The sequence below is a fragment of the Solanum dulcamara genome, chromosome 2 (genome assembly GCF_947179165.1).
Source record: "Solanum dulcamara chromosome 2, daSolDulc1.2, whole genome shotgun sequence".
Taxonomy (NCBI): Eukaryota; Viridiplantae; Streptophyta; class Magnoliopsida; order Solanales; family Solanaceae; genus Solanum; species Solanum dulcamara.
The window spans coordinates 11960642-12032730 of record NC_077238.1 but is presented as its reverse complement, the minus strand read 5'-3'; the positions used below and the strand labels follow the sequence as shown (position 1 = coordinate 12032730).

The following is a 72089-nucleotide window of genomic DNA, read 5'->3' as shown; positions in this document are numbered from 1 at the left end:
ACATTGCATAGTTTAATTTGCATATTTATTGAGTTGAGTCTTTTGAGTTGATTGTTGAGTTGATGGAATATGATTGGATTGGGTTAGATAAATTATGATTGGATTGTACATGATTTGGTTGTATATGTGATAGGATTAGATTAGAGGATATTTGATTGACTTCGAGTTACGGTATATGATTGGAGTGGGTCGGATGATATATGATTGAATTGGATTGAATGATTTAATTGAATTGTATTGTACATGATTAGACTGGATTGGATGGTTTATGATTGGTCTCTATCTAAAAATTGTATTCTTACTTTAGACTCATGATGCTTTGATTGAGTCTTTCTTATCTTTCTAATTTTGAGATATTTGAACCAATGCTATTCTTCCTTGAGGTATGTTTCATTCTGCCATATTACATACTCATACATTCCATGTACTGACGTCCATTTGGACCTGCATCATTTCATGGTGCAGAGACAGGTTTAAGAGATCGTCAATAGGAGCACCATTGAGGATCTATTCACACTCAGCGTATTGGTGAGTCCTCCCCTATATTAGGAGGACACCACTTATGTTATTCTTGCGTCGAGTTAGCCTTTTTCATTTTGATTTGAGGTAGCCATGAATATGTCATTGGCACCAATTAGATAGTAGTGATAGAGGCTTCATAGACTAGATAGTGATGGGTTGATTGAGTATCTCTTTCATTGATTTATTCTTGTCAAACTATTTTTAATGATAAATATTAGAGTTGATTTGTTGGCCCATGGCCTTTATTTCTTGAGTTAGATCGATGATTTGAGTTGCCCACCGAATATTCTCTTTATTTTAAGTCTTTCGCTGATTGAATGGATGAACGGATGTCTGATCAGGCTATGTGGTTCGCTTGGGAGCCAGAAATGGTTTCTGAGTGCCGATTACGTCTAGGATACCCTCCCGGGGCGTGACAGAAACCAAATGGAGTAATTATGCAGATAAAGGCACATAATGCCTAACTTCTGACAAGAATGAAACAACCAACGGAATTGGGATATGCACTTTAATAAAATTTAATTAGTATTAAAATGCTAAAATACCAACACTTTATGTCTGCTTCATGTTGTTTCTCATCTTTTTGGGTACATAAGCATGTTGGAAAGGAAAATTTTGTTGTGTTATTCTTCAGCAAACTTGAGATGGCAAACAGATGATATATGTTTGTCTGGTGGATTTGACCAAGATTGGCTGTCCTAGCTAAGAGTTCATCTTTCTAACATTTGCGCTATATATATAATCCATTACAGTAAATTAATTTAGGCCTAGAGGGGTAATATGCTATATAGATTAGGTTTGTTGTAACTCTACTAATCCATTTGGTGTTTGATTGATTTCAAGGATTTTGCATCAAAATATATACAAGTCACAACTCACAAGCAATCACCAACCGAATATTCAAAATATACAGGTAGCAAAATATGCGAACAACCAATAGGAGGGGTCACCATTTGGCTAACTTAGTTCGAAAGAAACATTCCTAAATTTTACAAATTAAGAGCTATATCTAGTCTACTTTCTTCATTTCTCTTGAAGTTTCAACAACAACTTAATTCCTCCAGCAAAAGAGCTGATCACTGCTTACCCTCATTCGCAGGAGACTCAACTTCACTATCCCCTGCACACTAAGAAGTGCTTCCATTTGATGCATCCTCCTGCATATAACCATTTCCCATTGGTGGTGGATACAAAAAGTAACCATGGTGATGAGCCATTGGAAAATTAGGAGGTAGGTGATAGGGCGTGATGCTGCAGCCTGAAGCTGGATTAACCATTGAACGCCTTGACAAAAAAGGCTCCCCTCTCAGGGATCCACGCTCACCACCATCATCCTCACAATAATGATGCATGTACAAAGTCAAGGGTTTAATCTAGTAATCAAATCAAAACATGTTCATGGCCCAAAGCACGTCTTCAGTAGTGATGGTCTTGCGCTGCTCACACTGGCAATGTTCATTGTCTTTGCCTGTTACGAAGCTTATGAATTGAGAGAAATATTCTTGGATGGTCAACTTGGAGTCATTGGATATCTTGGCATGGAGAGATGTTAGCAGAAACGTGAAAATATAAAGAACCAGGAAGAACAACAATATTTAACGTGGTTCGAATTAGAATGATCCTACATCTACTAGAGAACAACTGTCTTTATATTAACAAATAAAGCGGAGAGATCCTAAATACATATAAACGAATTTCTCTCTTAATTCTCTACTCTTCTAATATATTTTACAAATGCCTTAGAATATGAGAAGGCAAGTTAGAGGTGTATTTCAAATAAATCAGTAGCTACCTATTTATAGGAATGAATTCTTGTTCTAGATGTCATCCATGATATCACTATGTCAAAATGTCAAGGTTTAACTTGTGAAACCAATTTTATGGTTTACCAAACCTTCACCTACAAAGTTACTATCTTGACTTTTTGTATCAATGAAGAATTATCTTCCTACCAAATCTTCACATTAATTCATCTAGAATCTTGTCAAATTTAACAAATCTCCACCATGGCAAGATTCTCCACTTCCAACTTTCTCTCAACAACAACTTATATCTTCAACATCAACTCTTTCAATCTACACCTTAGTTTGTGTTCCGAGCATGCGTATGAACAACTCCGGCCAAAACTTCTAAGCTTACTAGGCATCCCCATTGTAAGAAACAAGAAGAATCAAACCTTTGTTGAATATACTAGATCCACCTAGTAGTTTTTCTCCTAGATTGCATAAGTTGATGCATACTCCAACCAAGTCCTTGTAGTGTTCAAACATGGAAAGCAGGACTATCTTGGTCAACATGTCTGCAGCGTTATTATCTGTGATAACCTTCTCAACCTTGATAACTCCGTCTTCAACATCTCAAATGAAATGGAATCTGAAATCAATGTGTTTGGTGCACTTATAAAATCTCTGAGTTTTAATCTAATTAATAGCACTTTGACTATCACATCTTAGAGTTGATTCTGGCTGAACCAAACTCAATTTTGCCACCAAAACTTTCAACGAGATAACTTCTTTTGCTGCCTCTGTTACTGCCATATGTTCTGCCTCTGTTGTAGAGAAAGAGACAATCGACTATAAAGTCGATTTCCAACTATTGACACAGCCAACGAGCGTAAAGATATATCCAGTTGTGGACCTCCTTCTATCAAGATCCCCATTAAGAATCCATATAACCGAGAACTGAAATACCTTCACTTTTCCGAAAGGATAGGCCAACATCAGAAGCTCCTTTAAGATATCTCAATATCCACTTGACAACTTCCCAATGCCTTTTTCTTGGATTAGCCATGTACCTGGTTACCACACTTACAGATTGAGCAATATCTGGACGTGTGCAAACCATAATGCTACCAACTGCGCTAGCATAAGGAACCTTTGACATATGTTCCACCTCATACTCAGACTGAGGCATTGCAACTCTGAAAGCTTAAAATGAGAAGCTAATAGTGTACTTACAAGCCTTATCATATGCATATTGAATCTCTCAAGAACCTTTTTGATGTACCTCTTCTGAGAAAAATGTACAACACTGTCTTCTCTTAAAATCTCTATTCCAAGAATTTTCTTTGTAGCTCCCAAATCCTTCATGTCAAATTCCATGCTCAATAGTTTCTTCAAAATATTTATCTCTATAATGTTATTAGAAGCAATAAGCATATCATCAACATACAATAATAAATAAATCATAGAGTTACCAAAAATTTTCTTATGATATACACATCTATCAAATGCACTCCTCGAGAATCCATGAATAGTCATGAATGCATCAAACCTCTTGTACCATTGTCGAGGGGATTGATTCAAACCATACAAAGACTTCTTCAGTTGGCATACATGATCTTCTTTTCCCTCGGCTGGGAAACCTTCAGTCTGATCCATATAGATTGTCTCTTCTGGATCACCATGTAAGAAAGCAACTTTGACATCAAGTTGTTAAAGCTCTAAATCAAATTGTGCAGCCAATGCTAGTAGCATGCGAATTGAGCTATGTATCATGGCTGGAGAGAAGATCTTATTGTAGTCAATTCCCTTCTTCTGATTGAATCCCTTTGCAACCAATCTCTCCACGAACCTAGCATCTTCCACATTTGGAATGCCTTTTTTCTTTTTGTAGTTCCATTTGCATCCAACTATCCTCTTCCCCCTTTGTCCTTTCAACTTCAGTGGATGATCATTGAACAATGCGAGAAATTAGAAAATGCTACAACGTTGAGGAAAATTTGAGGGAACTGCGTAATTCAAAAACAAAAAAAAAGGTACAATAGCACAAAAATCTAGAAATGGACACCAAATCCAACAACTTCATCACTGTTGGAAAGTAAGAAAAACCAAGTCATCACACATTGATTGAAATATTTAGATTAATCAAATCAATGTTATTACATTTACAAAAATAAAAAATAAAAAATCAAGCTAGTAGATTGCAAAATGTACTTTCAATCTCGTCGCCGATCATCTTCTTCGATCATTTCTGCCTAAAACTCTCAAATTCCAAAACACAAAAAAATTCCCCAAAATTTGTGTCACGACCCAATTTCTCAAATCATGATGGCATCTACTACAACCCACCAATAGGTAAGCCTAACCCAATGCCTGGAGCCAGAAGCAACAAACTATCAAGTGGAAGATAACCAAATAAAGCAGAAGAAAATGATAAGGAGAAGAAAGAGGGATAAAAAAGTATTTATATACAACACAAGAAAGCACTACCAAGACCTGGCATCAGTTAGTAATAGAGCATCTAATTAAAATAAGAGTACAAGGTTTTTACAAATATAACTGCAAGTACAGACGGTCTGCGAAAGAAAAATAAAGACTAGTCCTAGTCCAAAGTAGGTGTAAATCAACAACTCTAAAAGCCACGACCACACCCAATCTCCGAATCTAAGCTGCTCTGCATAAACTTCAAATCAATGGAAATAACCCATACTATGATTTGTAGGGTGCAAAAGTGTAGTATGAGTACCAAATGAATGATACTCAGTAGTCATAGGCCGACAAGCTCCACAAATAAAGAAAGTATAAATAACATATATATGAGGTAAGTACGGCACAAGTAACTACGCTAGAGATACAACATGACTGATAAGAAATATAAGTGAAGTAACAAAGTACATGGAGTAAAGTAACTAAGTCGAGGAGCATACCTGAAAGCGTAAGTCCAATAATCTACTCCCAATAGAGAAGTACTACGGAATAAACTAAACAAGAACATATCACCAACGAACACCACTAAGCAACATAAAAGTCTAAAAACTATTCCAACTCAACCTAACATGGAGTACCAATAATAAGTCAAGAATAAGCCACACGACTAATCAACTACCAAGCAACACAAGTTAAACACAGTTATAATCAGAAAATAACCAACTGAACGCCTATATCCCCCAGAAGGTACAAACACACAAACATAACCTCGACCCCCATAAAATCAGTGGTACCAAACAACTATCAATACTGGTGCTAGGCAATGCATATGAATGCAAGTTTGTAGTAAAACCATAGTATCATTTGTATCCATCAGTAACCAGTGCCATCTGTAACTAGGGCCTTTAACCCAAAGTGTAAACACCCACCCAGGCATGTGGCCTGCCAGATAGGATCCATATAGCTCCCTCATCTAGTACTGTAATGCTCTCAGCTAGAGGGCCCATAGGAGATGCGGATAATCTATATATACTATCTAGGCTCGAACCAGGTCTTATATCAAGTCATCTTTGTTGTGGTACCTGGAGGAATGGATAGCCAAATCAAGTAGGAAAGGGCAACAATAAACAAGACTCTACTCGACACGATATGTTGTATTCCAAGGACCATTTCAAAACCTCGATCTCTGATACCAAGTTTGTCATAACCCAAGCCTAGGGCCTAGACGTGACACGGCGAATGAGACGCCCGTAGGTACCTCACCCAAGCCTCTTAGCATTCATTAAGCATTTCATTGGTAATGATAAACAAATCAAGTGGAAAATAAAAGGGATGTAGGGACTAAGGGGCTTCACATTTAATAAGAGTCAAAAACAACATAACACCTTTTTCTATGTCTAACCATACCTTCTACATTAAAGCTTGGCGGGGGCTAAGACATGTCCCTAGCTCACCCTCAAAATAAGTGTCAAGAAATGCCTTAATAAAAGTCTTAATGTTCTATATAATTTAAGCTTAGAATAAAAAGGATATTATTCCCGAACCATGGGAACTCACCACAAGCAATCTTCAAACTAATTTGAGCTAGCCACATAGAGGAGGTCGGAGAGCGACGTCGGTTCCTACATGGTGATATCATGTAGGCAAAAGTATGCGTTAGTACTTTGAATGTACTAAGTATGTGAGTATGCTATGAAATGAAGAACATAAGGGAGACATGATTAAGCAATATGCATAAGTCAATGCATGAATTAGACATCATTATATGAAACCCTAAAATATTCATTTATTGGAAAAGTTACCATAACCGACATTTAAGACCATGTGAGCTATTATATGGAATCCAACATAAGCCCTTACGTTGGCACGGGGAGACTACTTTCCGGGTAGAACTCCGTTAACTTTAACATTCTTTAACTTTAACTTTATTGGCTAATTGTGGATCCACTAGCCTAAATAGCCTACAAGGGCTCCTATGGTGGCACATAGTTAATGCAACGTGAGACTTTACTTTAGAACCCCTTAGGTCGAGTCTCCATCTACATGCTACATTCGGTGCTAGGTCAAATCCCACGGAATAACATTTATATATCATAATAACATAAGCATTGTATAACTTTATACATCAAATCATCATCGGTGGAATAGCTCATTAAAACCTTTGGTTTATAATATCATCATGACTACCATGACCTATTTACCGTTCTACTAATGAACCTTGATTTATAAGAAAATTAGGTCTACAATCAGTGATGGCATTCCGGGTACCATGCTAATCGGACCTTCTATTTTGGAAAAATGTTCAAAAGCATTAACGGCCTATAGGGAGGTCAAACATGTCATATCATAACGTTAAACATTTCATTTGATTAAATATAAAAATTGTCCTTTCACATTGAAACCTTACTTTGGCTAAGAATCCCTTTCATTAATCAATCATTTCATAAAGATTCCCCTTCAGAAGCATTTACTTCATAACATTCATTGGAGTCAAACTTCTTTTCAACTTTACTTTATCATAGGAAACTAGGTGGGTTCATTTCAAAAAGACTTTCAAATACATTTAAAGGATAATTGTATGCATGAGAGTGATATGAATACATCCAATCAAATATCTTAAAAACAACCCACCATATGCACTTTAAAACTACCTTTCAAGCCTTCATATATAAGAACATTGATAATCCATCCATTTCATGTAAATAAGAACCAATATAAGTCAATATAGGTAAATAAACTTCAAATATTCAAGAATATATGCATTTGGAATCGTAGTATGAAAATTCATAAAAATTCATCACCTGAAATTAAGAGTCAATATACATATATATATATATATCAATAGGAGTAAATAAACTTATAATATACCATAATCTATGCATTTGGAACCATCATGTAAAAGCACATAGGATTTCATCATTTTGAATTGAAATGCAAACTTGAGAATAACATTTGGACTCCATGGGTGGAAGAACCCATGAATGAAAACCCACCTACCTTAGATTGAAGCTTTTAAGATAGTTTGATTCTTGGTCTTCTATGAGGAGCCTTGAATCCTTTGAGTTTGAGAGAAAATTGGAGGGGATGATTTGAGAGAGAGGAGGATGAAGTTTAGGATTCTTTGGAGATGAAAGACCTGCAAAATTTGACCCAAAACATTCTAAGTTCGTATATATAGATATTAGGTAATTTTCCCAAAATATCCCCACAAAATATGGAAAACTGGACAAGTTCGCGACAGGTCCGCGACGCAGACGTGTTGCGCACCTTTCTGGTCGACAAAAAAATGAAATCTAGAAAATTTGTTCAAGTTCGCTGCAGGTCCGCGACGCGGACTTGTTGCAAACCTCTCTGGTCAACCAGGCATAACTTTTGACTCCTAACTCGGAAAAATACAATCTTGGTGGCGTTGGAAAGCAGACTCAAAGAAATTTAATTTGATAGATTATGGGCCATCCAATTCATTATATTCTAGGAGATATGGTCGTATGAATTTGACCTTTATATGAACTCATTCGGAAACTTAGCCGATAAAAATTCTTTGGAATCGGCTTGTTGTTAGAGATCCCTTATGACCCTAAAACATATCTAATACTCTTAAAATACTTAGGAATTGATCCTAGATCATATATACAATTAAAGGTCGATAGGTTCAACCCCATACGTCTAAAAGAATGGTTCAATTCTTTGCATAGAAATTTTCGAGATGTTTCATTAAATTTTGGGTCAGAAGTTGGGTCTCGAGTCAAGTCTTGGGATGAATGTTGGTTGGGTCATGAATTGGAAGTCGGGGTCGAGACTTGGTTCAGAAGTTGAGTCCCAATTCAAGTGTCAGATGTCTGAATCGAGTCTCGAGTCGATGTCAGAATGAGACTGCGAGTTAGTCATCAGGTTTTTTTATATGATAATCGATAGAGAGTAACGTGCAAAGCACGTTCATATACACTAGTATTATTAAAAGTGGAAAGCTCCTGACTTCAAAGTTGGATTATCATTTTACCCTTATAACAAATTAAAATGTAATTAATTAAATTTCTAATTAAATAATAATATTTTAATACAGTATAGTCCAACAGTTCCTTACCCTTCAAAAGTTTAAAACCACATTAGCCTGTAGTCATTATTATTTGGCCATATTAATGCACAAGAAATTAAGTTAAGCTATTAAATTGGAATCCTATTAAATGGTAAATAATGGCCATAATGACATGTTCATTGGCAAAAATATTTTACCACAAACTAAGCCATTTCTTCCTAGGATTAATGTAAGATTGATCTTTTAGAAAGTGACGGGTGAACATATTTATTCAATTAATTTAAATGAACATTTTCTATCAATTCATTTGAAGACTAAAAATACTTTATCACTTAATTATGTAATTTGAAGGGATGCATGAAAAATTTAAAGACTATAATCAGTTATGTCTGAAATTTAAAGGGTTACATCACTATAAATAGGCTTATATCCTCCATGGTATGGAATACAAATGGATACATCAGAATAATGTGTCATGTCCCAATTTTTGAGAAATTACTTTTCTGTGAAAAATAACCATTTTGCCCTTCTCTGTAGTGATTCCAAAAAAGTCAAAAAGGGAGGTGCACATGTACCATCCAAGAAGAAAATACGTATTTATGCATTTCAAAAGTTGTTGGCTCTTTTAGAACTTTTGACAAAAAAAATGCGTATTTTACACGAAAACACGTATTTTACGCATTTTCAATTTCCTATAATTAGAGCCTCATTTAGATCATCCCACAAAAATACAATCCAAAAGAGTAAGAACACAAAGAGAGTTATAAACCAAGATAAATATTGTAGTCTTGAGTGTCCTCCTTAGTGATTTATTCCTTTAACAAGATGGGAGTGTTTATTGTTGTTTTCTCCTTGTATTTGAGAGCAGTGTACTCCCATATTATCATAGTAAAATATTTCTACCCCGTGGTTTTTTTCCTCTATCTGTTTGAGAGGTTTCCATATAAAATTCTCGTGTCCAATTTATTTTCATTATTTATTATCGTATCAAACTTTAGTTGTGGTGCTTCTGTCATGCCCCGAGAGGGTACCCTAGACATGGCCGACACTCGAAGACCATTACTGGTCCCCAAGTGAACCACTTGATCCAATCACACATCCATTCATATCAATCAATCAGCGAAAAGTTTAAAATAAAGAAATAATTTAGTGGGCAACTCACATCATCAATCTAACACAAATAATAAAGGCCATGACCAACAAATCGAACTTCAATCTATGTCGTTAAATAGTTTGATAAGAATGATTCAAGAAAATAAAATACTCAATTGACCCATCACTATCTAGTCTATGAATCCTCTATCACTACTATCTAATTGGTGCCAATGACATGTTCATGGCTACCTCAAAACAAAATGAAAGACTAAACTCAACGCAAGAATAACATAAGTGGTATCCTCCGAATGAAGGGGAGGACTCACCAATAAGCTGAGTGTGAACAGATCCTCATGGAGCACCTATTGATGATCGTTTAAACATGTCTCTGCATCATGAAATGATGCAGGTCCAAATGGACGTCAGTACGTGGAATGTACGAGTATGTAATATGGCAGAATAAAACAATACCGGTTCAAATATCTCAAATTAAAAAGGATAAGAGAGACTCAATCAAGGTGTCATAAGTCTAAAGCAGGAATACGGTTTAGACAGAGACTACTTATATACAATCCAATCCAATCACATACGATCCAATTCAATTTAATCACATACCATCCAATCCAATCCAATCATATACAATTCAATCCAATCTTGTACAATCCAATTCAATCCTACCCAATCGTTTACAATCTAATCATATACCATCCAATCCAATCCAATCATATACAATCAACTCAATAATCAACTCAACGATCAAGTCAAAGGACTCAACTCAATAAATATGCAAATTAGAATTTAGTATTGTTATACAATCCAACTCAATCATCAACAATCTCAATCAAACCAATCATATCATGCACAATCCACTCAATTTGGGAGTTTTGCTAACCGACAACAATCCCACCACCTATAAGTAGGTGATGCACAATGAGCCACATCATTGCCACGTCCGTCCATACCTTGCAAGGGCATGAATGAATCAACCAATCATAGGTCCATCAATCAATCAAGTCCTATCATTTCACGACAATAAAATGGGAAACATCCGACTTTAATCAACCAACCACCTGATTCAATCACTCTATCATTCAGTCATAAACACTCAAAGAAAGGCTCAATCATAATATGCCATTTACAATATGAGGGCCGAAGGCCAGACATGTTTAACTCAACAAGATAAGTATAATAGGACTCCTCACAATAACAGTCAAACCTCCCCACACTCTAGTCTATGAAGCCTTTATCAAAGTCTAGGAGGTGCCAATGACAAGACCATGGCTACCAACAATCAAAATAAAGGAAACGACAACAAAACTATGCAAGAAAGCTCAATATCCTCTGGAAACTAGGAGGACTCACCAACTGGCTGGAGATGTATGTGGATCTTCAACGGAGCATCGGTTGATAATCTCTAATACCTGTCGCTGCATCATAAAATAATACAGGCCAAATGGCGTCAGTATATGGAATGTACGAGTATGTAAAATGGCCGAATGAGACAAACATCAAGGAAGAATCAAATCAACTCAGAATCTCAACTCAAGAGAAATAATAACTAAATCAAGTGTCCTCAGTCTAAACAAGAATATAATTTAGCCGGGACCAATCACATATAATTCAACTCAGTCTGACTCAGAGTACTATCAAGACCTATTTAGGAGTTTCTCATATCCGACAACCATCACTTATGAGCCAGTGAATGTATAATAAACCGACATTGTTGCCACGTCCGTTTATACTTTTCCAGGGTATGAACAAATCAACCAATCATGGATCCAATCCAACCAAGTCCTATAATGTCAGGACAATAAATTTGGGGAAACATCCAACTTTAACAGTTTAATCCCCTCCTATGTTTGGCGACATAGTTATTGGGTTCGAGTATGGACTTTGATCTTACCCAATTCGGTGCTCGATACTCCTCCTAAGACTTAATGCTCATAAAACTCCATCCAATTAACTCAATCAAATCATATTGACAAGTCTCATTTAAACCTTGTCAACTCATCCACTCTAGCTCAATCAATCATCTCTAAATCATATCTTTCAATAAAAATTTAAAGGCACATTTATAGCAACATGTAAACCTAGCCAATCATTTCCTCTATCCATTTAATCAATCTTTGAATCTCATCACAACTCCAAGGCTTTAAATCAACAATTCAAGATAAGCATCATTTTTAAGAAAATAGCATCCTTTATCATAATCCACATAGCTAAGAAAAATCAATAAAACATATTTAATAACTCATCTTCATCAACTCATACTTATACAAAGACTCATTTTGGAAGTTCTTGACTAAACCTCATCAACATAGCAAAAATTACTCCAATAGACAACAAAACTCATTTGAACACAACCCTAGCAAAAAACTCTATTTCTATGGGCATTTATCCTCAAACAAGGTATAGGGCACATAGGTGGACTCAACCCATGTTTTAGATAGCCTTACATACCTTAGAATAGACTCTTGAAGAAACCTTGTTGTTGGGTCTTCAATGGAAAGCTTGAAGTCTTGAAGCTCTTGGAACAATCTCTTGTTGGAAATGGAGGGGAAGAAGAGGATGAAGAAGAGAGACTTTTCTAGGGCTTTTCTAGAGAGAGAGAGAGAGTGGGGCTGCAAATTGTGATCCCAAAATGCCCAAGGATGATACATATATAATTTGGGTAAGTTCCTAAATTGCCCAAATTAAAAGTTCTGAAAATTGGCTAAAATGCTCCTGGATCGATAGTGGCGTATCGCGCCAATGCAGCGCCAGGACGATTACGCCTAAAAACCTGCACATCAGTTAGTGGTATGCCACGCCAAGGAACGAACTACTAAGGCACATTCTTGGTGCGATAGTGGCGCATCGCACCCTTGCAGCGCCAAGACCAAATCTTTTTGGGTTCTGGAAATTAGCTTGAAAACCTTGCACACCTCATAGTGGCACGCCGCGCCAGGTGCCAAACTACTGAGGCATGTTCCTGGCATAATAGTGGTGCATCGTGCCACTACGGCGCTAAGCGCAGTTTTGCAGCAATTGCAACCCAGGCCTAAAAATCCTTGTCGGGCTAGTTTGTCTTAGGATCGTCATATCTTTCGACTCCAAACTCCAAAAATTATATTCTTGGTGGCGTTGGAAAAAAGACTCGATGACCATTAATTTAATAGGTCATGGGCCACCCAGATTGTTGTCTTTCAAAAGATAGGGTCGTTAGAAGTCGACCCCTTAAATAAACTCATCCAAGAACGTAGCCACGACAAACCTTTTGGACTTAGCTTGGTCCTAGGGGTCATTCATGACCCCACATCACCTCTAATGCTGCACAAGTTCTCAAAGACTCACCTTAACTCATGCAAATGCTCCACAATACTCGAGTTCGACCTTACCCGAATATAAAAAGGGTCCGAATCTTAGGGAAAATTTTGAGGGGTGTTACATTATCTCCCCCTTGGGATCATTCGTCCTCGAATGACGAGTGACCAAGAATGGACTCGGGGTACAAATCACAATCAGAACTCAGTCAATTAATCAATCAAATTCTCAAACAATTATCAATCAAGACTCAAAATGCACAAATGAATTCAAGTCAAGAAAATGGGCATTACCTTCAACATTCTCCTCGGTAGGCACAAATAGATAGGGATATTTAGATTTCATGGATTCCTCCGCTTCCTATGTGGCCTCCTCAACAAATTGGTTTCTCCAAAGGACCTTGACTGAGGCGACCTCTTTGTTCCTCAATTTATGGATTTGGCGATAGAGAATTTGGATCGGAACCTCTTCATAGGATAAGCTATCCTTAACTCCAATGCTATCAATGGGGACTACCAACAAGAGATCGCCTAAGCACTTTTTCAACATCGAAATGTGGAATACTGGATGAATAAAGGCTAACTCTGAAGGTAACTCCAACTCCTAGGCAATACTCCTAATCCGCCTCGCAATCTGGTAAGGACCAATATATCGGGGACTAAGCTTCCCCTTCCTTCCAAACCTCATGACGCCCTTCATGGGTGACACTTTCAAATATACCCAATCACCCACCTCAAACTCTAAGTCTCTCCTCCTCACATTGGTGTAAGATTTTTGGCGGCTTTAGGCTGTCTTTAGCCTATCTTGAATAACTCTCACCTTCTCCATGGCTTGGTGAACAAAATCGGGTCCAATCAACTCAACTTCACCAACTTCAAACCATCCAATTAGCGATCTACACCTCCTCCCATACAAAGATTCATAAGTGATCGTACCAATTCCCCTTGAAGTCAAGTACACAAGCTCTCAACATATCCTCCAACGTCTGAATGGTGCACTTTGCTTGGCCATCTATTTGGGGATGAAAGGCCGTACTAAGATTCACCTTTGAACCCAGTCCCTTCTGAAAAGATCTCCAGAATTGGGAAGTGAATTGAGCTCCTCTGTCTGAGATGATAGACAAGGGAACCCCATGTAGTCTAATAATCTCTTGAATGTACAACTTTGCATAATCCTCTGTGGTGTCAGTAGTCTTCACCGCCAAGAAGTGAGCTGATTTCGTCACCCTATCCATAATTACCCAAATTGAATTATGTTGCTTTCGGGACTTTGGCAAACCAGTGATAAAGTCCATGTTGATCATCTCCCACTTCCATTCCGGAATTTCTATGTTTTGGGCTAAAACACATGGCCTCTGATGTTTGACTTTCATCTGCTAGCAATTCGGGCACTTGGAAACAAATTCCGCAATATCTCTCTTCATCCCACTCCACCAATAGATTTCCCTCAAGTCATGATACATTTTCGTAGAACTGGGATGGATAGAGTATCTGGAACTATGCTCTTCAGCCATAATCCTTCCTTAAACACCATCGATATCGGGCACACACAATCTGTTTTAGTACCTCAACGCACCATCTCCCCCTTTGGTGAAAACCATCACCCCTTGTTTGTGAACAACTCTCTTCAATTTGAGAAGGACGGGATCTTGATATTGTTTCTCTTTTACCTCTGCCATAAATGAGGACGTAACCCCATCTTGAACGTTTACTCCACCTTCATGGTTCTCTTCGAGTCGAACTTCCAATCGGGCTAATCTATGTACCTCCTTTGCTAATTCCCTCATTCCCTTCTCCACATGGGCAGTGCTACCCATGGACAACCTGCTAAGAGCATCAGCAACAACATTAGCTTTACCTAGATGGTAGAGGATGCTCATGTCGTAGTCCTTGAGTAGATCGAGCCATCTCTTTTGCCTCAGGTTGAGTTCCTTCTGGCTGAAGACATATTTTAAGCTCTTGTGATCAGTGAATACGTCAACATGCACTCCGTACAAGTAGTGTTGCCAGATTTTAAGCATGAATACCACAGCTGCCAGCTCAAGGTCATGAGTTGGGTAATTCCTCTCATGAACCTTAAGTTGTCTTGAAGCATAGGCTATCACCTTCCCCCTTTGCATCAACACACAACCCAAACCAATTTTGGATGTATCATAGTAGACCACAAATCCCTCTGTTCCCTCGGGCAAAGTTAGAACAGGAGCAGTGGTTAGCTTGGTCTTCAATTTCTGGAAACTCTCCTCACAAGCATCAGACCATTAGAACTTAGCCTTCTTTTGGGTCAGCTTAGTCAACGGTGATGATATGGATGAGAATTCTTCTACAAACCTTCGATAGTAGCCGGCCAAACCCAAGAAGCTTCTTATCTCCATCGGAGATGTGGGTCTGGGCCAATTCTTCACCGCTTCAATTTTCTGAGCATCAACCTGAATACCATCTCCAGATACAATGTGTCCTAGGAAAGCCACTGACGCAAGCCAAAATTCACATTTGGAGAACTTTGCATACAATACCTGGTCCTTTAGAGTTTGCAAAATGACTCTAAGATGATGGGCGTGCTCCTCTTCATTCTTGGAGTAGACCAGAATATCATCTATGAATACAATCACAAATATATCAAGATATGGTTTAAATACTCGGTTCATGAGATCCATAAAAGTTGCAGGGGCATTAGTCAACCCAAAGAACATGACCAAAAATTCAAAGTGGCAATAACGAGTCCGAAAAGCGGTCTTGAAATATCACACTTCCTCACCTTCAACTGATGGTAGCCCGATCTTAGGTCTATCTTTGAAAAACAAGTGGCGCCCTAAAGTTGATCAAACAAATCATCTATTCTGGGGAGAGGGTACTTGTTCTTTATGGTGACCTTGTTCAGCTGCCTGTAGTCAATACACATTCTAAGGGACCCATCCTTCTTTCGCACAAATAGGACCGGAGCACCCCATGGTGAGACACTCGGCCTAATGAATCTCTTATCTAACAAGTCTTTCAACTGTTCTTTTAACTTCTTCAACTCGGCCAGAGCCATTCTATATGGAGGGATTGAGATAGGCTGGGTATTAGGAAGAACATCAATCCCAAAGTCAATTTCCTTATCAGGAGAGACTCCAAGCAAATCTTTGGGAAAAACGTCAGGAAACACATTGACAATCGGAACCGACTCAAGGGATGGAGACTCAATGTTGTCATCTTTCACTCAGATAAGGTGATAAATACACCCTTTTGAGATTAGCTTTCTGGCCCTAATGTAGGAAATAAACTTACCCTTAGGCATAACAGGACTACCCCTCCACTCAATGATATCTTCGTTCGAGAATTTGAACTTGACAACCTGAGTTCTATAATCAATAGAGGCATAACAGACATAAAGCCAGTCCATGCCAAGGATCACATCAAAATCAACCATGTCCAACTCAACTAGATCGGCCAAGGTATCCCTGTGATGAATTGACACAGTGCAATCTCTATAGACTCTCTCAGCTAAGACAGAATCACCGACCGGAGTAGCTACACTAAAAGGATCAAGAAGGCATTCAGGAATTTTATTGAATTTACTATCCACGTAAGGAGTCACAAAAGATAGGGTGACACCCGGATCCATCAATACATAATAATCAAGAGAAGAGACTTGAAGCATACCCATCACGACGTTTGGAGATTTCTCTTGATCTTGGCGACTACCCATGGCATATAAACGGTTTGTACCTCCCCTCGTGCCTGAAGTAGTGCCCCTCTGATCATCCCTAGCCGGTGGTGCGGTAGTAGAGAACTGGGCCCTGTCTCCCCATGCTGGACACTCTCTCTGAAAATAGTTTATTTGGCCTCATTTATAACAACCAGCCCTCCCCGCTCTATACTCTCCCAAGTAGAGCTTACCACACTTGACGCATGGTGGCTTCTCTTGTGAATCTTGACCCACGCTAGCTTGGGATTGAGAACCTTGGGGTCTGAAATTCTGGAGACTCTGTCCTTGCCGGTCATACCTGTTCTGCGGCATAGGTGCACTTGCGGTAGATGAGGCATAATTGGGAGGCCTCTTCTGGAAAAAGGAACTGTTGCCCTTATTTTGCCTCTTCTCATTCTCATGGCCCGCTGATCTTGCCTTCTTGCTCATATGCTCCTCTATATCCTTTCTCTTCTCATCCTCCACCTGTTGAGCATACACCATTAATCTGGAAATATCCATATCGAAGATTAACAATGCCGCTTTGCACTCCTTCTTTACATGTCTCCCTAACCCGGAGACGAACTTCCTCATCTTTGACCTCATATCTGGGATCATTTCTGGAGCATACCTAGACAGCTGGATGAACTTCAGGCCATACTCCTTAACTGTCATACCCTCCTATTTCAGATTTACAAACTCCTCTACCTTCACTTCCTTCTATTCTCGGGGAAAGAAGTGGTCAAGAAAATCTCCTTCAAATTCATCCCACATAGCAGGTTCAGCATCCTTACCTCTACCTTGTTACCATTGGTTATATCAAATGTTTTCCACATCCTTGAGTTGGTAAGACACCAACTCAACCCCCTCAATTTCTGTAGCATGCATAGCTTTTAAAATTTTCCACGTCTCATTGATAAATTTTTGGGGGTCTTCATCAACCTTAAAACCCGTGAATGCCGCAGATTCATTCTCAAGAAGTCTTTAATTCTAGTAGCAGCAGATGGCTCTTGGGAACTAGAGCTAAGAGTCAGCGAACTTTGATTACCATTTTGGGCAGCCATTAATTGCGTGAGCATTGCAATCGCCCTACGAAATTCTGCCTCTGATGTGGGCGCAGGCGGGGTAGCAGGCACTTGAGGCGCCTCTGCATACCTCGCAGGTCGACCTCTAACCCTTACCGGGCACACCTCAGACTGGGGCATTCCTGCATTATCGGTATTCCTCTGGCTAGTAGTACGTTTAGGAGGCATTATCTGTAACGCATAAACAAACGAATTAGAAAAGAAGTTTTATAGAGTTAAACTCTATCGCACAAATTCGGAGTGTGAAAGAAGTGACACAATTCCTAATACCTCATAGCCTCCTGATTATAAGTGTGGTGCACAACACACCCATAAGCAAGAATCTACTAGACACGGCTTGATAGACTCCCTAGGACACTTGAACTCTGTGCTCTGATACCATATTTTTCACACCTCGGGAGGGTACCCTAGACGTGACCGGCACTTGAAAGCCATTTCTGACCTTCAAGTAAACTACCTGATTCAATCACTCTATCATTCAGTCATAAACGCTCAAAGGACGGATCAATCATAACATGCCATTTATAATATAGGGGCCGAAGGCCAAACATGTTTAACTCAACAAGATAAGTATAATAGGACTCCTCACAATAACAGTCTAACCTCCCCACACTCTAGTCTATAAAGCCTCTATCAAAGTCTAGGAGATTCCAATCACAAGCCCATGGCTACCAACAATCAAAATAAAGGTAACGACAACAAAACTATGCAAGAAAGCTCAACATCCTCTGGAAACTAGGAGGACTCACCAACTGGCTGGAGATGTATGTGGATCTTCAATGGAGCGCCGGTTGATGATCTCTAGTACCTGTCGCTGTATCATAAAATAATGCAGGCCAAATGGCGTCAGTACATGTAATGTATGAGTATGTAAAATGGCCGAATGCGACGAACAGCAAGAAAGAGTCAAATCAACTCAGAATCTCAACTCAAGAGAAATAACAACTAAATCAAGTGTCCTCAGTCTAAACAAGAATATAATTTAGACGAGACCAATCACAAACAATTCAACTCAGTCTGACTCAGAGTACTATCAAGACCTATTTGGGAGTTTCTCTTATCCGATAACCATCACTTATGAGCCAGTGAAAGTACAACAAACCGACGTTATTGCCGCATCCGTTCATACTTTGCCAGGGTATGAACGAATCAACCTATCCTGGATCCAATCCAACCAAGTCCTATAATGTCAGGACAACAAATTTGGAGAAGCATCCGACTTTAACGGTTCAATCCCCTTCTACGTTTGGCGACATAGTTATTGGGTTCAAGTATGGACTTTGCTCTTACCCAATTCGGTGCTCGATACTCCTCCCAAGACTCAATGCTCATAAAACTCCATCCAATCAACTCAATCAAATCATATCGACAAGTCTCATTTAAACCTTGTCAACTCATCCACTCTAGCTCAATCAATCATCTCTAAATCATATCTTTCAATAGAAATTTAAAGGCATATTTATAGCAACATGTAAACCTAACCAATCATTTCCTCTATCCATTTAATCAATCTTTGAATATCAGCACAACTCCAAGGCTTTAAATCAACAATTCAAGATAAGCATCATTTTTAAGAAAATAGCATCTTTTATCATAATCCACATAGCTAAGAAAAATCAATAAAACATATTTAACAACTCATCTTCATCAACTCATACTCACACAAAGACTCTTTTTGGAAGTTCTTGACTAAACCTCATCAACATAGCAAGAATTACTCTAATAGACAACAAAACTCATTTGAACACAACCCTAGCAAGAAACTCCATTTCTATGGGCATTTATCCTCAAAGAAGGTATAGGGCATATAGGTGGACTCAACCCATGTTTTAGATAGCCTTACATACCTTAGAATAGACTCTTGAAAAAACCTTATTGTTGGATGTTCAATGGAAAGCTTGAAGTCTTGAAGCTCTTGGAACAATCTCTTGTTGGAAATGGAGAGGAAGAAGAGGATGAAGAAGTGTAATACCCCTCAAAAATTTTACCTAAGATTCGGACCCTTCTTGTATATGGGTAGGGTCGAACCCGAGTATTGAGGAGCGTATGTATGAGATAGGATGAGTCCCCAAGAAATTTAAGGATGTTGGAGGTGATGTGGGGTCACAAGGGGGGCCCTAGGACCAAATCAAATCCAAAAGATTCATCGTGGCTATGTTTGAGGAGGAGTTCGCATAAGGGGTTGACTTCTAATGACCCTATCTTATGAAAAATGACAATTTGGGTGGCCCACGACCCATCAAATTAAAGGTCGTCGAGTCTTCTTTTCAACGCCACCAAGAATGTAACTTTTGGAGTTTGGAGTCAAAAGATATGTCGATCCTAAGATGAACTAGCACAGCAGGGATTTTCAGGCCTGGGGTTCAACTACTGGAAATCTGGGCTTGGCACCGCAGTGGCGTGATGCACCACTATCGCTCCAAGAATAAACCTCAGTAGTTTGGCCACTAGTGCAGCACGCCACTACAAGGTGTGCAGGGTTTTCAAGCCAATTTCCAGAACCCAGAAAGATTTGGCCTTGGCGCTATAAGGGTGAGACGCACCACTATCGCGCCAAAAACATGCCTCAGTAGTTTGGTCCTTGGTGCGGCGCGCCACTAAAAGTTGTGCAGGTTTTTAGGCATAATCGGCCTGATGCTGCACTGGCGCGATGCGCCACTATCGCGCCAAGAGCATTTTAGCCTATTTTCAGAACTTTTTGAGAAGGGGCAATTTGGGAACTTACCCAAATTATATATGTATCACCCTAGTCCATTTTGGGATCACAATTGTTAGCCCCACTCTCTCTATAGAAAAGCCCTAGAAATCCCTTTCTCTTCTTCTTCTTCTTCTCCATTTCCAACAAGAAGAGTTCCAAAAGCATCAAGATTCGAGTTCTCCATTGAAGACCCAACACCAAGGTTTTCTTCAAGTCTTTACTAAGGTATGTAAGGCTAACCTAAAATATGGATTGAGTTCTTCCATATTCCCATAGATGTGTTTGTTAGGAGTTGTGAAAGAGTTGCACCTTCTAGAAAGGTTTTCTTGAAAGTTTTCCCTAAACTATGGAATGTTTTTAGATACAAATGGTTGATTGATGATTTTAATGACTTGAGTTACTAAATAGTTATTTTTCATATTATTAACTACAAATATATCTTTGTATATAGATTTATAGGTATTGACGATATTCTTGAGTTGAGTTTTGTTGAGAGTATGGGTTCATGTTTCATTCACATGAACCCAAGATGAGATTTCTTATCATAAATGTCTTGAGGTTGAGATGGATAGTTGTGTATATATATGTATTGATTGAAATGAAAAGAATGAATTGGTTAGTTAAGAATGTCCCTTTGCTTCTATAAAATGAACATAGGACAAAAATAAGGATTTTGGAGTAGATGTTTGATGATTGATGTGATGATGATACTTGACAATGATGTGATGATAGTGTTTGATGATAATGTAAATGATAATATATGATGATGATGTGATAATGATGTTTTGATGACGATATGAGTTATGACGTGAATAGTGCTTATGTAATATATGTAGAATGATTGATGAAGAAGTGTATTGATGAGGATGTTATGTGATAGAGCGGATTGGAGTCTAATGTGATTATATGATAGGTGATTTGCATAATCTGAGTTGATTGGAGTCTTATGAGTATTTTGAAAATAAAGGATCTTTTGAGAAAGAGTTTTAAATAAATGATTTGTGAGCATTTTTGCATAAACTATTTATACACTATTTTATAGTTTAAGAAATGATTATTTTCATCTATGATTTAAAAAGAGTTTAAGCATGAGTTGAGTATGAGGAACCTTTAAATGAGTTGAGTATTTTTACATTAAAGTATCTATTTTGAGTTTGAGTTGAGGGGTTGAAATTATGTTTTAATGTACATAATATTTTCTGCATTCACCGAGTTGAGATTGTACAAGTTTTAAAGAGAAGAGTTTGATGATTTGAGTTGAGTTTTGAAAAGAGTCCAATGAGACTTGCCATTATGACTCGATTGAGTTGAATTGAGGATATAGTTGATGAGTTGGCAAGGTTCTAAATGAAACTAGCCGTGAGGGCTTGTTTGAGATGATTGGATGGAGTCTTATGAGCATGGAGTCATGGGAGGAGTATCGAGCAACGAAGTGGGTGAGAGTATAGTCCATACTCGAACCCCAGAAACTACGCCGCCAACGTAGGTAGGGATGGAACCATTAAAGTTGGATGCTTCCCGAGGGATGGAACCATTAAAGTTGGATGCTTCCCGTGGGATCGAACTATTAAAGTCGGATGTTTCCCATTTTTATAGTCCTGAAATGATAGGACTTGACTAATCAATGGTATCCATGATTAGGGAGGCGTTCATGCCCTGACAAGGTATGGACGGACGTGGCAACAATGTCTGATTATTGTACTATTACTGGCTCATAAGTGATGGTTTTCGAATAAGAGAAACTCCTATTTAGGTCTTGATAGTGCTCCGAGTCAGTTGAGTTGAGTGGTTTACGAGTTGCTCCTGTCTAAACTATTTCTTGTTAGACTTAGAGCATTTGAGTGAGTTGCTATATGCTTATGAGTTAGTCCTGTCTAAACTATTTCTTGTTAGACTTAGGACACTTGAGTAAGTTGTTACATATTTATTGAGTTGAGTCCTTTGAGTTGAATTGTAAAACATTGCATAATTTAATTTGCATATTTACTGAGTTGAGTCCTTTGAGCTGACTGTTGAGCTGAATGTTGAGTTGATTGTATATGGTCGGATTGGATTAGATGAATTATGATTGGATTGAATAGAATGGTATGTGACTAGATTGGATTTGATTATTGAGTTGATTGTTGAGTTGAGTGTATATAATCGGATTGTACATGATTGAAAGGGATCGAATTGTAAATGATTTGATTGAACTGCATTGTACATAATTGGATTGGATTGTATGGTATATGATTGGTCTCTGTCTAAACTGTATCCTTACTTTAGATTTACGATGCCTTATTTGAGTCTCTCTTATCTTTCTGATTTGAGATATGTGGACCGATGTTATTCTTTCTTGAGGTATGTTTCATTCTTCCATATTACATACTCGTGCATTCCACGTACTGACGTCTATTTGGACCTGCATCATTTCTTGATGCAGAGACAGGTTTAAGAGATCGTCAATAGGAGCATCATTGGGGATCTATTCACACTCAGCGTATTGGTGAGTCCTCCCCTACTTTTGGAGGACACTGCTTATGTAATCTTGCATCGAGTTAGCCCTTTTCATTTTGAGTTGAGGTATCCATGAACCTTTCATTGGCACCAATTAGATAGTAATGATAGAGGCTTCATAGAATAGAGAGTGATGAGTCGATTGAGTATTTCTATCCTTGAGTTATTCTTGTCAAACTATTTTTAATGACAAATATTTTAGTTGATCTGTTGGCCCATGGCCTTTATTCTTCGAGTTGGATGGGTGATTTGAGTTGCCCGCTAAATTATTCTTTATTTTTAAACTTTCCGCTGAATGAAGGAATGAACGGATGTGTGATCAGGCTATGTGGTTCGCTTGGGAGCTAGAAATGGTTTTTGAGTGCTGGTTACGTCTAGGGTACCCTCCCGGGGCGTGACAAGAAGAGAGAGTTTTCTAGGGATTTTCTAGAGAGAGAGTGGGGCTGTAAATTGTGATCCCAAAATGCCCAAGGATGATACATATATAATTTGGGTAAGTTCCCAAATTGCCACTTCTTAAAAGTTCTGAAAATAGGCTAAAATGCTCCTGGCGCGATAGTGGCGCATCGCGCCAGTGCAGCGCTAGGCCGATTACTCCTAAAAACCTGCACATCGGTTAGTGAAGCACCACGCCAAAGACTGAATTACTGAGGCACATTCTTGGCGTGATAGTGGCGCGTCGCGCCCTTACAGCGCCAAGACCAAATCTTTCTGGGTTCTAGAAATTGGCTTGAAAACCCTGCACACCTCATAGTGGTGTGCCGCGCCAGGGGACAAACTACTGAGGCCTGTTCCTGGCGCGATAGTGGCGCATCGCGCCACTGCGGTGCCAAGCCCAGTTTTCCAGCAATTGCAACCCAGGCCTGAAAATCCCTGTCGGGCTAGTTCGTCTTAAGATCGTCATAGCTTTCGACTCCGAACTCCAAAAATTACATTCTTGGTGGCGTTGGAAAGAAGACTCGACGACCTTTAATTTAATAGGCTATGGGTCACCCAAATTGTTGTCTTTCAAAATATAGGGTCGTTAGAAGTCGAGCCCTTAAATGAACTCATCCAAGAACGTAGCCACGACGAACCTTTTGGACTTAGTTTGGTCCTAGGGGTCCTTCATGACCCCACATCACCTCTAACGATGCATAAGTTCTCAAAGACTCACCTTAACTCATGCAAATTCTCCACAATACTCGAGTTCGACCATACCCGAATACAAGAAGGGTCCGAATCTTAGGGAAAATTTTGATGGGTGTTACACTACTCTTACCCTATTCGGTGCTCAATACTCTTCCCAAGACTCAATATGCACATATTTATCAAGTGAAAAAAAATACTCAAAATACTCATTTAGTCTCTTAGGACTTAGTTTCAAATCAACTCATTTAGTCTCATTGGACTCTTTTCAAAACTTAATCAAATCTGGCCTCATTGGACCTTCTGTCAAATCAACTCATCTCAATCATCAAACTCTTCTCTTTAAATTTGATACCATCTCAACTCAATGAATGCAGAAAATATTAGATGCATTTAAAACATAGTTTTTAACTACTCAACTCAATCTCAAAATAGATGTTTTAATGTAAAAATTGTCAACTCGTTTATACTCCAAATACTCATACTCAAAATAATAATTAAGAGACTTTTCAAACTCAAATCATGCTTAAACTCTTTCTAAATCAAAGATGAAAATAATCATTCTTTAAACTCAAAATAGTGTATAAATAGTTTATGCAAAAATTTTCACCAATCATTTATTTAAAACTCCTTCTCAAACAATCATTTATACTCATATGACTCCAATCAAATCAAATTATGCAAATCACATATCATGTAGTCACATTAGACTCTAGTCCATTTCATAACAAAACGTCATCATCAACATAACCTCTTCATCAATCATTTTTCCTTAATTAATCATTTTTCCTTAATTAAATAAACATGATTCACCTCATCATTCCCATCATCATCAAACATCTTTCTACAAAATCCCCATTTACCTCTATATTCAATTTCATTCACACTCATTAACAAAAATACATCATCTCCCTTTGAAAGTAATATTTACATAAAAACTATCAATCTCAACCTCAAGATAAATTATAACAAAAAGAAATCTCATCTTGGTTTCATGTGGATGAAGACATGAATCCATAATCTCAACAAACTCAACTCAAGAACATCATTAACACATATTAATAGTATTCTAGGGTTTAGGAAAAATCCAAGAAAACATTCATAGAAAGTTCAAGTCTTTCACAATTTTCATCCAACACATCTATGGGGCATATGAAAGAACTCAATACATATTTTAGGTTAGCCTTACATACCTGGAAATGAAGAACATCTCACCAAAAATCAAAGACATAACTTGAAAATCTCGAATCCTTGAGCTTTTGAGAGGATTTTGTTGGAGATGATTTGGAAGAGAAGAGGGGATGAAGTTTAGGGTTCTTTGGAGGTGATAACACTGAAAAAAATGATCCCAAAATGTGACCAATTTGTGTATATATATTTAGGAAAAATGTCCAAATTACCCTTCATCAAAAATCTGGAAAAGTGGGCTAAAACCCTTCTAGCACTATAGTGGCGCGCCGCGCCACTGTGGCGCCAAGCCTGAAATTTCTGAAATTTGGAAAATGGGCTTAAAAACCTTGCAAGCCTAATAGTGGCGCATCGCGCCAAGGACCAAACTACAGAGACCAGTTTCTGGCGCTATAGTGGTGCCGGGCGCCACTATAGCCCCATGCCTGAAATTTCTGCAGTTATAGTCTGTAGAAAAATGGTCATTACTTTTGACTTCGAACTCCAAAAAATGAATTCTTGGTGGAGTTAAAAATAAGACTCAAAGACCTTTAATTTGATAGGTAATGGGACATATAACTCTTAGTATACAGAAAGTTATGGTCGTTTGAATTTGACCCTTACACAAACTCATTCGCAAACTTAAACGATAGAAACTCCTTAGACTTGGTATGGTGTTAGAGATCCCTTATGATCCTAAAACACATCTAATACACTTCCAATATTTAGGAATTTATCCTAACTCATATATAATAATTACAAGTCATTCGGGTCGAGTCGACACACATGTGAAGAACGGTTCAAGTTTTTGGTGAAAATAATTTTGGGGTGTTACAACTTCCTCCCCCTAACAGTGATTTCATACTTTGTTTGTGATATGAGGATGGTTGGCACGATTGCCGATGCGATCGGGCGGGATTTTGACGATTTGAAGTCTTGGGTGGGATGTTTCATTGATAGGGTTGATTTTTGTCAATATATTGAGATTCGAGCGTCGGATGAGAATTTCGTCAGTTCCGTTGCGTCCAAGACATTGAGTTTGGTCTTGTATGTAAAAATTGTTGTACTGATTGTGAAGTCAAAGGATCTCAGTATGGGAACACAAATTTCAAATACATCCTTGAAATATTATGAAACACCAACTGCTCTAGCAACAAGGAATGAGAGATTAAACTTTCAAGAGATTTGGAATAAGTTGCAACTTTACATAATTCAAGGCTAATTAAGTCCTTTGAAGGCTGGTGGAGGAACTATTAACCAATTTTCAAAAATAAAATGCCTCATTTGAGAACATGTAAAAAGTTGAAGAAGGAAATTTTTATCGGTCAAACATTGGAAGTTTATGAACAAGATGTTGAATGTCATTCCTAGAGAGGAACAATAACAAGTTAACTATCAAACGTAGGATATGTTTTCAAACAACTAGTCTCTAGTCTCTATTTAACGGTCCCCGCACATGTAACCCCTACAACTATTATTAAATCTATATCTAAAGATAATGACTTCAACACAATACATAGTTTATGAAACATTTGAAGTATATTTAGAGGAAAATAGAATATTCCAATAAAGAGATGCATAGGAATTGAATGTGTGGGGTGTGGAGTGTGGCGACAGAGGTAAAACATAGCATCGATCTATAAATATATATTGCAAAGGTCTCAATTCCAAGAAATATATATATATATATATATATATATATATATATGTTTTACCACTCATACGTCTGTCTGGCAAGCTCTCCATATAGATTGAAAAATAATCAAAGCTAATTATGTGTGTGTGTATATATATATGGAAAAAAATTAATTAGTTGGACAAATAATCATGTTGTTATTGTATTATAACATGGTATATCCTCTTTTCCTTGCTAATAAATTTAGTGGCCAGTTTACTATATGGTTTGTGTAGAAAATTCTGAAAACACTTGGAGACAGGAGAATGGAGAACTTCATTCTTTGAAGTGATTCTACAAAGGAAAAGATATAAGGATAATTATGATATTGAACGGGAAAAAACGACGGAAGGCAAGGTGATCATGAGATTAAAATACATGATAGTATCAGGATAGTTGTTGATAAGAAGATCATGAGTTTAAAAGACAGTGCATTCATGACAGTTCAAGTTTCATTAGATATTATCAGGATAGTTGTTGATATCATCTTGTTCTCTGGAACTTATCCTGGCTAGACCGGAATTATAGTGAAGTTTGCCTTGTTGAGTACCTACTAGGCTTCAATTTTCTTTTTGCACTATATGACTTTATGTCTTCTTCATATTGTTTCTCATCTTTTTGGGTATATAAGCATGTTGTAAAGAAAAAAATTGTTGTGTCATTCTTCAGCAAACTTGAGATGGCAAACAGATAGATATATTTTTTTTCTGGTGAATTTGACCAAAATAGTCTGTCCTAGCTAAGGGTTCATCCAGCTAACATTTGCGCTGTGTAATATAATCCATTACAGCAAATTTAGGCCCAGAGGGGTAGTATGCTATATAGATTAGGCTTGTTGCAACTCTACTGATCACTCCCTACCCTCCGCAGGAGACTCAACTTCACTATCCACTGCACACTGAAAAGTGCTTCCATTTGATGCACCCCCCTGCATATAACTGTTGCCCATTGGTGGTGGATACACAAAGTAACCAGGGTGATGAGCCATTGGAAAAATAGGAGGAAAGTGATAGGGCGTAATGCTGCAGCCTGAAGCTGGATTAACCATTGAACGCCTTAACAACAAAGGCTCCCCTCTCAGGGATCCACGCTCACCACCATCATCCTCACGATAACAATGAAAGTACAAAGTCAAGGGTTCAATGTAGTCATCAAAACCAAACTTGTTCATGGCCCAAAGCACGTCTTCAGCGGTGATGGTCTTGCTCTGCTCACGCTGGCAATGTTTGTTGGCTTCGCCTGTTATGAACTCAGAGACACATTCTTGGATGGTCAACTTGGATTCAAAGGATATCTTGGCATGGGGAGGAAGGATCCTGCGTATGATTCTGATCACGTTTGCTATTGGCATGAATCGGTCTTGCTCCCGAATAGTGCATTCAGAATCTTCTGCATTGGTGGCAATTGCCTGGTTGAGATGAGAAGGTAGTCCCATGCTCATCTCCGTAGCTTAATTTTACACAACAACAAAGCATCAGAGTGAAATGAAAAAGAAGTATTGTATATATCATCAGAATATTCGTCTAATTTCATCAAAATCACATTTTCTATTAACTAACTTTTCAAGTATTGTAATGAGAGTAGTACTACTGTAAGACAGCACTATGAATTTTGGACAATATTCATGTAAACACCAAAAGCACATATTATTCAACAAAAGAGATGGCCGGTGTGAATACAGACCAATTAAATGTGACAGAAAACATTTTATATATAGTTTTTGTCACCAACCTTATTTTGTCTGATCTTCAACCAACCCTCGCATATATCCAATCTTTCCTCTGATCAAAAGGCTTTTTCTTTTACCATAATTGTGATATAGGAATATGACAAAATTTTATTGTAACGGACACTAATCTAGCTACCTATTGTTTTCATATACTCTACATTTGTAGTGCTAGTTGTTCTTAAAGTTATATACTATGCTTCTTAAACTTTGGATAAAGAAATGCTAGCTACATTTTAATTAACTTCTTAAAATCCCTATTTGTTCTGAAGATAAATTTGTTTTGTAGTTTAATTTTATGGCAAAAGCAGAGAGTGCGTGTATATATATAGGAAGATCTCATCATATCTTTAGGCAATTTTTATCCCAAAATTAAAGACTTTAATTTGTGTAATATAGCTAGCTGGTTTTCAAACTTGGTAGCTTAAGAAGGTTAGTTTCTCCCTCTCTTTTTATTGTTCTTTTTGGAGGAGAGACATGCGTAAAAAAGGGGAAGAGAGGACACACTATAAATGATTGCATGTATGCCACTTGTTTTCATTTTGTCTTTAAAGTTTCAAAAGAAAATCAAAAATGGCCATGTCGATCACATTACCATGAATCGATTTATTGATCTTTGATATACAAATAGCTTTGTGAATATATATATGGAAAAAATATGCATATATAGTCCCTAGCTAATTAAAGACGGATGTATAGAACATGATGATACAAAAAGTTAAGAAACGTACACATGTTGCAGCTCACCATTTTTACCAGATCAATAGATATGTATACACACTCACACACACTTAACAGAGCTACATTAGAATAATGAAAAACTCAGAGGAATTTAGGAAAATTATTTGCAGCCCAAATTAACTCTCCTGAACAAAACAATATCCTTTTTGCTATCTTTTTGGGGGCTAGTACTATGTGTGCTTCAGCATATATAAAACTTCATGAATATTCAACATATCCCGTGTATATATTTTCACAAGTGAAGTCTTGAAGAGTGATGTGAATGCAGTCGTACCCCAATCATGTGAAGATAGAGAGATTGTTCTTAATAGAGACGCTCATCTCGAGTAAGCATATCAAATACAAAGATTCACGAATATTCCATGGGGAAGGAAAATGCATTTGTAAAAGTAAAAGAGAAGCTAGGTAGAATACCAGAGGAAAGGGAACGGGCAGGGGTTGGCTGTGGGAGTCTGCGATAGCTATGAAATCATCCATTTCCTGAACCAACACGATTACCATTATCCATCTATCGCTCACTCTCACTCTCTCTCTCTCTCTGTCTCTTTCTCTCTCTCTATATATATATACATACATATATATATATATATATATATATATATATAGGTATAGATATAGATATAGATATAGATATAGATATAGATATAGATATAGATATAGATATAGATATAGATATAGATATAGATATATATAGTATGTGGCTCTTGGAAATTATTAGTGCCCATATTTATAGCTACAATATTTAAGAGAAAGGGACGACAAGTGGCAGCAGGGCATAGTGAACGAGAATAAGGTATTCACCGGGATAAATAGTCTTTCACATTTGGGCGGATGAGTATAGTTGAAAAACATACATTTTGTCTTTAATTCTTACGACGAAACTTATTTTGGGACTATTAAGAAAAAGTAGTTCTCATATATTTATAGTTCTAACTAGTTTCTGGACATGTGCGTTGCACGTGTGTCCATGTTATTTTTTACAGATTCATTAGAATGATTAAAATTATATGAAAACATGTGTGTACTGAGTAATAAATTGCATACATATATGTGTGTGTTTTTCTCTCTATATAGTATGTGGCTCTTGGAAAGTAATTAGTTCCCATATTTATAGCTACAATATTTAAGAGAGAGGGGGGACAAGTGGCAGCCACGCATAGTGAACGAGAATAAAGGTATTCACCGGGATAAATAGGCTTTCACATTTGGGCAGATGAGTATAGTTGAAAAAACATACATTTTGTCTTGAATTCTTACGACGAAACTTATTTTGGGACTATTAAGAAAAAGTAGTTCTCTTAAATTTATAGTTCTAACTAGTTTCTGGACACGTACGTTGCACGTGTGTCTATGCTATTTTTTATAGATTCGTTAGAATGATTAAAATTATATGAAAATATGTGTATAATGAGTAATAAATTGCTCATATATGTGTGTGTGTTTCTCTCTTATATAGTATGTGGCTCTTGAAAAGTAATTAGTGCCCATATTTATAGCTACAATATTAAAGAGAAAGGGGGGACAAGTGGCAGCAGGGCGTAGTGAACGAGAATAAGGTATTCACCAGGATAAATAGGCTTTCACATTTGGGCAGATGAGTATAGTTGAAAAACATACATTTTGTCTTGAATTCTTACGACAAAACTTATCTTGGGACTATTAAGAAGAAGTAGTTCTCATAAATTTATATTTCCAACTAGTTTCTGGACATGTGCGTTGCACGTGTGTCCATGTTATTTTTTACAGACTCATTAGAATGTTTAAAATTATATGAAAACATGTGTGTAATGAGTAATAAATTGCATACATATATGTGTGTGTGTTTCTCTCTATATAGTATGAGGCTCTTGGAAAGTAATTAGTGCCCATATTTATAGCTATAATATTTAAGAGAAAGGGGGTACAAGTGGCAGCAACGCGTAGTGAACGAGAATAAGGTATTCACCGGAATAAATAGGCTTTCACATTTGGGAAGATGAGTATAGTTGAAAAAACATACATTTTGTCTTGAATTCTTACGACAAAACTTATTTTGGGACTATTAAGAAAAAGTAGTTCTCTTAAATTTATAGTTCCAACTAGTTTCTGGACACGTACGTTGCACGTGTGTCTATGCTATTTTTTATAGATTCGTTAGAATGATTAAAATTATATGAAAACGTGTGTATAATGAGTAATAAATTGCTCGTATATATGTGTGTGTGTTTCTCTCTTATATAGTATGTGGTTCTTGGAAAGTAATTAGTGCCCATATTTATAGCTACAATATTTAAGAGAAAGGGGGGACAAATGGCAGCAGGGCGTAGTGAACGCGAATAAGGTATTCACCGGGATAAATAGGCTTTCACATTTGGGAGGATGAGTATAGTTGAAAAACATACATTTTGTCTTTAATTCTTACGACGAAACTTATTTTGGGACTACTAAGAAAAAGTAGTTCTCTTAAATTTATAGTTCCAACTAGTTTCTGGACACGTGCGTTGCATGTGTGTCCTAGTTATTTTTTATAGATTCGTTAGAATGATTAAAATTCTATAAAAACATGTGTAATGAGTAATAAATTGCTCAACAATTACTAATAATTTTTTTAAAGTGTGACAAGAAACACAATGTGAGGGTAATAATTTCTTTTATAATTAATTCATAAAAAATTAAATTGAAGAAGTTAAATAGAGAGATTAGACAAAAAAATAAAAAGTGAAAGAAAAAATACATCATACACATTCTTCTTAAGACTTTAATCATAACAATATAGATGGAAAAAGAAATACTGAATTAGTACATAATTTTCGAGTTCTTGTTTACGCCTTCTCCCATAATCATTCAAAATTCAAAAGAGTTTTTCATCGAGTCTAACTAAAATATGAATCAAATAGTACATTAATGATACAAGCATTTCACTACATTACCTATAGAATACAATGGTTAACCTTGGGTAGGGGTCTGATGAAACAAAAAATATGAACTTATATAGATAAAAATGGAGGAATATCAAAAGATATCTTAAAGTTTTAAATTAAATATGTAGAGGTTATGAATATCAAAAACATGAGAGTTATGGATATTAAGAGCAACAATTGTAGATATGAGTTATGAAGGTGAATATTTAAAATAAATAAATAAATAAGAAATAAATGAAGAAGGCAAACAGATTAACTACAAATAATACTTAGGTGAATAGTGTTACTAATATTATTGATACAACAACAACAACCCAGTGAAATCCCACAAAGTGGGGTCTGGATAGGGTAAAATGTATGTAGACCTTACTCCTATCAAGGTAGGACGGCTGTTTCCGATACTAATATTATTGATAGTGAAGAAAAAATAACTGCACCACATTAATAAGACTTCAAATACAGCTCTTTGATTTTTTCTAATGCATGAACGTATTAACTTCTACGAACTTAGTTTTGAATACAAAAAGTTTAACCTTTTCTAAGAAGTCAAATGCTAATACATTAAGTTATTCAAATTAATTAAGAGAAGTGGAAAAGTTTTAGTTAGAGAATTTGTTCCGATACAGTACATTTTCATGGGCCAAATAAATACATGTACTTTCTATGAATATTTTCATTTTTCAACTTTTGACCCAACACATTCTCACTTTTATTATTTAATATAATAATAATATAATATGATTACTATTTAATATTTAATTTGTTAAATATTTTATAACATTTTGATTTAATGTAGAAGCAAAATGGTAATCCAATTTTGCACTTTGGAGCTTTCCATTTTTAATAATACTAGTGTCTATGAACGTGCTTTGCATGTTGTTCCCTATCAATTATCATACAAAAAAGAACTCTGATGACTAATTCAGAGTCCCATCCCGACACCCGATTCGGGACTCGACCTTAACACCTAACACCTGAATCGGAAATCTACTTCTGAACCAAGACTTGACCCCGACTCCCGACCCATTTCCCGATTCAACATTTGTTCCAGGACTCGACCTGAGACCCAACTTCTAACTCGAGATCCGACCCCAACATCAGACCCTGGATCTGACTTGCGAATCGAAATTTGACCTTCAATCTAACCTAGGACCTGATCTCGACATCCGACGTACGACCCAACTCCAACTTTTGACTCGATGCCCGACTTCTGAATCAAGACCCGATCGTGAGATCCGACTTACGAATCGAGATCTGATCCTGACACTCGACCTCGATAATCGATTTAGGACCCACTCTGATACTTGACCTGGACCTAACCTCGGCTCTCGATTTGAATCCCGACTCCAACGTCCGACAAGAAACCCCACCCTGATGCCTAACTCGGGACCCAACCCTAGCACTCCTGTAACGCCTTGAAAATTTCCACGTCAAGACCCGAACCATCCTTCATAGGTGTATAGGCTTGAACCCGATGACTTCTAATTTCATATATGAGTTAGGATCAATTTCTAAGTAATTGAAGTGTGTTTGATGTGTTTAGGGGTCATAAGGGATCTCTAACACCAAGCCAAGTCCAAAGATTTCCCATCGACTAAGTTTTCGGAATGAGTTCGTATAAGGGTCAACTTCAAACGACTATATCTCCTAGACTATGACGAATTGGGGGTCCCACAACTATCAAATTAAACATATTTGAGTCTTCTTTCCAACGCCACCAAGATTGCAATTTTTGGAGTTCAGAGTCAAAAGTTATGGGCATTCTACTGTAGACTAGTACTGCAGGAATTTCAGGCTTGGGCGACCACTGCAGGATTTTCAGGCCTAGCGCTCCAGTGGCGCGACGCGCCACTATAGCACCATAAAATAGCCTCAGTATTTTATTCCTTGGCGCGACGCGCCACTATAAGATGTGCAGGTTTTTAGCCTATTCTGGCTTGGTGATGCAGTGGCGCGATGCGCCACTATAGCGCCAGCAGGGTTTTAGCCTATTTTCCAGATTTTTAAGGGGCATTTTAGCCTTTTCTTGTGTGTTACCAAAGTGAGGTCATTTTGGGAGGAAAATTCACCTAGTAAGAGACTCCTAAGACTCCTTCCCTCATTCACTCTCACTCACACTCTAAGAACGAAAGGGAACAAAAAGCCCTAACCTCCCAAGTGCTCCCCAGCCTTCTTCCTCCATCTCCAATAAGATCAAGCCTCCATTTCTTTTCAAGTTTTTCATTCAAGAGTTGACTCCTCAAGGTATGTGAGTTTTCATCCATGGGTTCTTCCACCCATGGAGCCCAATTATTTTCTCAACTTGATATCTCAAATTCTAATGATGAACCTTCATGGGCTTTTACAAAATGACCCTAAATGCATATATCATGATATATCTTAAGTTTCTTTATATATATTGATGTATATTGACTCTTAATTTCATGAAGTGAATGACTTGAAAAAAATGTCTATATGAAAGTTCAAAAAAGTGTTAAAGGCATATATGGTGGGTTGTTTTAAGATGTGTATTTTGATGCATTTCCATCACCCTTATGCATACAAGTATTCTTTAAATATAGTTGGAGTTCTTTAATAATTGAACCCACCTAGTCTTCTTATATTGAATGATGATGTAAGGGCTTTTAGTAAAAGAAAGGATTTAATGTGATAGGATAATTCTCACATACTTGAATCAAATGAATTGTTTTAATGAGCTATTCCACCGATGAAGATGTGATGTCTAAATTATGCAATGCCTCTGTCATTATGATGCCTAAATGTTATTCCGTGGGATTTGACCTAGCACCGAATGTAGCATATAGATGGGGACTCGACCTAAGGGGTCCTTAATTAAAGTCTCATTTTACATTAACTATGCGCCAACATAGGAGCCCTTGTAGGCTATTTAGGCTAGTGGATCCACAATTATCCAGTAAAGTTAAAGTTATAGAACGTTAAAGTTGACGGAGTCCTACCCGACAAGTAGACTCCTCATGCCAACGTAGGGGGTTATGTTGGATTCCATGTAATAGCTCTTATGGTCTTAAATGTCGGTTAGGGTCATTTGTCTACAAAAATGAATATTTTAAAGTTTCCTATGATCATGTTTATTGCATGCATTCGCTTATGCATATTTCTTATTCATGTTTTTCTTATGTTCTTCATTTCATAGCATACTCACATACTTAGTACATTCAAAGTACTAACGCATACTTTTGCCTACATGATATCACCATGTAGGAACTGGCGCCGCTCCTCGATCTCTTCTACGTGGCTAACTCGTATTAGTTTGAAGATTTGCTAGTGGTGAGTTCTGATGTTTCGGGAACAACATCCCTTTTATTTTAAGCTTTGGTTATATAGAATAGTAAGACTTTATTTAAAGCATTTCGTGACACTTATATTGAGGGTGAGCTAGGGACATGTCTTAGCCCCCGCCAAGTCTATTAGTAGAGGTATGTTTGGACATAAATGGATAAATGTTTTTATTTCCACTTATTATTATTTATCATTACCAATGAAATGCTTAATGAATGCGAAGAGGCTTGGGTGAGGTATCTTCGGGTGTCTCATTCGCCGTGTCGCGTCTAGGCCCTAGGCTTGGGTCATGAAAAACTTGGTATCAGAGAAAGAGGTTTTGAAATGGTCCTTGGAGTCTAACATACCGTGTCAAATAGGGTCTTGTTCATAGTTGTGAAGCGCGCCACAATTATGAATAGGAGGCTATGAGGCATTTAGGAAAGTTTTTCACTTCTTTCAAATTCATGTCGTGCCTCAGAGTATCCTAAGCCTTCTTATAACTAACGGACTGTTTCGTGTGTCTTTAGATGATGCCTTGTGGAAGACCACCTCGAAGGGCAAGGGTACCACCCCGAAGGGCAAGGGTTGACGATGAGGACCAACCTCCTCCGATTCCGGATATCCTACATTATGAGGAAGGGGTATCCCATGTAGAGTTCTGAAATGTCATCACATTATTGGCTCAAGCTGTGGCCAACCAAGGGCATCAACGTGTTCCCCCTCCCTAAGTACAAAATCCAGCCACTGGGATTCGGGATTTTCAAAGAATGAATCAATCGAATTTTGATGGTTCTAAAATAGATGAGGACCCTATGGAGTTCATTGAGGAGGTGTATTGGATTGTGGAAATCTTGGGTGTCCCATCAAATGAAAAGGCCGAACTAGCAGCCTATCAACTCAAGGGTGTGGCTCGAGTGTGGCACGAGCAATGGGTTGTGGAGAGGGGTGAAAAGTTGGGCCGATTGAATAGGAAGAGTTCAAAGGTGCTTTCTTAGACCGTTTCTTTCCATTGGAGTTGAGGGAGGACAAGGTCCAAGAGTTCATCAACCTCCGACAAGGAAGCATGAGTGTGAGGGAATATGCCCTCAAATTTACAAGGTTGTCCAAATATGCTCCCTTCATGGTCTCTAACTCCCGGGCAAGGATGAGTAAGTTTGTTTCTGGTGTTTCAAGCTTGGTGTCCAAAGAGTGCAAAATGGCCATGTTGGTCAAGGAGATGGACATCTCTCGGTTAATGACTTATGCCGAACAAATCGAAAAAGAGAAGTTGAGGGAAAGGTCTAGAGGGTTCAAAAGGGTTAGAGTAGATGATGGAGGGTTCAACCCTCAAAGGTCCGGTCATGGTGGCATTAGCAAGGTCTAAGGCAGTCAACGATTCTTGGGGAAAGGTTCTAGAATGCCCCCATTTCCAAATTTAACAAAGACAAGGGCCTTAACTTAATGATCCCAAGAAACAACATTGGTACCCAAGCTTTTCCCTCATGTGGGAAGTGTGGGAAGGCCCACAAAGGGGAGTGCTTGGCGGGCTCAAACGCGTGCTTCAAATGCGGCAAGCCGGGTCATCATGCTCGGGATTGTAGAAGTGGTGGTGGTGGTAGGCCTCAAGGCCAAGTTGCTCATGGCCAATAAGTTCAAGGAAGTGGCCAACGCACCAACCGTTTCTATGCATTGTAAGGGAGGTAAGAAGTTGAGGTGGCCCCAAATGTTGTTACCGGTATGTTAAAGGTTTTTAATTTTGATGTATATGCATTATTGGATCCCGGTGTGAACTTGTCATTTGTCACCCCATTCTTAGCGAATAGGTTTGATGTGTCACCTGAAATATTATTAGAGCTATATTTGGTGTCTACCCCCGTGGGTGAGTCAGTTATTGCTAGGAAAGTCTATAGGGGTTGTCCCGTGTTTATCTTGCATAAAGTTATTCCTTCTGACCTCATTGAGCTTGACATGGTAGATTTCGATGTCATCCTTGGGATGGATTGGTTACATGCATCTTATGCTTCCATAGATTGTAGAACTCATCGAGTCAGGTTCCAATTTCCCAATGAGTCCATTATTGAATGGGAGGGTCGTGATTCGGTGGTGAAGGGTAAGTTCATTTCTTATATTAAGGCCCAAAAATTGATTTCTAGGGGTTGTATGTACCACATTGTGAGGGTTAGGGATGTTGACTCCGAAATTCCTCCTCTTGAGTCGGTTCCCATAGTTAATGAGTTCCCCGATGTCTTTCCCGATGACTTTCCCAATGTTCCTCCTGAAAGGGAAGTTGATTTTGGTATCGATCTCCTCCCCGATACCCAACCTATCTCAATTCCTCCATATCGGATGGCCCTGGTAGAATTGAAAGAGTTGAAAGAATAATTAGAGGACTTGTTAGAAAAGGGGTTCATAAGACCAAGTACTTCCCCATAGGGTGCTCCCGTGTTATTTGTGAGAAAGAAGGATGGGTCTCTTCGTATATGCATAGACTACCGGCAATTAAATAAGATGACCATTAAGAACAAATACCCACTCCCTAGAATAGATGACTTGTTTGATCAATTGCAAGGGGCAAGTCACTTCTCCAAGATTGACCTTCGGTCCGGCTATCACCAACTATGGGTGAGGGAGTATGATGTCCCCAAAACGGCTTTCTGAATAAGGTATAGTCATTTTGAGTTTGTGGTGATGAGTTTTGGGTTGACGAATACGCCGACGGTGTTTATGGACCTAATGAATAGAGTGTTCAAGCCCTACCTTGATACTTTTGTTGTAGTCTTCATTGATGATATTTTAGTTTACTCTCGTGGTGAGGAAGAACATAAAAATCACTTAAGAGTTGTGCTTCAAACGTTGAGGGATAAATAATTGTTTGCAAAATTTAGTAAGTGAATTTTGGTTGAAGGAGGTGGCATTTCTTGGCCATGTAGTGTCCGGTGATGGGATCAAGGTTGATCCTAAGACAATGGAGGCAGTCAAGAATTGGCCTAGACCGTTGTCTCCTTTAGAAATTAGAAGCTTCTTGGGTCTAGCCGGGTACTATAGGAGGTTCGTCGAAGGGTTTTCTTCCATCTCGTCTCCTCTGATGAAGCTAACCCAAAAGAAAGAGAAATTCATATGGACGAATGAGTGTGAAAAGAGTTTCCAAATCTTGAAGGATCAACTTACCTCCGCTCCTATTTTGACTCTACCGGAAGGATTAGAAGCCTTTGTGGTCTATTGTGATGCTTCAAAAATTGGTTTGGGTTGTGTCTTAATGCAAAATGGCAAGGTAATAGCCTATGCTTCTAGGCAATTGAAGGTGCCTGAGCGTAACTACCCTACCCATGATCTTGAATTAGAGGCCGTTGTTTTTTCTTTGAAGATTTGGTGACATTACCTCTATAGGGTGCATGTGGATGTGTATACGGATCATAAGATTCTTCAATATGTGTTCACCCAAAAGGACCTTAATCTAAGACAACGGAGATGGATAGAACTCCTGAAGGACTATGACATGAGTGTGCATTATCATCCGGGTAAAACCAACGTGATTGCCGATGCACTTAGTAGAGTGTCTATGGGGAGTATGGCCCATTTTAATGAAGGGAAGAGGGAGTTAGTGAAACATGTTCACTGGTTGGCTAGATTAGGGGTGAAGTTGTGTGGTACCGATAATGGTGGCATGGTTGTTCAAAACGGGTCTGAATCCTCTTTGGTGGTGGATGTTAAGTCAACTCAAGATCTTGACCCGACGTTTGTTGAATTAAAGAAGTTGGTGAAGGAAAAGAAGGTAGGGGTCTTTTCCCAAAGGGGGATGGGGTGCTATACTACCAAGGTCGATTATGTGTTCCGAATGTGGATGGCATAAAGAGTTTGATTTTGAAGGAGCCCCACAATTCTTCATACTCCATTCATCCCGGTTCAATGAAAATATACCGAGACTTAAAAGAGTTCTATTAGTGGGGTGGAATGAAGAAGGACATAGCAAGGTTCGTGTCCGAATTTCCGAATTGCCAACAAGTGAAGACCAAACATCAAAGGCCGGGTGGCCTAGCCTAAGACATTGAAATTCCTACTTGGAAGTAGGAGGATGTGAATATGGATTTTGTAGTGGGTTTACCTCATACTCGGAGGCGTCATGATTCGATTTGGGTAATTATTGATAGAATGACTAAGTCGGCTCACTTCCTACCGGTTAAGACTTCCTATAGTGCTGAAGACTATGCCAAGTTGTATATCCGGGAGTTGGTGAGGTTGCATGATATGCCGTTGTCCATTATTTCAGATCGTGGTACCCAATTCACTTCTCACTTTTGGAGATCATTTCAAAAGGGCCTCGGTACTAAGGTAAAGTTGAGCACCGCATTCCATTCTGAAACTGATGGACAAGCCGAAAGGACAATTCAAACACTAGAGGATATTTTAAGGGCTTATGTGTTTAAATTTAAAGGAAATTGGGATGATCATCTACCGCTCATCGAGTTTCCCTATAATAATAGTTACCACCCAAGTATTGAGATGGCGCCATTTGAGGCTTTGTATGGGAGACGATGTAGATCCTCAGCTGGTTGGTTCGAAGTAGGTGAGATGACCTTGTTGGGCCCCGATTTGGTACTTGATGCTTTAGATAAGGTGAAGCTCATTAGAGAAAGGTTGAAGACGGCTCAAAGTTGTCAAAAGTCAAATTCCGACACTAGAAGAAAGGATCTTGAGTTTAATGTGGATGATTGGGTGTATTTGAAGGTTTCACCCATGAAGGGTGTGGTTCAATTTGGTAAGAAAGGAAAATTGAGCCCTAGGTATGTAGGGTCGTATAAAATCTTAAGACGTGTTGGCAAAGTTGCTTATGAGTTAGAGTTACCATTGGAAATGGCCATAGTTCACCTAGTGTTCCATGTGTATATGTTGAGAAAATGTGTGGGTGATCCTAATTCTATTGTTCCTTTGGAAATAGCGAATGTTGAAGAAAACTTGACCTATGAAGAGGTCCCGGTTGAAATTTTGGACCGGCAAATTAAGAGGTTGAGGAACAAAGAGGTTGCATCTGTTAAAGTCCTTTGGAGGAATCAAGAAGTTGAAAGCGCTACATGGGAAGCGGAAATGGATATGATGAAACATTATCCTCACTTTTCCATTCTACTCAAGTCTAAGGTACTGAGTCACTAACACTCAATGTTTAATACTTCTATAATACGGTTCTTTTGAGTCCTCATATGCATGTTCATGAAGTTGAATTTTAAAGTTATGTTTTATGCTTAAATTTAATGATTTCATGTTTGATGCATTTCAAGTGTCATTGTATATATGTTGGGCTGATAGTCCTCGTGCCAAGTCCCCCTCTATGCTAATAAATCTCATTCGAGGACGAATGTTTCCAAGGAGGAGATATTGTAACGCCTTGAAAATTTCCATGTCAAGACCCGAACCATCCTTCATAGGCATATAGGCTTGAACCCGACGACTTCTAATTTCATATATGAGTTAGGATCAATTTCTAAGTAATTGAAGTGTGTTTGATGTGTTTAGGGGTCATAAGGGATCTCTAACACCAAGCCAAGTCCAAAGAATTCCTATCGACTAAGTTTCCGGAATGAGTTCGTATAAAGGTCAACTTCAAACGACTATATCTCCTAGATTATGACGAATTGGGGGTCCCATCCACCAAGATTTAAATTGTTCGAGTTTGGAGTCAAAAGTTATGGTCATTCTACTACAGACTAGTACCGCAGGAATTTCAGGCTTGGGCGACCACTGCAGGATTTTTAGGCCTGGCGCTCCAGTGGCGCGATGCGCCACTATAGTGCCATAAAATAGCCACAGTAGTTTGTTCCTCAGCGCGACGCGCCACTATTATATGTGCAGGTTTTTACCTTATTCTGGCTTAGCACTGCAGTGGCGCGATGCGCCACTATAGCGCCAGCAGGGTTTTAGCCCATTTTCCAGATTTTTAAGGGCATTTTAGCCTTTTCTTGTGTGTTACCAAAGTGAGGTCGTTTTGGGAGGAAGATTATCCTAGTAAGAGACTCCTAAGCCTCCTTCCCTCATTCACTCTCACTCACACTCTAAGAACAAAAGAGAACAAAAAGCCCTAACCTCCCAAGTGCTCTCAAGCCTTCTTCCTCCATCTCCAAGAAGATCAAGATTCTATTTATTTTCAAGTTTTTCATTCAAGAGTTGACTCCTCAAGGTATGTGAGTTTTCATCCATGGGTTCTTCCACCCATGGAGCCCAATTATTTTCTCAACTTGATATCTCAAATTCTAATGATGAACCTTCATGGGCTTTTACAAAATGACTCTAAATGCATCTATTATGATATATCTTAAGTTTCTTTATATATATTGATGTATATTGACTCTTAATTTCATGAAGTGAATGACTTGAAAAAAATGTCTATATGAAAGTTCGAAAAAGTGTTAAAGGCATATATGGTGGGTTGTTTTAAGATGTGTATTTTGATGCATTTCCATCACCCTTATGCATACAAGTATTCTTTAAATATAGTTGGAGTTCTTTAATAATTGAACCCACCTAGTCTTCTTATATTGAATGATGATGTAAGGGCTTTTATTAAAAGAAAGGATTTAATGTGATAGGATAATTCTCACATACTTGAATCAAATGAATTGTTTTAATGAGCTATTCCACCGATGAAGATGTGATGTCTAAATTATGCAATGCCTCTGTCATTATGATGCCTAAATGTTATTCCGTGGGATTTGACCTAGCACCGAATGTAGCATATAGATGGGGACTCGACCTAAGGGGTCCTTAATTAAAGTCTCATTTTACATTAACTATGCGCCAACATAGGAGCCCTTGTAGGCTATTTAGGCTAGTGGATCCACAATTATCCAGTAAAGTTAAAGTTATAGAACGTTAATGTTGATGGAGTCCTACCCGGCAAGTAGACTCCTCGTGCCAACGTAGGGGGTTATGTTGGATTCCATGTAATAGCTCTCATGGTCTTAAATGTCGGTTAGGGTCACTTCTCTACAAAAATGAATATTTTAAAGTTTCCTATGATCATGTTTATTGCATGCATTCGCTTATGCATATTGCTTATTCATGTTTTTCTTATGTTCTTCATTTCATAGCATACTCACATACTTAGTACATTCAAAGTACTAACGCATACTTTTACCTACATGATATCACCATGTAGGAACTGGCGCCGCTCCTCGATCTCTTCTACGTGGCTAACTCATATTAGTTTGAAGATTTGCTAGTGGTGAGTTCCTATGTTTTGGGAAAAACATCCCTTTTATTCTAAGCTTTGGTTATGTAGAAGAGTAAGACTTTATTTAAAGCATTTCGTGACACTTATATTGAGTGTGAGCTAGGGACATGTCTTAGCCCCCGCCAAGTCTATTAGTAGAGGTATGTTTTCACATAAATGGATAAATGTTTTTATTTCCGCTTATTATTATTTATCATTACCAATGAAATGCTTAATGAATGCTAAGAGGCTTGGGTGAGGTACCTTCGGGTGTCTCATTCGCCGTGTCGCGTCTAGGCCCTAGGCTTGGGTCGTGACAACTTCAAAATCTTACCTCGATTTTTGACTCGGGATTTGACACTCAAATTGAGATCTGACCCCGATCCGACCCGAGATCCAGGAGTTGGGTCTTGAATCATCTTGAATTTAGGAAAAATGGTTAATGACGGAAGGTTGTATCTCATTGAATTATTGATTGAACATTGCCTTTATTGAAAGACTCTATAATAGATAAAATTATCATTTATTATTTTTCTACAATAAACAAAATTATCATTTACTATTTTCTTTCATTAATTGTTATTTAATTATTATGCAAATATGTAGGAATTTGAAATTAATTAAAGTTACAACTATTAAATATTTACTCCTTAAGGATATAAAAGTCGTTCAATGTTTAATGGATATTCTGATCGACCAATATTATTAAACGTGTAGAAATTTCCTACTCATCGTTTACTTGAAATAGATTTAATGTTAATCTCCTAGTATTAATAGGATAATATGTATCCTACAATAAACTTAGTCCTAATAGAAATATATTTTGTTTAGTCCTAGTACAAAATTATATTTATACCCATTAGTAATTTTTTAAATGGAGGAAATTTTAACTTAAAAGGGAAAATAAGTAAATCAACTTTTAGTGGATATTTTGGTAAATCAACCATTTATATTTGTGATTTTATAATAACTAATTTCTAGACACGTGCAAAGTATTCTATATGAATTTTTATAGTGTTGTCAGAACGATAAAAAATCTATGAAAACATACATGTAATGTGTAATAAAATACAATAGTTACTAATAAATTTTTTTAAAATATGAAAAAAAATACTAAATGAGGGGTGTATTTTAATATTTAAAATTAATTTCTTTTAAACAACCAACTATAAGTTTTGAATATTGGTTAGTAGTTAGCAAACTTTCAAAACAATCACAAATGACTAATTTGAGCCCAACGAAAATACATATTAAAGAAGTCTAATAGAGAGAAATACATTTTTTAAAAATCAAAAAATAGAGAAGAAAGAATACGACGTACGCATTCTTCTTAGAATTGTAATCATAACAATATTGATGAAAAAAGAAATATAGAATCGGTAGAGAATTTTTCAAGTTCTTATCGACTCCTTCTCCTATATAGCCTTCTTCATCAAGTCAAACTAAAGCATGGATCAAATATAAGAACTACACATCTTTTACTATAAAATGAAAAGGATAACCTGTAATACCCCTCAAAAATTTTCCCTAAGATTCGGACCCTTCTTGTATTCGGGTAGGGTCGAACTCAAGTATTGTGGAGCATTTGCATGAGTTAAGACGAGTCCTTGAGAAATTGAGAAGTGTTAAAAGTGATGTGGGGTCACAAAGGACCCCTAGGACCAAGCTAAGTCCAAAATATTCGTCGTGGCTAAGTTTTAGGATGAGTTCATATAAGGGGTCGACTTCTAACAACCCTATCTTTTGAAAGACGACAATCTGGGAGGTCCACAACCTATTAAATTAAAGGACGTCGAGTCTTCTTTCCAACGCCACCAAGAAGGTATTTTTTGGAGCTAGGAGTCGAAAGATATAACAATCCTAAGACGAACTAGCACGGCAGGGATTTCAGGCCTGGGTTGCAATTGCTGGAAAACTGGGCTTGGCGCAAATAGTGGCGTGACGCGCCACTATCACACCAGGAACATGCCTCAGTAGTTTGGACCCTAGCGCGGCGCGCCACTATGAGGTGTGCAGGTTTTTTTAATCCAATTTCCAGAACCCAGAAAATATGGCCTTGGCGCTGTAAGGGCGCGACGCGCCACTATCGCGCCAAGAATGTGCCTCAGTAGTTTGGTCCTTGGCACGGCGCGCCACTACGAGATATGTAGGTTTTAGGCGTAATCGTCCTGGTGCTGCAATGGCGCGATGCGCCACTATCGCGCTAGGAGCATTTTTGCCTATCTTCAGAACTTTTAAGAAAGGGCAATTTGGGAATTCACCCAAATTATATATGTAACATCCTTGGGCATTTTGGGATCACAATTTGCAGCCCCTCTCTCTCTCTAGAAAAGCCCTAGAAAACTCTCTCTTCTTCATCCTCTTCTTCTTCTCCATTTTCAACAAAGATTTGTCCCAAGATCTTCAAGACTTCAAGCTTTCCATTGAAGACCCAACAACAAGGTTTCTTCAAGAGTCTATTCTAAGGTATGTAAGGCTATCCAAAACATGGGTTGAGTTCACCCATTTTCCCTACTCTTGCTTTGAGGTTAGAGGTCCATGAGAATGGAGTTTCTTAGTATGGTTTATGTTTGAATGAGGTCTTAAATGCTTATCTAAATGAGGCTTGATTGAGTTGATTGGAGGATAGAATTTATGAGTGGACGAGGTCCTAAATGGAACTTGTCATTATGACTTAATTGAGTTGAAATAAGAATAGAGTTGATGAGTTGGCAATGTCCCACATGAAACTAGTCGTGAGGGCTTGTTTGAGATGATTGGAGGGAGTCTTATGAGCATAGAGTCATGGGAGGAGTATCGAGCACCGAGGTGGGCGAGAGTATAGTCTGTACTCGAACCCCAAGAACTATGCCGCCAACATAGGTAGGGATGGAATCGTTAAAGTTGGGTGCTTCCCATGGGATCGAACCGTTAAAGTCGGATGTTTCCCATTTATTTGTCCTGAAATGATAGGACTTGACTAAGCGATGGAATCCATGATTAGGGAGGCGTTCATGCCCTGGCAAGGTATGGACGAACATGGAAACAACGTCTGATTATTGTACTATCATAGGCTCATAAGTGATGGTTGTCGGATAAGAGAAACTCCCATTTAGGTCTTTTTAGTACTCCGAGTCAGTTGAGTTGAGTGGCATGAGATTTGTTCCGGTCTAAAATACTTCTTGTTAGACTTAGGACCCTTGAGTGAGTTATTATGTATATATATATATATGAGTTGAGATCCTGAGTTGATATTGATATTTTCTTGATGTTCGTTTCATCCGTCCATTTTACATACTCGTACATTCCTTGTCTGACACCATTTGGCCTGTATCATTTCATGATGCAGAGATAGGTACTAGAGATCATCAACTGGCGCTCTGTTGAAGATCCACATACATTTCCAGCCAGTTGGTGAGTCCTCCTAGTTTCCAGAGGATGTTGAGCTTTCTTGTATAGTTTTGTTGTTGTTTCCTTTATTTTGATTGTTGGTAGCCATGGTCTTGTCATTGGCACCTTCTAGACTTTGATAGAGGCTTTATAGACTAGAGTGTGGGAAGTTTGGACTGCTACTTTTGAAAAGTTGTATTATATCTGTTTTGATGAGTTGATAGTGATTGGCCCTCGGCTCTTATATTATGAATAGTACGTTATGATTGAACCCTCCTTCGAGTGAATGTGATTGAATGATAGTGTGACTGAATCAAGTGGTTCGCTTGAAGGTCAGAAATGGCTTTGGAGTGCCGGTCACGTCTAGGGTACCCTCCTGAGGCATGACAAACATGGTATCAGAGCACACAGTTCAAGTGTCCTAGGGAGTCTATAAAGCCGTGTCTAGTAGAGTCTTACTTATGGGTGTGTTGTGCACCACACTTATAAGCAAGAGGCTATAGGACATTAGCAATTGTTTCACTTCTTTCATATGCTGAATTCGTGCGATAGAGTTAAACTCTATAAAACTCCTTCCTAATTTGTGCGTTTACACGTTACAGATAATGCCTCCTAAACACACGGCTAGCCAGAGAAATGTTGATAATGCCGAGATGCCCCAATCAGAGGTATGCCCAGCAAGGGCTAGAGGCCTACCTACGAGATACTCGGAGGCACCTCAAGTACCAGCTACTCTACCTACACCTACATCAGAGGTAGAATTTCGAGGGACAATTGCAATGCTCACGCAAGTAATGGCTGTCCGGAATGGTAACCAGAGTTCGCCGATTTTTAGCTCTAGTCCCAAGAGTAGTCTGTTGCCACTAGAATTAGAGACTTTCTGAGGATGAATCCACCAGCATTCACGGGTTCTAAGGTTGATGAAGACCCCTAAAATTTTATTGATGAGATGTGGAAAAGCTTGAAAGCTATGCATGCTACGGAGGTTGAGGAGGTTGAGTTGGTGTCTTATCAACTCAAAGATATGGCAAACATCTAGTATAACCAATGGGAGCAAGGTAGGGGTGCAGATGCTGAACCTGCTAGGTGGGATGAATTTGAGGGAGCCTTTCTTGACCATTCTTTCCTCGAAAATTGAGGGAAGCGAAAGTGGAGGAATTTGTGAATCTGAAACAGAAGGGTATGACTGATAAGGAGTATGGCCTGAAGTTTATCCAACTGTCCAGGTATGCTTCAGAAATGATCCCAGATGTGAGGTCAAAGATGAGGAAGTTTGTCTCCGAATTAGGGAGGCATGTGAAGAGGGAATGCAAAGCAACATTGTTGATCTCGGATATGGATATTTCCAGATTAATGGTGTATGCTCAATAGGTAGAGGATGAGAAGAGGATAGACAGAGAAGAGCATATTATCAAGAAGGTAAAATTAGCGGGTCATGAGAATGAACAGAAGCAAATCAAGGGCAACAGGTCCTTCTTCTAGAAGAGGCCTTCCAACTATGCCTCATCCACTGCCAGTGCACCTATGCCGCAGAACAGGTAAGATCGACAGGGATAGAGTCGCCAAAATCTCATACCCCAGGGTTCTCAATCCCATGCCAGTGTAAGTTAAGGCTCGAGAGGGAAGCTACCATGCGGCAAGTGTGGTAGGCTCCACTTAGGAAAATGCAAGGCAGGAAGGGTTGGTTATTACAAATGCAGCCAAATGGACCATTTCCAGAGGGAGTGTCCAATAGGGGGAAATAGAGTTCAGCATTCTACCACCGTACCACCGGCTAGAGGTAATCAGAGGGGCACTACTTTCGGCATCAGCGGAGGTACAAACTGTTTATATGCCATGGGTAGTCTCTAAGATCAAGAGAACTCTCCAAATGTCGTGACAGGTATGATTCGAGTTTCTTCTCTTGATTGTTATGTGTTGATGGATTCGGGTGCCACACTATCCTTTATAACTCCTTACGTGGCTAGTAAATTCAATAAAATTCCTGAATGTCTTCTTGAGCCTTTCAGTGTAGTTACTCCTATGGGTGATTTTGTCTTAGTTGAGAGAGTCTATAGAGATTGCACTGTGTCAATTCATCACAAGGATACCTTGGCCGACCTAGTTGAGTTGGACATAGTTGATGTTGATGTGGTCCTTGGCATGTACTGGTTTTATGTCTGTTATGCCTCTATTGATTGTAGAACTCAGGTTGTCAAGTTCTAATTCCCGAACGAAGATATCATATAGTGGAGGGGTAGTCCTGTTATACCGAAGGGTAAGTTTATTTCTTACGTTAGGGCCAGGAAGCTAATATCAAAATTATGTATCTATCACATTGTCCGAGTGAAAGATGGCAATGTTGAGTCTCCATCTCTCAAGTCGGTCCTGATTGTCAATGAGTTTCCTGACGACTTTCCCGAGGATTTGCCTTGAGTCCCTCCTGATAGGGAGATTGACTTCGGAATTGATGTTCTTCCTGATACCCAGCCTATCTTAATCCTTCCATATAGAATAGCTCCAGCCGAGTTGAAAGAGTTGAAGGAGCAGTTGAAGGACTTGTTAGATAAGGGATTCATTAGGACGAGCGTCTCACCATGGGGTACTCCCGTCCTATTTGTGCGAAAGAAAGATGGGTCCCTTAGGATGTGCATTGATTACAGACAGTTGAACAAGGTCACCATAAATAACAAATACCCTCTCTCCAGAATAGATGACTTATTTGATCAACTCCAGGGAGCCACTTGCTTCTCAAATATAGACTTGAGATTTGGCTACCATCAGTTAAAGGTGAGGGAGCGTGATATTCCGAAGACCACTTTTTGGACTTGTTATAGCCACTTTGAATTTTTGGTCATGTCCTTTGGGTTGACTAATGTCCCCACAGCTTTTATGGATCTTATGAACCAAGTGTTTAAACCATATCTTGATATGTTTGTGATTGTATTCATAGATGATATTCTGGTCTACTCCAAGAATGAGGAGGAGCACGCCCACCATCTTAGAGTCATCTTACAAACTTTGAGAGAGCAGGTATTATATGCAACGTTCTCCAAATGTGAATTTTAGCTTGCATTAGTGGCTTTCTTAGGCCACATTGTATCTGGAAATGGTATTCAGGTGGATGGTCAAAAGATTAAGGCAGTGGAAAATTAGCCCAGACCCACATCCCCGACAGAGATAAGGAGCTTCTTAGGTTTGGCTGGCTACTACCGAATGTTTGTAGAGGAATTCTCATCCATATTGTCACCATTGACCAAGCTGACCCAAAAGAAATCTAAGTTCCAATGGTTCGATGCTTGTGAGGAGAGTTTCCAGAAGTTAAAGACCAAGCTAACCACTGCTCCTATTCTAACCTTGCCCAATGGAACAGAGGGATTTGTGATCTATTGCGATGCATCTAGAGTTGGTTTGGGCTGTGTGTTGATGCAGAAGGGGAAGGTGATAGCTTATGCTTCAAGACAGCTTAAGGTTCATGAGAGGAATTATCCAACTCATGACCTTGAACTGGCAGCTGTGGTATTTGCCCTTAAAGTTTGGCACCACTTCTTGTATGGAGTACATATTGATGTATTCACCGATCACAAAAGCTTACAATATGTCTTCAGCCCGAAAAAACTCAATCTGAGGCAGAGGAGATGGCTCGAGATACTCAAAGACTATAATATGAGCATCCTTTACCATCTAGGTAAAGCTAATATTTTTGCTAATACTCTTAGCAGATTGTCTATGGGTAGCACTACCCATGTAGAGGAAGGCAGGAGCAAATTGGCAAAGGAGGTACATAGATTAGCCCGATTGGGAGTTCATCTGGAAGAGAACAATGAAGGTGGAGTTACTATTCAGGATGGGTCTACGTCGTCACTCGTGGTAGAGATAAAGGAGAAACAAGATCAGGATCTCGTTCTTCTTTGATTGAAGGGAGTTGTTCACAAACGAAAGGTAATAGTTTTTACCAAAGAGGGAGATGGTGTGTTGAGGTACCAAAATAGATTGTGTGTGCCTGAGGTCGATGACATTCGAGAGAGGATTATGGCCGAAGCGCATAGTTCTAGATACTCTATTTATCCGGGCTCTACAAAAATGTACCATGACTTGAGGGAAATCTATTAGTGGAGTGGGATGAAGAGAGACATTGCGGAATTTGTTTCTAAGTGCCCGAATTGCCAACAGGTGAAGGTTGAGCATCAAAGGCCATGTGGTTTTGCCCAAAACATAGAGATTCTAGAATGGAAGTAGGAGATGATCAACATGGACTTTATTACAGGCTTGCCGAGGTCCCGAAAGCAACACGATTCCATTTGGGTGATTGTGGATAGAATAACGAAATCAGCTTACTTCTTGGCAGTTAAGACTACTGACACCGCAGAAGATTATGCAAAGTTATACATTCAAGAGATTGTCAGATTGCATGGAGTCCCCTTGTCCATCATCTCAGGCAGAGGAGCTCAATTCACTTCCTAATTCTGGAGATCTTTTCGGAAGGGACTGGGTACAAAGGTAAACCTTAGTACGGCCTTTCATGCAGAGACGGATGGACAAGCAGAGCACACCATTCAGATGTTGGAGGATATGTTAAGAGCTTGTGTGCTTGACTACAAAGGAAATTGGGACGATCACTTACCTCTTATAGAGTTTGCATATAATAATAGCTATCATGCAAGCATTCAAATGGCTCCTTATGAAGCTTTGTATTGGAAAAGGTGTAGATCACCAATTGGATGGTTTGAGGTTGGAGAAGTTGAGTTGATTGGGCCTAATTTTTTTCACCAAGCCATGGAGAAGGTGAGAGTTATTCAAGATAGGCTAAAGATAGTCCAAAAACGCCAAAAATCTTAAACCGATATAAGGAGGAGAGACTTAGAGTTTGAGGTGGGTGATTGGGTATACTTGAAAGTGTCACCTATGAAAGGCGTCATGAGGTTTGGAAAGAAGGGGAAGCTTATTCCTCGATATATTGGTCCTTACCTGATCTTGAGACGGATTGGGAGTATTGCTTATGAGTTGGAGTTGCCTTTAGATCTAGCCTCTATTCATCCGGTATTCCACGTTTCGATTTTGAAAAAGTGCTTGGGCGATCCCTCATTGGTAGTCCCCACTGATAGCATTGTAATTAAGGATAGCCTATCCTATGAAGAGGTTTCGGTCTAATTTCTTGATCGCCAAATCCGTAAATTGAGAAACAAAGGGTTTCCTTAGTCAAGGTCCTTTGGAGAAACCAATTTGTTGAGGAGGGCACATGGGAAGTGGAGGAAGCTATGAAATCTAAATATCCCCATTTATTCGTGCCTACCGAGGAGAAGGTGGAAGGTAATGCCCATTTCCTTGACTTGAATTCAATTGTGCAATTTGAGTCTTGATTGATAATTGTTTGATAATTTGATTGATTAATTGACTGAGTTCTAATTGTGATTTGTACCCAGAGTCCATTCTTGGTCACTCGTCATTCGAGGACGAATGATCCCAAGGGGAAGATAATGTAACACCCTTCAAAAAATTTCCCTAAGATTCGGACCTTTCTTGTATTTGGGTAGGGTACTCGAGTATTGTGGAGCATTTGCATGAGTTAAGATGATTCCTTGAGAAATTGAGAAGTGTTAGAAGTGATGTGGGGTCACAAAGGACCCCTAGGGCCAAGCTAAGTCCAAAAGATTCATCCTGGCTAAGTTTTAGGATGAGTTCGTATAAGGGGTCGACTTCTAATGACCCTATCTTTTGAAAGACAACAATTTGGTGGCCCACGACCTATTAAATTAAAGGTCATCGAGACTTCTTTCCAATGCCACCAAGAAGGTAATTTTTAGAGTTCGGAGTCAAAAGATATAACGATCCTAAGACGAACTAGCACGGCAGGGATTTCAGGCCTGGGTTGCAATTGATGGAAAACTAGGCTTGGCGCCATAGTGGCACGACGCGCCACTATCGCGCCAAGAACATGCCTTAGTAGTTTGTCCCCTGGCGCGGCGCGCTACTATGAGGTGTGCATGGTTTTTCAAGACAATTTCCAGAACCCAGAAAAAATGGCCTTGGCGTTGTAAGGGCGCGACGCGCCACTATCGCGCCAAGAATGTGCCGCAGTAGTTTGGTCCTTGGCGCGGCACGCCACTACGAGATGTGCAGGTTTTAGGCATAATTGGCCTAGCGTTGTAATGGCGCGACGCGCCACTATCGCGCTAGGAGCATTTTTGCCTATCTTCAGAACTTTTAAGAAGGGGCAATTTGGGAATTCACCCAAATTATATATGTAACATCCTTGGGCATTTTGGGATCACAATTTGCAGCCTCTCTCTCTCTCTAGAAAAGCCCTAGAAAACTCTTTCTTCTTCATCCTCTTCTTCTTCTCCATTTTCAACAAAGATTTGTCCCAAGAGCTTCAAGACTTCAAGCTTTCCATTGAAGACCCAACAACAAGGTTTCTTCAAGAGTGTATTCTAAGGTATGTAAGGCTATCCAAAATATGGGTTGAGTACACCCATGTGCCCTACTCTTGCTTTGAGGTTAGAGATCCATGAGAATGGAGTTTTTTAGTATGGTTTATGTTTGAATGAGTTTTGTCTCCTATTAATTTGACTTTATTGGTGTTGATGTTGTTGACCTAAGAAGTTCCTAAAACTTTCATGTTAGTATGAGTTGATGGAGATGACTTGTTATTATGTTTTGTTGACCTCTTTAACCATGTGATTATGTTGCATAAGTCAATTTCCTTAAATGTGTTATTTTACTTAAATTATTGAGTTAAAGTCATAGAGTTGTGATGAGTCGTGAGGAGATGTCATAAATGCTTATCTAAATGAGGCTTGATTGAGTTGATTGGAGGATAGAATTGATGAGTGGACGAGGTCCTAAATGGAACTTGCCATTATGACTTAGTTGAGTTGAAATAAGAATAGAGTTGATGAGTTGGCAATGTCCCACATAAAACTAGCTGTGAGGTCTTGTTTGAGATGATTGGAGGGAGTCTTATGAGCATAGAGTAATGGGAGGAGTTTTGAACACCGAGTCGGGTGAGAGTATAGTCTGTACTTGAACCCCAAGAACTACGCCACCAATGTAGGTAGGGATGGAATCTTTAAAGTCAGATGCTTCCCATGGGATCGAACCATTAAAGTCGGATGTTTCCCATTTATTTTTCCTGAAATGATAGGACTTTACTAATCAATGAAATCTATGATTAGGGAGGCGTTCATGCCCTAGCAAGCTATGGACGGATGTGGCAATAACGTCTGATTGTTGTACTATCACTGGCTCATAAGTGATGGTTGTCGGATAAGAGAAACTCCCATTTAGGTCTTGCTAGTACTCCGATTTAGTTGAGTTAAGTGGCATGAGATTTGTTCCAGTCTAAAACGCTTCTTGTTAGACTTAGGACCCTTGAGTGAGTTTTTATGTATATATATATATATATATATATATATATATATATATATTAGTTGAGATCCTGAGTTAATATTGATGTTTTCTTGATGTTCGTTTCATCCGCCATTTTACATACTCGTACATTCCATGTACTGACGCCATTTGGCCTATATCGTTTCATGATGTAGAGATAGGTACTAGAGATCATCAACCGGTGCTCCGTTGAAGATCCACATACACTTCCAGCCAGGTTGTGAGTCCTCCTAGTTTCCGAAGGATGTTGAGCTTTCTTGTATAGTTTTGTTGTCGTTTCCTTTGTTTTAATTGTTGGTGGCCATAGGCTTGTCATTGGTACCTTCTAGACTTTGATAGGGGCTTAATGACTAGAGTATGGGAAGGTTGGACTGCTACTTTTGAAAAGTCTTATTATATATGTTTTGATGAGTTGATAGTGATTGACCCTCGGCTCTTATATTATGAATTGTATGTTATGATTGAACCCTCCTTCGAGTAAATGTGATTGAATGATAGTGTGACTGAATCAGGTGGTTCGCTTGAAGGTCAAAAATAGCTTTCGAGTGCCGGTAATGTCTAGGGTACCCTCCTGGGGTATGACAAACATGGTATCAGAGCACAAAGTTCAAGTGTCTTAGGGAGTCTATGAAGTCGTGTCTAGTAGAGTCTTGCTTATGGATGTGTTGTGCACCACACTTATAAGCAGGAGGCTATTGGACATTAAGAATTGTTTCACTTCTTTCATACGCTGAATTCGTGCGATAGAGTTAAACTCTATAAAACTCCTTTCTAATTCATGTGTTTACACGTTATAGATAATGCCTCCTAAACGCATGGCTAGTTAGAGAAATATTGATAACGCCAAGATGCCCCAATTAGAGTTACGCCCATCAAGTGCTAGAGGCCGATCTACGAGATACTCGGAGGCACCTCAAGTACCAGCTACTCCACCTGCACCCACATCAGAGGCAGAATTTCGAGGGGTAATTGCAATGCTCACGTAACTAATGGCTGCCCGGAATGGTAACCAGAGTTCACCGATTCTTAGCTCTAGTTCTCAAGAGTAGTCTGCTGCCACTAGAATTAGAGACTTTCTGAGGATGAATCCGCCAGCATTCACGGGTTCTAAGGTTGATGAAGACCCCCAAAATTTTATAGATGAGATATGGAAAATTTTGAAAGCTATACATGCTATGGAGGTTGAGGGGGTTGAGTTGGTGTCTTATCAACTCAAGGATATGGAAAACATCTGGTATAACCAATGGGAGAAAGGTAGGGGTGAGAATGCTGAACTTGCTAGGTGGGATGAATTTGAGGGAGCCTTTCTTGACCACTTCTTTCCCCGAGAATTGAGGGAAGTGAAAGTGGAGGAATTTGTGAATCTGAAATAGGAGGGTATGATTGTTAAGGAGTATGGCCTGAAGTTCATCCATCTGTCCAGGTACACTCCAGAAATGATCCCAGATGTGAGGTCAAAGATGAGAAAGTTCGTCTCTGGATTAGGGAGGCATGTGAAGAGAGAATGCAAAGCAGCATTGTTGATCTCGGATATGGATATTTCCAAATTAATGGTGTATGCTCAATAGGTAGAGGATGAGAAGAGGAAACACAGAGAGGAGCATATGAGAAAGAAGGTAAAATCAGTGGGTCATGAGAATGAACAGAAGCAAATCAAGGGCAACAGGTCCTTCTTCCAGAAGAGGCCTTCCAACTATGCCTCATCCACCGCCAGTGCACCTATGCCGGACAACAGGTATGATCGGCAGGGACAGAGTCGCCAAAATCTCAAACCCCAGGGTTCTCAATCCCATGCCAGTATAAGTCAAGGCTCGAGAGGGAAGCCCCCATGCGGCAAGTGTGGTAGGCTCCACTTAGGAGAATGCAGGGCAGGAAGGGTTGGTTATTACAAATGCAGCCAAATGGACCATTTCCAGAGGGAGTGTCCAATAGGGGGAAATAGAGTTCAGCATTCTGCCACCGCACTGCCGGCTAGAGGTAATCAGAGGGGTACTACTTCTTGCACCAGCGGAGGTACAAACCGTTTATATGCCATGGGTAGTCGCCAAGATCAAGAGAACTCTCCAAACGTCGTGACGGGTATGATTCAAGTCTCTTCTCTTGATTGTTATGTATTGATGGATCCGGGTGCCACACTATCCTTTATAACTCCTTACGTGGCTAGTAAATTCAATAAAATTCCTGAATGTCTTCTTGAGCCATTCAGTGTAGCTACTCCTGTGGGTGATTCTGTCTTAGCTGAGAGAGTCTATAGAGATTACACTGTGTCAATTCATCACAGAGATATCTTGGCCGACCTAGTTGAGTTGGACATGGTTGATTTTGATGTGATCCTTGGCATGGACTAGCTTTATGTCTGTTATGCCTCTATTGATTGTAGAACTCAGGTTGTCAAGTTCAAATTCCCGAATGAAGCTGTCATAGAGTGGAGGGGTAGTCTTGTTATGCCTAAGGGTAAGTTTATTTCTTACCTTAGGGCCAGGAAGCTAATCTCAAAAAAGTGTATCTATCACATTGTCTGAGTGAAAGATGGCAATATTGAGTCTCCATCTCTCGAGTCGGTCCCAATTGTCAATGAGTTTCCTAACGTCTTTCCCGAGGATCTGCCTAGAGTCACTCCTGATAAGGAGATCGACTTCGGGATTGATGTTCTTCTTGATACCCAGCCTATCTCAATCCCTCCATATAGAATGGCTCCAGCTGAGTTGAAAGATTTAAAAGAGCAGTTGAAGAACTTGTTAGATAAGGGATTCATTAGGCTGAGCATCTTACCATGGGGTGCTCCCATCCTATTTGTGCAAAAGAAAGATGGGTCCCTTAGGATGTGCATTGATTACAGGCAGTTAAACAAGGTCACCATAAAGAACAAATACCCTCTCTCTAAAATAGATGACTTATTTGATCAACTCTAGGGAGCCACTTGCTTCTCAAAGATAGACCTGAGATCTGGCTACCATCAGTTGAAGGTGAGGGAACGTAATATTCCGAAGACCACTTTTTGGACTTGTTATGGCCACTTTGAATTTTTGGTCATGTCCTTTGGGTTGACTAATGCCCCCACAGCTTTTATGGATCTCATGAACCGAGTGTTTAAACCATATCTTGATATGTTTGTGATTGTATTCTTAGATGATATTCTGGTCTACTCCAAGAATGAGGAGGAGCACGCCCACCATCTTAGAGTCATCTTACAAACTTTGAGAGAGAAGGTATTGTATGCAAAGTTCTCCAAATGTGAATTTTGGCTTGCATTAGTGGCTTTCTTAGACCACATTATATCTGGAGATGGTATTCAGGTGGATGCTCAGAAGATTGAGGCAATGAAAAATTGGCCCAGACCCACATCCCCGACAGAGATAAGGAGCTTCTTGGGTTTGGCTGGCTACTACCGAAGGTTTGTAGAGGGATTCTCATCCATATCGTCACCATTGACCAAACTGACCCAAAAGAAAGCTAAGTTCCAATGGTCCAATGCTTGTGAGGAGAGTTTCCAGAAGTTGAAGACCAAGCTAACCACTGCTCCTATTCTAACCTTGCCCGATGGAACAGAGGGTTTTGTGATCTATTGCGATGCATCTAGAGTTGGTTTGGGTTGTGTGTTGATGCAGAAGGGGAAGGTGATAGCCTATGCTTCAAGACAGCTTATGTTTTATGAGAGGAATTACCCAACTCATGACCTTGAACTGGCAGCTGTGGTATTTGCCTTTAAAATTTGGCGCCACTACTTGTATGGAGTACATGTTGATGTATTCACCGATCACAAGAGCTTACAATACATCTTCAACTAGAAGAAACTTAATCTGAGGCAGAGGAGATGGCTCGAGACACTCAAAGACTATAATATGAGCTTTCTTTACCATCCAGGTAAAGCTAATGTTGTTGCTGATGCTCATAGCAGGTTGTCTATGGGTAGCACTACCCATGTAGAGGGGGGAAGGAGGGAATTGGAAAATGAGGTACATAGATTAGCCCGATTGGGAGTTCGTCTGGAAGAGAACAATTAAGGCGGAGTTACTATTCAGGATGGGTCTACTTCCTCACTCATGGCAGAAGTAAAGGAGAAACAAGATCAGGATCCCATTCTTCTTCGATTGAAGGGAGTTGTTCACAAACTAGAGGTAATGGTTTTTACCAAAGGGGGAGATGGTGTGTTGAGGTACCAAAATAGATTGTATGTGCCTGAGGTCGATGATGTTTGAGAGAGGATTATGGCCAAAGCACATAGTTATAGATACTCTATTCATCCGGGCTGTACAAAAATGTACCATGACTTGATGGAAATCTATTAGTGGAGTAGGATGAAGAGAGACATTGTGGAATTTGTTTCCAAGTGCCCGAATTGCCAACAGGTGAAGGTTGAGCATCAAAGGCCATGTGGTTTAGCCCAAAACATAGAGATTCTGGAATGGAAGTGGGAGATGATCAACATGGACTTTATTACAGGCTTGCTGAGGTCCCGAAAGCAACACAATTCCATTTGGGTGATTGTGGATAGAATGATGAAATCAGCTCACTTCTTGGCAGTTAAGACTACTGACTCCGTAGAAGATTATGCAAAGTTATACATTTAAGAGATCGTCAGATTGCATGGAGTCCCCTTGTCCATCATCTCGGATAGAGGAGCTCAATTTACTTCCCAATTCTGGAGATCTTTTCAGAAGGGACTGGGTTCAAAAGTAAACCTTAGTACGGCCTTTCATACCCAGACGGATAGCCAAGCGGAGCGCACCATTCAAACATTGGAGGATATGTTGAGAGCTTGTGTCCTTGACTTCAAAAGAAATTGGGACGATCACTTACCTCTCATAGAGTTTGCATATAATAATAGCTATCATGCAAGCAGTCAAATGTCTCCTTATGAAGCTTTGTATGGGAGGAGGTGTAGATCACCAATTAGATGGTTTGAGGTTGGAGAAGTCAAGTTGATTGGGCCTGATTTTGTTCACCAAGCCATGGAGAAGGTGAGAGTTATTTAAGATAGGCTAAACACAGCCCAAAGCCGCCAAAAATCTTACACCGATATGAGGAGGAGAGACTTGGAGTTTGAGGTGGGTGATTGGGTATACTTGAAAGTGTCACCCATGAAAGGCGTCATGAGGTTTGGAAAGAAGGGAAAACTTAGTCCTCGATATATAGGTCCTTACCATATCTTGAGGTGGATTGGGAGTGTTGCTTACGAGTTGGAGTTGCCTTTAGAGCTAGCCTCTATTCATCCGGTATTCCACGTTTCGATGTTGAAAAAGTGCTTGGGCGATCCCTCGTTGGTAGTCCCCACTGATAGCATTGGAGTTAAGTATAGCTTATCCTATAAAGAGGTTTCGGTCCAAATTCTTGATTGCCAAATTCATAAATTGAGGAACAAAGAGGTTGCCTCAGTCAAGGTCATTTGGAGAAACCAATTTTTTGAGGAGGCCACATGGGAAGCGGAGGAAGCCATGAAATCTAAATATCTCCATCTATTCATGCCTACCGAGGAGAAGTTGGAAGGTAATGCCCATTTCCTTGACTTGAATTCAATTGCGTAATTTGAGTCTTGATTGATAATTGTTTGAGAATTTGATTGATTAATTGACTGAGTTCTGATTTTGATTTGTACCCCAAGTCCATTGTTGGTCACTCGTCATTCGAGGATGAATGATCCCAAGGGGGAGATAATGTAACACCCCTCAAAAATTTTCCCTAAGATTTGAACCCTTCTTGTATTCGGGTAGGGTAGAACTCGAGTATTGTGGAGTATTTGCATGACTTAAGACAAGTCCTTGAGAAATTGAGAAGTGTTAGAAGTGATGTGGGGTCACAAAGGACCCCTAGGGCCAAGCTAAGTCTAAAAGATTCGTTGTGGCTAAGTTTTAGGATGAGTTCGTATAAGGGGTTGACTTCTAATGACTCTATCTTTTGAAAGACAACAATCTGGGTAGCCCACAGCCTATTAAATTAAAGGTCATCGAGTCTTCTTTCCAACGCCACCAAGAAGGTAATTTTTGGAGTTCAGAGTCGAAAGATATAATGATCCTAAGATGAACTAGCACGGCAGGGTTTTCAGGCCTGGGTTGCAATTGCTGGAAAACTGGGCTTGGCGCCATAGTGACGCGATGCGCCACTATCGCGCCAGGAACATGCCTTAGTAGTTTGGCCCCTGGCGCAGCGTGCCACTACGATGTGTGCATGGTTTTTCAAGCCAATTTCCAGAACCCAGAAAATATGGCCTTGGCGCTGTAAGGGCGCGAAGCGCCACTATCGCGCTAAGAATGTGCCTCAGTAGTTTGGTCCTTGGTGCGGTGCGCCACTACGAGATGTGTAGGTTTTAGGCGTAATCGGCCTGGCGCTGCAATGGCGCGATGCGCCACTATCGCGCCAGGAGCATTTTTGCCTATCTTTAGAACTTTTAAGAAGGGGCAATTTGGGAATTCACCCAAATTATATATGTAACATCCTTGGGCATTTTGGGATCACAATTTGCATCCCCTCTCTCTCTCTCTAGAAATGCCCTAGAAAACTCTCTCTTCTTCATCCTCTTCTTCTTCTCCATTTTCAACAAAGATTTGTCCCAAGAGCTTCAAGACTTCAAGCTTTCCATTGAAGATCCAACAATAAGGTTTCTTCAAGAGTCTATTCTAAGGTATGTAAGTCTATCCAAAACATGGGTTGAGTCCACCCATGTGCCCTACTCTTGCTTTGAGGCTAGAGGTCCATGAGAATGGAGTTTGTTAGTATGGTTTATGTTTGAATGAGTTTTGTCTCCTATTAATTTGACTTTATTGGTGTTGATGTTGTTGACCTAAGAAGTTCCTAAAACCTTCATGTTAGTATGAGTTGATGGAGATGACTTGTTATTATGTTTTGTTGACCTCTTTAACCATGTGATTATGTTGCATAAGTCAATTTCCTTAAATGTGTTATTTTACTTGAATTGTTGAGTTAAAGTCATAGAGTTGTGATGAGTCTTGAGGAGATGTCATAAATGCTTATCTAAATGATCCTTGATTGAGTTGATTGGAGGATAGAATTGATGAGTGGACGAGGTCCTAAATGGAACTTGCCATTATGACTTAATTGAGTTGAAATGAGAATAGAGTTGATGAGTTGGAAATGTCCCACATGAAACTAGCCGTGAGGGCTTGTTTGAGATTATTGGAGGGAGTCTTATGAGCATAAAGTCACGGGAGGAGTTTCGAGCACCGAGGCGGGCGAGAGTATAGTCTGTACTGGAACTCCAGGAACTACGTCGCCAACGTAGGTAGGGATGGAACCGTTAAAGTCGGATGCTTCCCATGGGATCGAACCGTTAAAGTCGGATGTTTTCCATTTATTTGTCCTGAAATAATAAGACTTGACTAATTGATGGAATCCATGATTAGGGAGGCGTTCATGCCCTGGCAAGGTATGGATGGACGTGGCAACAACGTCTGATTATTGTACTATCACTGGATCATAAGTGATGGTTGTCGGATAAGAGAAACTCATTGTCGGATAAGAGAAACTCCCATTTAGGTCTTGCTAGTACTCTGAGTCAGTTGAGTTGAGTGGCATGAGATTTGTTCCGGTGTAAAACACTTCTTGTTAGACTTAGGACCCTTGAGTGAGTTATTATGTATATATATATATATATATATATATATATATATATATATGAGTTGAGATCCTGAGTTGATATTGATGTTTTCTTGATGTTTGTTTCATCCGGCCATTTTACATACTCGTACATTCCATGTACTGACGCCATTTGGCCTGCATCGTTTCATGATACAGAGATAGGTACTAGAGATCATCAACCGGCGCTCCGTTGAAGATCCACATATACTTTCAGCCAGTTGGTGAGTCCTCCTAATTTCTGGAGGATGTTGAGCTTTCTTGTATAGTTTTGTTGTCGTTTCCTTTATTTTGATTGTTGGTAGCCATGGGCTTGTCATTGGCACCTTCTAGACTTTGATAGAGGCTTCATAGACTAGAGTGTGGGAAGATTGGACTGCTACTTTTGAGAAGTCTTATTATATCTGTTTTGATGAGTTGATAGTGATTGACCCTCGGCCCTTATATTATGAATAGTATATTATGATTGAACCCTCCTTCGAGTGAATGTGATTGAATGATAGTGTGACTGAATCAGGTGGTTCGCTTGAAGGTCAGAAATAGCTTTCGAGTGCTGGTCACCTCTAGGATACCCTCCTGGAGCGTGACATAACCATGGATAGGGATCACATGAAACAAAAAAGATGGATTTATATAGATAAAAATAGAGGAATATCAAAAGATATCTTAAAATTTTAAATTAAATATTTGAAGGTTAAGAATTGAATAGGTAATTAAATATGAGATATGAAGGTGAATATTTAAAAAAATTAATAATAACAAATGAAAGGGTATAAATTTTATAATACAAAAACTAATAAATAACAAGTGTATAACACAAGACATACGGATATAAAGGGCAGCCCGGTGCACTAAAGCTCCCGCTATGCGCAGGATTCGGAGAAGGGCCCGACCACAAGGGTCTATTGTACGCAACCTTACCTTGCATTTCTATCAGAGGCTATTTCCAAGTCTTGAACCCGTGACCCCCTGGTCACATGACAATAAGTTAACCAGTTACTCCAAGGCTCCCCTTCAACACAAGACATACGGATATTTTCTGAAAAAGAATTTGAATGTCTTAAACTTCAATTCTTTTAGTTTTATATAATGAATATTACATTTATTATCTATTGAATTTAAGAGATTTAATAATATTATATCATATTATTTGGGGTTATGAATTTGAAAAGACATACAAATAATAAAGATTACTAAAACTAAGAGTTATGAAGATGGCAGTGTGAGAGTTAAAGGCACATAATTAATGAATATTATTAGAATATAAGTTATGAAAATGAAGAGGTGTAGTTATGGAGTAGATTTTAAATGAAAAAGTAATTTTTTTAAATGATTTTATGAAAATAAATTAACAGGTAAGGGGTATTTTTGTAATTCAACTTTTGACTTAGATTCCTCCCACTTTTATTAATTATTATCGTAATAGTAAATGGTAAATAGTAAAATAATTAGTAATAGTAATATATGATGATATAGATATGATCCTATTTAAACCGTCCCCGTTCATTCAAATTCTCACATAAACTCTTGTCAAGGCTGCATATTTTGTTGAAAAAAACTCCTTATTTCAGAGTACTACACTAAGGCAACTATTTATAAACCCCTCAATTCATGTTGAAGCAAAGATCTAAATTTGTATGTAAATATTTCTTAGAGAAGTTAAATATGTTCGATGTGCTAGAAGCAAGATATCTAGTGAAACTCTCATAGTAACAGAAAGAATTAGCAAAGATATGCTGCAGAATCCTTCAATTACAAAGAAAAGCCACACGTTTATGTGATCATAATAAGGTGACAGACAGACTTCACAACCCAAAAACAAATAAAACCCCTAAAAATGTCTGAATAGCAACTCGATTGCATCATAGTTGAAGGCAATATATATAATAATAAATTTTAATATAGGTAGTGGAATTATTTCTTTAGCATCAGCATAACACATGATCAGACTTCAGAAGAAATTTAAAGCTGAAATAATACTCTAAACCTGCTCAGATTGCTTTGGGGAGTACTTCTCTACTAGCTTAACCAGTTCGAGGTCGAATCTCTTCTCAAGTGCAATTACCTATTCCAAGAGTTTGTGTCTCCTCTCTTCATGAGTTCTTATCAGATTTTCCCTCTCTGCTACAAACTTCCATGTCTTTGTCCTGAAGTTCGATAAAATTTGTAGCTTTCTCTGGTCTGACTCGATGATCCTTAATCGTTGAGGAAGCATTTGCATAAGATTGTTGTAAAATCTCACCATGGTCCTGTTGTATCTTCTCGGATTTGTTCTCCTCAGCAGTCCCGGCATTGAAAAACCTATTCAATTGATCCTTGAAAAAGTTCTCTTGATAATCTCTTCCTTGTTTTGTTCATAGTGCATCTTCGTTTTCAGCCTAACGAACTTGTTCTCTTCCACTGTCTGACGGTGCTTTTCACTCACCAGAGTAAGAGTCTCCTCAAGAGCTTTAGATTTCTTTTTGTTCTTAGCGGCTTCCCTCTTTAACCATACAAGCTTTTGATTATCCTCCGACATCTGGATCGCCGGATCACGAACAGTTTCATTATACGATTTCATCTCTAATTTCAACCTTGCTTTCCCATGTGAATGTTGGTTGAAGTTTCCCATGTCTTTTTTCTCTGCCATGTAACCATAAAGCTTACGTATACCCCCGGAATAAAAGGGAACTGGATTGCGTTCCCACGCATCCCTACCTCTTCCTTTTACAGAAATTTTTTCACTGAGAAGCAGAGCCTGCATGTATCCCACAGAAGTGGCCTCAAAGATCAATACACTGATGCCACGATGGCCTCGTGGACCACATGAATGTTGAACAGCATTGACAGTAGCGTAAGAGCTGAAATACTCACGCAGCTCCTGATTTCCCATTCCAATCCATTTTTCATTGTCATCTTTCTCAAACGCCGTGTTCATGTTAATCACCATCGGTGGCCACAATATTACCTTATCTTCAGTTTCGACACCATCCCATCGTCCATACACCTTACTTGCAGGTACCACAGAAGTTCCCCTCAGATGCAGCTCCTCCTCCAAAAGTTGAGCAAGCTCTCTGTGTAATTTAATCCTTGATCCACCTTTCCTTTTTGTGTGGGAAACCAATGAATGCAATCATTTATACCACATAATTGCACCTGGACCACCTTTGCAGGCAGGACAGTGCCACTGTCTTTCAGGATCATTAATCTTAGCAATAGTCAACTTGTCGAGACATTCAAAAAACTTCTTGAACCAACGACTTTTCTTGCGCTCTTCATAACTCATTTCTTTCACATCTGAGTGATCATCTAAGTCATCACCACTCAGAAATTCATCTTCATCACTGTCATCATCAGGAAAATCCAATTCACTATCCTCCCCATCAGATTCACGGGCCATGACATCATCATCAAAAACGGGGGAATTGGATGATCCGACATTGCTACGTAATCCCAATTTCTGAATAACATCTGGATGACCCCAAGATTCTGAAATGGGATTCTGAGGAATCAATTGCTTCTTCCCAGCACTGCTAATTCTGTCGTTGTTCTTGGATTTCCTAGCACACACAACCCATCCATAATTTTTATCAGAGTTGAAGCCCAAATCTCCAACACCTACATTCATCTCATCAACCCCAAATGTTTCGTTGATAGCTTTCTGCTTTGCTGATTCATTACAAGGCTTTCCAGCTCCTTTATTGCTGCTGGAACTCATATTTGAATGAAACAAAAATATGGAACAAATCGGCTGGAGAAAGAAGAGTGGCAATGGAAGTTACTAGTCTCACCAATTTGGATTTTTTTAACTCTTTGGGTGCTTCTTCAGACCGTTAACCACAAATCGTAACAGATTTTGTAAATTTAAAGCTAGCGTTTTGGCTATGCTACATTTTCATAATAGGAAAACTTATAATATACAGATCAAAGGAAAGAAGAAAAGCAATATGTATAATTGATTACAAAGGATCCCCATAAAACATTAATCTTTTAGTTGATTATTTCGGACATATAAATTATGAAAAATTTAAAATTTCCTCTTAATTTCTCACCTGTTTAACTCCTATAAAAATAACCTAATTTCACCTAATTAAAATTTATATTTTTGTTGGGAAATTTTATTAGTTCAACTAACCACCTGAACTTTCACTAGTTGGTGGTGAGGGTTCGATTCCCAACTTGTAATTTCTCTCCCCGCAATTTCTTTTTTAATAAATTATATTTTTGTTCAACCATCATATTTTTTATACAATTTTAGTGTTTCGACAAAAGCTACTGGGTTCAGCTGAACCGATCTCCTCCCCTGTTCCCTGAGGGTGATTAAATGTCACATCTGTGAAAAACTTCACTTCTAGAGATTGTAGAGCTTCTTCATCAACAAAATAAGCCAACTAAGAAAACCAAAAACCGGTCTCTCTTAACTTTTTGAGGATAAGAAGTATGAAAATAAGAAAGAAAAAGGAAAGAGCCAAATGATTAAGAACCTCAATTTCAATATATTGTAAAGGAAAGCATCTTATAAAGCAAAGTAAACACGAGATTGAATCAGCTTTGCCAATTGTCTTGATCGTGGAATATCATTGAGAAATAGGAATCCGGGTTATCAAAGGGAGACTGAATGAAAAAGGCTTTGTCAAGCAGGCATGATTGTCACGTCGATCGATAGTTGAGAAATACTATCTCCGAGCTGGACATCCAATTGCTTCGATTTGAATTATCCATTTCATCGATTTTGTCTCGATCCTCCAACTCGGTAGCTCATTCCGGATAAGCGAGTTCACGTCCACTTCCAAGGATCCCCCAGCCTCGGGTCCTGAAAAAGACACCGATCAGAGAAAATCCAATTCATCAAGATACATACCAGATAGGTAAAGATATTTGCCACAATGAACATGAAAGGGAAGCCTTGCCGGCACTTCACCTATTCGTGCAGCCAAGACTTAGGACCAACATGACAAAATTCAGGATGAAAAAATGTATTACAGTGAAGTGATGAAGCAAATTTACCTATTTGTTTGCCACACAATAATTCCAGTGTAATTTCAATTGTTCTGTTTGGTTGAGGTTATATTAAATCTTTAAAATAAAAGTTAATTTTCTAAATTTAAAATTTATATTAGACAAATAAGGATTTTCATAAATGATATTAAATTAAATATTAATTAATAGACATATGTTCTTAACTAATATTATAAAAAAATAATTTATTTATATTTTAAAATTAGTATATTTTAAATAATTTAATCAAATAAATTAAAAGTATAATATTTTTATGAACATCATGAAATGTATGTTTGACAAAAATGTTAATATTATAATATAATGTCATAAAAGTATTAAAACATTTGACAAAAAAATAATCTATCAAGTTTAACTAAAAAATAAATGTTTTGCAATGTGAAATATCAAGTCAATAATACTAAAACAAATGAAATTGAAAATATGACATAAATCCTAAATTCAAAACAAAAAATTTAACATAATGTTCTTATATCGAATGAACACAACATACATAAATATGATTTTAAAATTTAGAATACTAACAAAATTATTTTTTAAAAAAAATAGAATAATAAATAAATAATATAAAAAATTTCATGGAATGAAAAAGTAAAGGTTGAGAAAGAGAATGAAATGAAATATAAATTAAAAAATAAAAAATATATATTTAAAAAATATTAAAATAATAAAAATATTATGTTAAAAATAGTAGAAATAAAAAATAAATTGAAATGAAAAAATATAAATATAAATAAAAGAAGAATTTTAAAAAGTTTCATGTAATTACACCAATTCATTACCCTCCCTTGGGAATTGAAGAGTGTAATTACCTCCCTTCAATTACACTCAATTCCTCTCTTACCAAATAATTACTTGGTCTACCAAACATGCCAAAGAGTGTACTTACTCCCAATTACACGAAATCCCAATTACATTGTGTCTTTTCAACCATGCTCTAAAGGTTCTCAAGATGAGGACATTATGTCACGCCCCGAGACCCCACCCTAGATGCTGCTCTGAACAGTAGCGTATGACAAAATTTTAGCATAGAGTAAAATAATATTCGGAAAAGGATCTAAAATACCCTCAAACTATTAAAAATGATACAAAAATACTCATCATCCATCTATTGGGCCTAAAATGCCCTTGACATTCACCTTTAGGTCTAAAAATGATCTTTTCTTTAACGGAAAAGGGCATGAGAGACATTTTTATACCATTTCTAATAACTAGAGGGCATTTTAAGCCAGTATCCATAATTAAAATTTTATTAAATAAATTTTGATTTATAATTAATTTTAAATAATTAAATTATAACCAATAGATGGTCGCCACGTGTTTAAAATTATTCAAATTATTTAATTAAAATTTTATTAAATAAATTTTGATTTATAATTAAAATGTAACTAATAGATGGCCGCCAAGTGTTTCAAATTATTTAATTAAAATTGTATATTAAAGAAAATATCTTTTTTGGACGGACCTAAAGGTGGATGACAAGGATATTAATTTTTAGAATTTTATATGATAATCATCCACCTTTAGTTCCAAAAATGATATTTTCTTTAAAATAATTTTAATTAAATAATTTGAATAATTTATTTAAACACTTGGCGGCCATCTATTGGTTACAATTTACTTTTTTAAAATTAATTTTAAATCAAAATTTCTTTAACATAATTTTAATTAAATAATTTGAATAATTTTTTTAAACATATGACAACAATCTATTGGTTAAAATTTAATTATTTAAAATTAATTATAAATTAAAATTTATTTAACAGAATTTTAATTATGGAAAATGGCCTAAAATGTCCTCGAACTATTGTAAATGGTGCAAAAATGGCCCTCTTTCCCTTTTCCATTAAAGAAAGTCATTTTTGGACATAAAGATGGATGTCAAGGGCATTTTAAGCCCAATAGATGGACGAGAGACATTTTTGTACCATTTTCAATAGTTCAAAAGGATTTTAGGCCCTTTTCTGAATAATATTTAATATTTATTAGCAAATTTGCATACAAAATTTAGACTTGTTCTGTTAGTTTAATTAAGATTTTACTTACAAGAGGAATTCTGTAACACCCCAAAAATTTCTACGCCAAAACCTGAAGCATTTTTCTTATGCGTATAGGATCGAACTTGGTGACTTCTAGTTGGATATATGAGTTAGGATCAATTCCTAAGTATTTGAAGTGTGTTGGATGTGTTTAGGGGTCATAAGGGATCTCTAACACCAAGCCGAGTCCCAAGAATTTCAATCGGTTAAGTTTCTAAATGAGTTCGTATAAGAGTCAACTTCAAACAACCATATCTCTTAGTATATAATGAATTGGTGGCTATAACCTATCTTTGAGTCCTCTTTCCAACGCTACCGAGTTTGCCTCATTCCGAGTTTGGAGTCAAAAGTTATGACCTTTTTACCACAAACTATTGCTACAGTAGAGCTTGGCGGGGGGCGCCAGCAGAGCGCCAGAAACTAGCCTTAGTAGTTTGGCCCCTGCCGCGATGCGCCACTATAGTGCCAGCAGGGTTTTTAGCCCATTTTCCAGATTTTAGGGGCATTTTAGTCTTCTCTTGCGTTATAACCAAAAGTGAGGTCGTTTTGTAGGTATATTTCACCTATTAAGAGGCCCCTAAGTCTTCTACACTTATTCACTCTCACTCACACTCTAAGAACAAAAAAGCCCTAACCTCCCAAGTGCTCTCAAAGTCTCCTTCTTCCTCCATCTCCAAGAAGATCAAGCCTCCATTTCTTTTCAAGTTTTTCATTCAAGAGTTGACTCCTCAAGGTATGTGGGTTTTCATCCATGGGTTCTTCCACCCATAGAGCCCAAATGTTTTCTCAACTTTGTATATCAATTTTAAATGATGAAATCTTATGTTATTTTACATAATGGATCCAAATACATAGATTATGGTATAATTTAAGTTATTTACTCCTATTGATATATATGTATATTGACTCTTAATTTCAAGTGATGAGTTTTTTTGGATTTTCATATTACGATTCCAAATGCATAAATTCTTGAATATTTGAAGTTTATTTACATATGTTGACTTATGGTGATTCTTATTTACATGAAATGGATGATTTATCAAGGTCCCTCTATGAAGGCTTGAAGGTAGTTTTAAAGTATATTGGTTGGTTGTTTTAAAATGTTTTAAATGGTAAATTCTTTCACTCTCATGCGTGCTAGGATTGATTTAAATGACTTGAAAGTTGATTTATTTGAACCCACCTAGTTTCTTATGATAAAGCAAAATTGAAATGAATGTTTGACAATGTCTACAAATGAGTTTAAAGGTGATCTTTGCAAATAAATTTTGTGAACGATGAGTCTATAATGTTCAAGTAAGTTAATGATAGGGTGAGTTAAGGCCCTAAAGATATTTTTATGGATAAAGATATGTGATGAAGAAATGTCTACACTCACATCACATAAGACAAAGTTAAGGTGAGGAAACTGACTTCCGAGAGAGTAGCTTTCGCCTCGGTAATTACCTAACGAGAGAGAGACCAGGTCTCTTCTTTCCTTTCCAGTTTTTTTTCTTAATCAACCATAGGTGATGACAGTTCTGGCAAATTTCAAGGAAGGAGCTATTCTATGATTTTGTTCTTATGAAAAATGGACGGGTAGTAGATATGGCCCCTCCACATGATGATTGACTTTATGACTTATGGTATGTCTATTCCGTTGAGAGTTTACCTAGCACCGAGTGGACCTTGGGATAGGCATTCTCTCCCATAGCAAAGGCAAGAGACCCGTACAAAGATCCCATTGTCCTATAACTCCGTGCCACCGTAGGAAGAAGGATCACCCATTAGTAGAGGCTTGATTCCTTAGAAAGGGTCACCCGTTAGTAGAGGCTTGATCCCTTAAGTAGCTTAGTGGATCCACTTAGGTATATAGGAGTCTACCTTGGCAAGTAGTCTCCCCCTTTCCTCCGATGTGTAGGTAAACATTGGGACACCATGTCATGGCTCACATGGTTTATGTCGGTTAATGGTCGCTCTCACAATGGTACAAGGTCCCTCTTCCAATGTTTAAGATATATCATATGATGTCTACTATATCTATCACAAAGTAAAGTATATGCTCTTACAAAACTAAAGATTTCTTTCAAAAGGTTTATGGTACCTTGCAAGTATATGGTTTCTTATAATGACTTATGACTACCTCTATAATTTTTTAAGTTTCTTTTATAAATCATGATGGTTTCTATATTTCATTGACTAAGCATTCATAACTCCAAATGGTATTTCAAATGAATACAAGGTTCTAGTATGGTCCATTGTTTCACCTTATTGTATAATGATATATTGCATTGCATACTCACATACTTAGTACATTCAAAGTACTAACACATACTTTTGCCTACATGATATCACCATGTAGGAACCGACGTCACTCCTCGACCCCCTCCACGTGGCTAGCTCGAGTTAGTTTGAAGATTACCTGTGGTGAGTTCCCATGTTTCGGGAACAACATCCTCTTTATTCTAAGCTTATGTTATGTAAAATAGTAAGACTTTTATTAAGGCATTTCTTGACACTTATTTTGAGGGTGAGCTAGGGACATGTCTTAGCCCTGCCAAATCTATTAGTAGAAGTATCTTTGGACACAAATGAAAAATGTTTTTATTTTCGCTTATGATTGGTTTATCATTATCAATGAAATGCTTAATGAATGTTAAGAGGCTTGGGTGAGTACCTCCAGGTGTCTCATTTGCCGTGTCACGTCTAGGCCCTAGGCTTAGGTCGTGACACGTTCTAATCTATTTATTCACAATTCTTTTTACAATAAATTCGCTACAAATGTCTTGCATGATAAAAAATATTTTAAGAAAATATACCCCACAGCAAGGCTCAAATTTTCAATCCTACGTAGTAAACCTAAGCTTTAACCACTGGCACCAAAAGTCTCATTAATTCTAAGAGTTTCAAGTTTAATATTTATACTTTTCTTATAAATATATAACAAATATACATGTACATACAGATTTTCAATCGAGCCACCCCCTCCAATCAATGTATATCCACCCCTGGCTAGATGTGACATGGCACTCAGATCTCCATTAGGCTCAAGAGCACTAACCAATCTTCTTAATTCGGATAATCCAATACAAATACCAATTTTAAATACTAATGCAGAAGATAAGGCTCATTCCAATAAATATTCAAAAGTGGAAAACTAATTCGACTCTTAATAAGAAAACCAATTCCAACTAACCATAGGTTTACAAAACCTCTACTAATGGAATAACAATGTCTACGTCGGGACATGGCTCCCTACATATCATGAAAAATAAAGGAAAGACTGATAAAAGAAGAGTCCACTTTTCGTAGGATGGAAAGCTCACTACAACGCTAACTATTGTCCTTGAAGTACCTAACGATGTCTGGAACCACAAACTTGTGTCCCTGATCCCACATCATGAAATGATGTAGCATCCAAACACAGTCAGTACGACAAGTATTGGCGTGCAACTTTGGGGAAACGATAAAACAGTAAAAATACATGTATAATATAACCATAATAAAAAAGGCAAAATCATAAGTGCATATCCAAAAGCATTTAGACATAGACCTTTTGAAAATTATTAATCTTGAGTAAGGTAGTGTTCACCTAAAGAGGTAGATCCAGGATTTTGAATCTTTGGGTGCCACACTGCTTTGAGCAGTTACCTATGGCAAAAACTCCAGCGTAGAGCAAGATAATACTTAATATTTATTAGCAAATTTGCATATAAAATTTAGATTTGTTTTGTTGGTTTAGTTAAGATTTTACTTACCAGAGGTCTAGAGTTCTAATCTACATATTCACAATTCTTTTTACAATAAATTCGTTACCGATATCTTGCATGATTAAAAATATTTTAAGAAAATACACCCCACAACAGAGCTCGAACTTGCACCCCTACGGTAGTAAACC

General features: G+C 38.3%; 2 pseudogenes; both read right to left on the bottom strand.

The window, feature by feature from the left end:
- Positions 1-27869: 27869 nt before the first annotated feature.
- Positions 27870-29994, bottom strand: LOC129875542 (nuclear transcription factor Y subunit B-4-like; annotated as a pseudogene).
- A 32978-nt stretch (positions 29995-62972) lies between these two features.
- LOC129875533 (protein SUPPRESSOR OF GENE SILENCING 3-like) lies at positions 62973-65085 on the bottom strand (annotated as a pseudogene).
- Between the last annotated feature and the right edge of the window lie 7004 nt (positions 65086-72089).